The sequence below is a fragment of the Phaenicophaeus curvirostris genome, chromosome 7, assembly GCF_032191515.1.
Source record: "Phaenicophaeus curvirostris isolate KB17595 chromosome 7, BPBGC_Pcur_1.0, whole genome shotgun sequence".
NCBI classification, from domain to species: domain Eukaryota; kingdom Metazoa; phylum Chordata; class Aves; order Cuculiformes; family Cuculidae; genus Phaenicophaeus; species Phaenicophaeus curvirostris.
Window position 1 is genome coordinate 19,107,649 of NC_091398.1, and position 54,908 is coordinate 19,162,556.

Below are 54,908 nucleotides of genomic sequence, written 5' to 3' on the forward strand. Positions count from 1 at the left end.
TCTTATGATGGTGGACCTCTTGAGTAATCCCTTATTTTTTTATCAGGTCGAGGTGAACCTCTTAAACATACTGTATTAAAAAGCTACAAACTAAGAAATTGGGTTTTATATGAAACAAAGTATAGCAAGCAATGATCAGCACCATTATTTTTAATAAAACTTGCTTTTTGGTTACTGAGAACATATTAAGGTTATTAGGAATACCTATAACAAGACTTCTCATTTTAAGATATAAGAAATATATCTTATGATATATATCATAAAACATGTGCAGTGCAGAACTCTTCTTCTGTTAATGTCTATATTATTGGAGCAGAGAGGACAAGCAACTTTGAGAGCAAGGGTTTGTAGGCGTTTCTAAGCATATTACATTTTCTTAGTAATGGCTTTGAATTACATGGTTGTCCTCTGAAACAGTAACCTGTGGCTTAAAACCAAGGGTGATAGCTGAAAATGAAATGTTGGATGCACACATAGCTGTGTAAAGGGTTTTGTCCCAGAGTTCATTAGTTTTGCAGGGTTTGTTTTTTTTACTGGTGTCAGAGAGAACTGGAGCAGTGTAAAAACTCTTCAGCTTCCAGACACGTGTGACTACAGAAGAGGAATATCCTGGATGAAGGACAAGATAGATTGTCTGTTTTATCTGGTAGGATTCTCCCACCCTCAAAGAATATGTTAATATTTCATTGTTCTGAAGAGACGTAGTGGGCAACATTAAATATTTACATCTCTCTACAAAGTCACGTGGATGCCACCAGGATACCTAGCTCTACATCACACATGCTCTATTTCACCCCAAACACCCACTGGTTACTAATCTTCAACCCCCGTCTGTGCTGATAATGAGCAAGAGGAAATGGAAACAGCAGGGATTATATGCTACTGAGAAGTCCCAGTTTCCATGCCTGGTTGTAATTCTTTCAACAAACTCCTGCCAACTGTGCTCCTGCTTTGAAGTTGGAACACCTCTGTATTAGTGCTCAGCTCTGGTGATTTGGCAAACAGATTTGGGTTGGTGGTTTTGTTTTTTATTTTGTAGTTGCATATTAGCAGCTCCACACAATGGCTTACTCTTGCACTCACGTGTGTTGTGCCTGCTTGAGGTCAGGAGCAGTACAGATTGTTTTGCCCAATCTCCAAGATGTTAATTGCTCATATTTGCTGGTGAAGGGTACCAGATAGAAAACAGCCCACCATATCCTCTATTCTGTGCGAGTGTCTTAGCCATGTTAGTTAAGGGGGTGAATTTCTGCATAATGAATAAATAGGGCCGCATTTATAATGCAAGTGGTATGTGTGTGTTTTGAATGCTGGGATGCAGTGTGCTCCATTAGCCTGGATCATCATTTCCAGTACATGCAAATGTGTGGATGTAAGGTAGAGCACATTGCTAATCTAACCCCAAAATCTCAGAGCCTGGGATTGCTTTTTTGGATCCCCATAGCACAAGAAAGCAAATTATTTGTGTAAATGGCTTTACAGCTGTCTCTTAACATCCCTGTGTAGCTTCTCTGTCAGGCCACTGTGCACCTTGTTATTGCTGCCAGGGTGGTCCTTGATCCATAAATCAAATGCTGTTTGATCTTGTGGCAAGGGAGGTGAAGTCAATTTATGGTTGTAAAAATAACGTGTGCCATCTGCAGAGTTACTAGCACATTGTCTCCATTAGGTACCCAGGTGTACATAAGGAGGAACTTCAGGTAAACTTTCTATTCAGAAAATAGAGATGTTTTTGTCTTGGGTAGATAGGTATAAGCAGTTGTCTTATGTAAGATCTGAAAATGCTGTTGAGGCTGTGGTCCTCTGGAAGGTGCCAGTCAACAGATTGCATCTGTGACAAGGATGGAAAAATAAGCAGTTTGTTTATAGAGGACAGAATTTATCAGGCTTCAGATGTTTCCCTTCATGTATTTAATGGTCTGCAGTCAAAGCTGACAGACCCTTTGGTGTCCATGGTGGCTCAGCAAACCTTGCTGCACGAGGGCTCTGCAGACACGCTGAGTCTCCTCAAGCTCACACAGCTGCCTTTGCTGTCCCTGCAGTGCTTTCTCTGTGGCCCCGCTGAGGTGCCATTGCACTCTGAACCTGGCTAAATCAACACCCTGGGAGGCAGTTTTCCTTGGGTGTAGCTTAAAAGCAGCTGGGAGACTGCTGTGAGTTACCTGCTGGGAGAAAAAATTCCTCCTGTCTTGAACAACCCAGAGTATCTGGAGGGACATAAAACTACATTTGCCCCACCGGTGACTCCAAGCAGAGTTCTCACACAGTGCTATGTATGTGACTAGATCCTCACCCTGTGGATGACACATTAAAAGTGATTTTGTAAATGTAGCCCCCCCTCTTAAAAATGTAGAGAAATAACCCATCTCTTGTGAGGGATTCGGGCTGTCTGAAAGCTGCTGGGTGAGCAGCTGGGGGAGGACAAAGAGGCAGTGTGCTGAGAGCAAACATGGCCACTTCCTGAACTCTTCAACTTCCCCTCGGTGTCTCTGAAGCTCAGGGTCCAGCGTATCGTGTCTCTGCACGCTTACCGAGGGGAAAATGCTTAAGCTGCATGTGTCTCACAGCTCTCTCAAGTGTCTTCCAGAGTAAATAATACCTTGGCCATTTGGCCTAAAACTTTAAATGGAGGCAGGGCAGGTGCATCTGTGGACATGTGTTTGCACATGCAGTCCTGCTACAACAGCAGGAGCTCAGGTCTGCAGGCACAAGTAGGCGTGTGTGCATCCAAAGAAAGTCTGATGCAAAAGTATCCATTTTGTGGACTAATCTTTTTCAGTTGTGCATAGATTCCCTTTTTGAGGGGTGCTGTCTGTACTTACACTTAGAATACTTACATCTCTTATTAGATGGGTGTGATTTGTTCAACACCTCAATACTGAAATTCCTTGAATTGGAAAGGTTTGTGGTGGTCTCATTTTGTCAGCCTGAACATGTCCTCTCCTCTCCCAAGCTTGTCCCTTTATCCATCAATTTTTATACTGTGTTTGCCAATTTCTAAGGGAGGTATGATTGTCCTTGCACAGTTACTCTTGCATAAGCACAGAACTTGGCAGCTGATGATGCCAGCAGCAGGCACGTGCTGCTGTGTGAAATCATGTTGTTTGTTGCTGCCTCTTTGCCAGAGGTCACCACTCCTGCATCTCTGTGGGTAAGAGGGATCCTTGAAACCATTTCCACTCCATTTCTAGGAGGATCAGTCAGATAACCTTAACCCACTGATATAAATTATTGGAACTAATTTGGTTTGCTTGATAGTAGTAAACTAGTGACTGGTGGTAGGAAGCCCCAAGGCAGCAGATGGGGAGGTAATCCCTGACTGGTGGTCACCAGGAGGCTGCTCACAACATTGATGTCTTCATCTGGCATAGTTTAATTTAAAAGATGGCATTTTTAGTGGCAATGTCTTAATTCATGTAGAAATTACATAGAACCCATCAGTCAATGGGCAAAGAAGATCCCACTGGTTTGCTCTGGGCCTCTCACTGTAAGTTGTGGGTTTGTGTTACAGCCTGGGTAGCAGCACAGCCAGCTTCATGCCAGCAGTTGTTCCCTGCTGCGTGAGAGTGAGAAAATGAAAAAACAAACTAATCAGCTTTTGAACACTAGATCAGTTCCTCAGTGTAGTTCACAGCACAGGCCATGGAGCCACTGTGCCAACCCACGTGAGAAAGCCGGGGGCATGGTTGGAGAAATGAATGGCAGTGAGGGAACAGCCAAAAATGAGTGTTGCTGCAGAAAGCTTTGAGTCTCAAATATGCAGCATCACTGTTCATTTGCTTTCTTTCTGCCTTCAGGTTCTTCACACCCACACTTAGGTGCAGCTAAATCCATTCAAAGGCGCAGCACTCGTGTTTTTGCTATCAGTCTTCAAGAGAACCCCTCTCGCTGTGTAGCCCATTCATCTTCACTCAGCCATTGCCGGGCTGATCAGCGCTCCAGGCATTGGCTGCTGTTATTTCAGCTCTCGATAAACAAAAGGATAAACAAAATTGCTTCCCCTCCTTCCCTTAGCCAAGTTGAAGGGTGTTTAACCTGCTTCACAAGGAGCATCTTCCAGCAGAGCAGTATCTCCTTGCTGACCTTGGTAATGCTAGTCTGCCTCTTCTCTGACATAGTAGTCTTCAAACTTTATCTCCAGGCTTTGTCAGCATTTCTGATGTTGGTACCACTTAGGATTAGATTGCCTTTTCAACATCCACGTGTCTTTAAAGAAAACTTCTGCTAAAGCACCCCTATTGACTCAATCCTGTAAACATACCCTTCTAATCCAGGACTTTACTGTCCTTACCTTTGTAACATATGTTCAGGCCCGTTTGTCCCAACACTAGATTACAACATATGGATGCACAACTACGACAGTAGAAGAGAAATTCTACTCTTTGGAAGTCATGAAGTCATAGGGGTCCAATTCCTGTGAAAGCTGTTCCACAGATTCAGACTAAAAATATTTCTGAAAATTGCTGATAACTGCATCTATTCTAATACATCCATTCATTACCGCTGTGAAAATTTGATAAACAAATACCTTTGAACTGAAATTTCTTATGCCTGCAGCATAATTACATTTTCCACTATTGCACTTGTTTCCTCTTCAAAAGAAGGTTGGGGGTGGGGGGAGGACACTGAGCATACTGTAACAGAATGATATTCAGTGTTTGGTTTTAATACAAAGAAATTGTACAAAAGTATCCATTGAATCATGGAGTGACTCAGAAGGTGATAGAGGAGGGCTCTTTGGCTATGTAGAAATGTCAGTGGTTCAACAAGAGAGCAGAAAGGTCTTCAGCATGCTGTGAGGGACAGTAAGTCGCTTCATCTGGTTTTTAAAAGTACGAAGCAAGGCTAGCAAGGTGCAGTGAGGAAGTGTGGCGTCACATGCAGCTCTGCAGGAAATGAGATTGAAGCTGGTGGGGAAGTTCAGAACTGGGTGACCTCCATCAACTTCAAAGAGCACAGGTTAGTCCTCTTAGAATGTCTCTTTAACCATCCTACACGGTTTCTGCATGCGTATTTCACCTGTTTTTGGCAGAGGGGGAATAAGATGTGGGCTGCATGGTATTTGTATGAGCAGGTAGCAAGCAACATGGGCATTCAGAGCAGGACGCTATGGGGCAAAAATAGGCAGCTCATCTGTGAGTTAGTTCAGTTTGTGAGAGCTTAGAGCCTGCCTTGCTGTACAACAGCAGTGTGGACCTGAGTCACGTTAGAAGTGTGGGTGAAATCTTCAGTCTTGTTAAGAGTTTCATATAATGAGTATAAGGTCTGGATTTTTAATAGAAGTGTTCAGTGTTAATGAATACCAGAAAATGCTTTCCCAAGCACAGGTTAAAGCTGTGGACTATAGTGAGAATGTCACTTTGTTTGTTTTGGCTGTACCAAGTATATAGTCATTCTGTTTGATTTTACTGGTATAGTGTCTTGTTAAGGTTTTCTGTCATTCCTGGCAATTCTTGTTGAGGAATTCCATCCCAGCTTTGCTGTGCTGGAGGATTTTGGCTTGAGAATGCGCTGTACAGGGAATGAAACTGCACAAATTTTGTGCTGGAGAACTTGTGAGCTCTCAGAGATCTCAGGAATGCTGCTAATGAGATGTACGTTTAGTATTCCTGTGCAAAAATATATTTGTTACTTTCAAATATCACTACGTTAATTAAAAATTTTGAATGCAAAGTCAGCGTGAAAGTTAAAGGATGATAAAATGTAGGCTATGATAGTCTTCACTGAATCTGAACTAAAACTAAATCCCGGCACAAGTGGTGCTGGGAGAGTGTGGAGGGGAAGAGGATGTAGTGTCAGCCGATGGCAAAGGCTCTTGCTCCACAGAGACTCCTTGGCTCACTTGGCAAGGTCACAGCTTGCCAGGCAGAGTGGCTTGGGCAGTGGAAGCGATTGTGATCTAGCATGAACTGCAGCTCTTGGGAATGATAGATGCTATACCAAGGGTACACCAGAGATTTGAGTGTCAGGCAAGTATTCCTAAAACTGTCCGTAATTCTTCCCAAATATTTTTTAAAACATTTTCCTGGTTCTGTAAAAAAAAACAGAGTAAGTTCCACTGCTTTTTTACCCTCCTTATACTACCTAAGCGCATTCATCCTGATCTGAGCTTAACAACATCTATGTAAAATGAATGTAAGGGCTTAGGAAGGACCAAACTGCAGAAGCAGGGAAGTTCACACCTCCTTATGCTCAGGGAGGCAGATGCTGAGTCTGGCTCATCTGTAGGATGCTGTGGGTTTCAGGAATTTGGGTATAGCAGGACCCTGTTTCTGGGCAGTTAAGAGCTCTGGGGCTTTTGCTTTCTGCAGCCTTACAGAGCTTGCTCTTGCATTTTCAGCTTTGGAATTTTACATGTAGTAGGCTCTGGCCTTAGCTGGGATCCTCTGCTTCTGTAAAACTGGCAAGTTTTGCAAAGAGAGCCAAAATTCTGCCCCAAATTGTCCTTTCTGCTCTGTTAGGGTGTTTTGGGTCTATTAGCCTTCACCAGAACACTGTGAAACTCAATTCTGTTGAAGAATGTGATTTAAAAGCAATTTAGTAAAATCCCACTGCAGACATTTTCATTTCAGCCTAATCCTGCCTTATAGCAGTTCATCTCAAATAGATTAGGAGTTGGTTTAAGGTAAATATAATGACTTGTAAATAATATATTTGAGTCTCTGTGCAGTGGTTTGTGCCAGGTATTTGAAACTGAGTTTAAAATTAAACTGATACACTTTCTTAAATAAATAAGCCTAACACTTGTGCTCCGCTACCAGGAGTGAGCACTGGCAGCCAGGACTGAAAGAGGAGGCAAAAAATAGAAGAGGTATAGCAGAGGAGGAATTTCTGAATGGGCCCATTCCACCAGCTTGCATTATAAAAACCAGGGAAAGAATGTTTCTTTCCCTAACAAATTAAAAAAGGACTCTGCAAAAAGAGGAAAGGGAATAAAGAGTACAGACTAAACAAAAGGAAATAAATATGGATTGGAATGAGAGAGGAGGAAACCAAAAAAAATAGTAAAAAATGGAACCAGATGGAGACAAATTCTGTGTTTAGGAAGAAAACCCTCCTTTTTTACTAAATTTCAGAAGGAAGGAAGACTGTGTGCATGTATTTTGCATTAATGGAAGAAAAAAATCATTTTTCAGTATGTTTTTTTATAATTATTTATTTTGGTTTCTTTCCCTCTGGCAGTATTAATATAACATTTGTAAGTTTTAGAGAGTTTCAAAGTTAGATGAAAGCAATTTTAAAGTATTCTTAATTTTGCAAGCAAACAGAATAAACCTCTCAGAATGCCACTTTAATTTGGTTCCCAAAAGCAACTTAGCTGCATTGCTCAGTTCACTTTGTGTCCACTGTGCACTTGGATCCATGGCAGAGGGTTGTCCTACTTTCTGCAAGGGAAAAAGCAGGAGTTAAGATGTGCAGCACCAGTTAATGCAAACCTGAACTGAATAGGCCAGCTTCAGAGAGTTTATAGCAGGAACCCCTTGTGGGTTTCATTTCGCCACATCGTGTTTGCAAAAGTTTCATACCAGGGAGGGACTCGAGACTTTGATCTCAAGTAGAAGTTAATCTATAAAATGCTGAATGGTTACTGTTCTTATATTTTATTTGAAATTGACTGGATTGTTAAAGACTTTTTGTGGTTTCAATATTAAATACTTCAAATGGGCAAGGGTATCTTTTGATGGGATGTCATCTGCAGCACGTCACAGTCACATCTCGTTGGCCCTTCCCTCCCTCTTCCTTCCCCCTCCACAACTGAACGCAAGTTCTGCAAATCATTTCTGTAATTAACTGCTAAAAGCATCTACAGGGTGAAGGAGGTCAGTTTTGCTTTTATTTAGTCGATTTGTTTCAGCTTTTGCATGCATTTTTCTCTACCCTAAACTACAGAAACCCACTTATTATGAAACCAATCAGTGGACCGTGGCTCTTTTAAGAGGAAGAACTGTAGCAGTGGGTAACTACATTCAGTCTTGCCGCCACATCCATCCACTCATGGTTTTAGGCTTTTCTGTTTTCATTCCACCATTTATATTTGCTTTTACTATGCCCTGCTGAAGTCAGGGCAATTATGTTAAGTTTGTTTGAGAACAAATTGGGCCCTTTGGCCTCAGGAACTGATAGAGAGAGCACAGCCAGTGTATTTTCCTGTTCTGATTCCTGTTTAGATGGAGGCGGGGCTCCTCCTTACACACTGACAGTTTCTCAAGCAGAGTTTCTATTTACAGAAGGAAATGTGTAACAGATAGGTACCTGGGCTATGTGGTCCTCAATTTTTCGCTTTTGCAATTAATAGTTCCTTTTTTTTTTTTCCTTGCAGGAATGTGCAGCCTGAGAAATGATGTTGTGATCTAATTAACTTCATCAGGTGTATTCTGGACTGAATTTGCCTGGCTTCCTGCTCTGTGCAAGCATCTCTCCTGCTGGTGACGAGGTACAGAGCCTGCAGGGTTTGCAGTGGGAGAGGACGGGAGCGGGGAGGAGTCACTGTGTGAGCAGCAGCATGAGAAAACACATCTCCAACATGTGCCATCTCTGGCCTCTAACAGTCAGAAGGCTTACAGCCATCTCTTGTCTTGATTTGCAGTCATGTAGGTGTCATTCTTCTCTAGGGCAGGATTAGTGGTAATGCCAGTTTACTGACATGCTGTGATGTGACACACCTTTCAGATTTAGGTGCCTTAAGTTACATCAAATCCACAAGCTTTTAACACATTCAGCGGGTTGTTGTTTTTTTTTTCACTCCAGTAGCACAGGACTAACAGTGGAGGGATTTAAGACTTCACAAGTAGGTCAAGAAACCTAAGACATGATTTGAGCAAGTACTGTGAATTTGTAGTTGTCCTGACTTATAGCATGACATCATGCTTGAAAACTGCACAGTGAAGGCTGCAGTGTTCAGAGTTCGGTGCTAATGAACAGAAATAATATGAAAAGGTCCACTGAGATACATAGTGAATCAGAAAGAAAGAAATAACGGTGAGTTTACTTCTTAATTTTTTCTTTTTTTCATTGGAGCAGAGGCTCAAGCAGAAAGCATGTGGTATAGGTAGGCTGCAACATGCTGGCCTAGAGTTGGTGCAGTCCAACAGGTGAAATATTATTTCGTATCTGAAATGGACTGTACTGTAAGCCCTGACTGGCTTCTTTGTGATTAGTGGGCTGGGTAGAAAGATGCTGAGAGGGTCTCAGAAGTGCTTGGGATTTTGGTTCTCTGTAGACATGAGCACGAAACTGTTCTGGGCTGCCTCTTGATAGGTTCTGTTGCTGGTCCCAGTGGGCTGGTGTTTTGGTATAGTTTCCACAGTGCATTTGCTTTGGAAACCACACTCTGCAGAAATCTGTGTGCTGGGCTTAGGAAATGTGAGAGCGAAGAGTTAGCCCTAGGAGCAGACAAATATCTGACATCATTCTTGACTCCACAACTCATACTGAGCACAGTGAACTGCTGCCAGGATGAGGATTGGTGCAAAGCCTGGTATTTGGAGAGTTACTCCGTGTTAGAGGACAAAAAAAGACACTATTAATGTGCGATTAGTAGACAAATACTCCTGTTTGGACACTGTGGTCTAGAAAGGATAGCCTGTTTGTAGGAGGTAGGCATGCATATAGGGGGAAATATGAGCGTTTTTAAAATTGACATTTATATTTGATTTCAAATTAGTAAATTGGATGCTGCAAAAGAACATCCAGTGCAATACTGAGATAAAGATAGTGAATTGGATCACCCTCATCCATTTCAAATGTGAGGCAGGATTATGGAATGTCCTAGGAACAGCAGTAATGGTGAGAGACAGACCAAGTAGAGCGCCTGAGGGAAGACTGGAGGAAATATGATTGCTTAGTCCAAAGACAAGAAGATTGAAGAGCATGTAAACAGTTTTTTAAATAGCCATGAAGGGAAATGAATAAATTATTCTGCACATCAGTTGTAAATAGGATAAGAAATAGCAAATGAAATCACAGCAAAGGAGATTTAGATTAGGTACTGGCAAAAGATTCATTAACTGCAGAACTAACAAAGTACGTGACTGAGGGATATTGCAGAATTTCCATCACTGGTGTGTGTTAGGGAGAGAAGAGATAAATACCTATCAGAAATAATAATACAATCAATAGTGACTCAGGGGAAGGGTAGGTACCCTCTTCCAGCCCTGCTATCTGTTGTTCTATATTTCAGTCTCCCTGTTAACAGTGCCTTTGAATTTTGCTGCTTATTGATCAAAACTGAATAGTTATTTTAAAGGCAATAAACACTTCCATGTGTGTTATACAGTGTATCCCATACTACACCTTCCAGGGAGAGAAGATGACATGCTGTTTCTGAGTTTCCTAAGGAGATTTTGCTCTCCTAATTTGGGAGTCAACAGATAAAATGACTGCACTATACTGCACGCTGTGGGAAAGTATTGAGTTATCAGTAGCAGCTGACAAAGTAAGAACCAAGTCTGCTCCCAGCAGAAGAGAGAGACCTGAAAAGGTAGGCTATGTGAATCACAGAATCACTAGGTTGGAAAAGAACCCCAGGGTCATCAAGTCCAACTGTTCCTATCGACCACGAAAACATGCCCCTCGGCACCTCATCCACCCGTCCCTTAAACACCTCCAGGGAAGGTGACTCAACCACCTCCCTGGGCAGCCTGTTCCAGTGTCCAATGACCCTTTCCGTGAAAATTTTTTTTCTGATGTCCAGCCTGAACCTTCCCTGGCGGAGCTTGAGGCCACTTCCTCTTGTCCTGTCCCCTGTCACTTGGGAGAAGAGGCCAACTCCCTTCTCTCTACAACCTCCTTTCAGGTAGTTGTAGAGAGCAATAACATCAGCCTTCTCTTCTTCAGGCTAAACAACTCCAGTTCCCTCAGCTGCTCCTTGTAAGACTTGTTATCCAGCCCCTTCACCAGCTTTGTCACTCTTCTCTGGACATGCTCCAGAGCCTCAGCATCCTTCTTGTGGTGAGGGGCCCAGAACTGAACACAGGATTCGAGGTGCAGTCTTACCAGTGCCGAGTACAGGGGCAGAAGGTGAAGAGTTGTGGGAAGACAGGAAACTGCTCATTTTTACCATTAATCTCAAAACTTTACTAATAGTGGCAAACTTCAAATTCATGCTGTCTGTGCAAAACCAGTTTGGTCTGCATTGAACAGTATTTCCTAATAGCTAGTTTTGAGGGATTAGGGCTCACTTCAAACAGCATTTGGCTGCAGAGTTCAGGCACTGTCCATACAACAGCCCTGGTGCTGTGGTACCTGTTCTGTGCAGAAGCAGGGCTTTTTTTCTCTACACGGTGATGCCTTGACCAACACCACCTGTAACCCAGCCCTCCATGCACCAGTCTGCTTATAAGGGACTTTACAGGTACAGAATAAAACAGTGATCCTGACAATAGCACTCAGTTGAGGACTGTCAGTCATCCGGACTGCAGTTTAAGGGAGAAAGTTGACTTCATGATAGTAATAACATCTTATGATGCGATAACACAAACGCAAAGCTTCGCTTCAGCTCTGGGTTTGATCCAGATATGATAGCTTTCTGAGTTCAGAAGAAGTTTTCTTTTTATGTGGAAGCTCAGACGCAGATTTGAAGTGTGTTTTAACTTTTGGTTTAATTACTAATTCTGGTTTTGAAAGCTGAGGTGTTAGTTGTCTTTAAGTCTGCTATGTGCTAAACTTAGTCTTCAAACTTACTTAAAATAAACCCAGTTTAGTTTTGCCCATGCAAGCTAGACAAGCCGTTCAGCCAGTTTCATCAAAGTTCCAGCCGTATTTACAGGATTCAGCAGATGTGATGCTAACTTCAGCTAGGTTATAACAACTGTGACAACCATTACAAAGAAATTAAAGAGGAAATTGGCTGCCACCCTTCAATACCTGCTGTTTTAGGGCACCTGCACTGAGCACTCCAGCCTGCAGTGACCGGTTTGTTTTCTCCTCTGAACTTCTGGTAGGTTGTTATTAGTGAGGATGAATGTGAGCAGCCCTGTGGAGTACAAAGACTTGCACATGAATGTTCTAAAGAGGAAATGCAAGTGTTGAATGATGGTGTGTGGCTGCTTTTGGTTTTGTGGGTATGGTTTTTCGTGGCATTGGTATGCCATACTTACTTTTTTTAGATTAAACGTACCAAACTACTACATTTATGCAAAAAGCTGCATTCAGAATACCAACAGGAGCTCAGCTAGACCTGCTTGGAGGCAAATAACCTACCAAACCAGCTGTTCCTTGAGCTCCCAGTGAGCTCCTGCACCGACTGTGGAGCTTGCTGTCTCAAGAGGCACCAGCTTAAATGGAAGTGTGATGCTGGCTGGGCACCACTTCCAAAAACCTGGGAAGAACCAGGATGAAGCCGTTGGCCGCCCTAGAGCAGCTGGCCAGGGTACCTTGTCTCTCTTTGAACAATGTCTTGCAGCTCTCACTGAATTCTAGCAAGATGTGGATTTGTCTCTCTAGTACATTCACTTGCCTAGCATTTCCACCCATTTCTGAATGATCTGTGCAGTTGGCTAGATCTGACCTCATAAGTGATGTCGCTACAGTCCCCCGAGTCCCCTGGTAAACCAGAGCAGGCAACACATTGCCTTTGATTTACACTTGCTGCATGGAAACACTTGGTTGCCAAAGGCCATAGAAAATGGTTAAAATAAAATGCAGATAGCTGAATGCAATATTTTTCATTTAATTAATGACTTGAGCAAATGCTCTCTTTTAATGTGTGTGGACTCAACCACCTTCACAAGTAGAAAGTTGGGGGGTGCTGCAAATTTCCGCAGGATCTAGGCTGAGTTGCAGCAGAAAGCAATGCAGTAGTTCAGGAAGACAACACAGGACGTGCTGCCTCCTTGCACAGGGGAAGATCAACTAGTTCTTGTGCTAAGCCATGAAAGACTTTGCCCTGCCTATTTTTTTGGCAGAAGTTATTAATATTCATTCTTTCCAGCTTCCCTTCTTCACTTACTAGCAAAGCACTTGCCATGTGCAGCTGTAAAATGCTGTTTCCAAAGAAATAAATTGGAGCAAAGACTTCTGTAATTGGAGACATGGAGAAAAACAGAAGGGCGTTTTCAATTTGTTGTCCTTGGTTGCTTCTGGTTTGATTTAAACTAATCCCTTTTTCAGGACTTTGGGACCTCTTGCTTGTCCACACTTTTGTCCTCCCAGTGTTGGCTCTAGTGACAGCAACTTGCCCAGTGTCCCTTCTGGTACCAGGTGATGATCAAGGCAGTCAGAAGTCAGTAGAAGAGCCCTATATTGGATCAGTAGAGCCATGTAAATCCAGTAGTGAAGCTAAGCCTCTATCAATAGGATTTTGATGCCTAAGTTGGAAAATTCTTGTTTAGCTATCAGAGTTAAAGATAACAGTTATAGTTTTTCAGGACGTTTTTATTGAAAAGCTTTTCTAATTAAAGCCATCAGTTTATAAAAAAACTTTTTTTTTTCCTGAGATTGAAGGTGAATTTAGTACAAAATTTAAATTTCAGACGTTTGAAAGTTCTAAAATTATCTCTTAAAAGAAATCTAAAATACTTAAAGCAAACATTGGCTCTGCTGAAATTTTAACTCTAAAAACAGGAGAGTAAAATTTCAGTTTTCTTAAATTTAAATTATTTTCCAAAATCTTGATTGAAATAGAAATCTCTTCATGTCTCAAAGTTTGACTAGACATAAAATTGGTTTCCCACCTGTCTATTTTTTTTAATTCCAAATTCACATTATTAAATTCTGTTGTATACCAATATACATAAATTTTAGTGCCTCTGCAGGTAACACAGGGAATCTGCATTCCTAGAAGTTAGTCCTTAATATCACATTAGAGTAGCCTTGAGTCTAAAAGAACCAGACTGATGCAAAACAGAACTTTTACCTTGCCATTTATTAGATAATTGCCAATATCATTTGAGAAGGATATTTCATAAATGACATCCTCAGAAAATATCTCTGAGTACAGAGCTTTCAGCTGGACAATAAAAACATTAGTTTATGTATGGACAGCTTAACCGTGTGCCCTTACTATGGATGTTTAAATTGGCATTCTCTGCTGCAGATGTGTATTCAGATGCCTCTGTTCAAGCTTAAAATAGTATAATACAAAATAATATAATAATCCCAATATCAAGGCTGAGTCTTCAGTTCAAGTGCCAGATGTAAAATCTGAAACTTGTGCTTCAATGTTATTTCACCTGTATTTCATAGATGTCTATATTTCATAAATATCAATTTCTGCTGTGAAAATAGATAAAATTATACGTAAAAATGACTTTAGAAAGTTATATTGTGTTTAATTTTTGTCGTAGCTCTATTCTTGTAAATGAAATAAAATATATAGTGTCATTGGTCAATACTCTCATCTCTGCTTAGCTTATAATGGTATAAATATGAAGAATATTAGTATTTTTCAGATTTTACTCTTTGCATTTTGGCAGCTTTTTTATGAAATAATTTCAGCATTTATTAGTTGTACCTTTCTTTTCTAAGTGACATTTGATATTTTTTTTCTTGCCAAAAGGCAGCATTGGAAATACTTAGAAAAATTCATCCTTGTATTACTCAGTATTTTTTCCAGATTGGACCAAATGGAAATTGTTGGCAATAGGAACAATGCATGAGCACTGTGGGTGACTTGCACACATGCAAACTCAGATACCGAAGGCTATGTTCTCTCCTGTCATGCATGGAGTGGTGTTCAAGCATGATTTCAGGTCTGTCCTTCCACTGCTCCAGCCCTCAGACAGCTGCCACTAGGATGGCAGGCTACTTGCCTGAGGATCTCTCTAAACACCAGTCTACCAGTTCCACCTCCCTCAAATGGTCTCAGTTCACAGGACTGATCTAGAGCTCCTCTCTATACTGGCCAAAGAGTAAGGATGTTTTCAAGTACCCTCCTGCCCTTGCTCCTCCAGTTGGCCTCTGGCTTAAAGGTAACCTTCTGCTGGGCAGTCACCAAACCACCTATTTGCTCTGGAGCCACTCTTTCCAAGAAGCGATTCTAGACCAGGAGATCTTCTGTAGGGTTTCTATATGTATTTCCATCTGGTAGCAGTTTGCTTCATCCAGTAACTGGTCTTGGAGGTGGGGATGTGCTTGGCCAGCTCAGAATAAGGTGTGTGATGGATTCAGTGCTTCAGTATTGCAGGGAGAAAAGACAATTCCTTGTGTTCCCTGATGGTAGTCTGCTTTAGCCCTAGCTCTTCAACTGGTAGCCCTCATCATTCATCTTGCAGATCTGCATTAGTACTCTGGGACCATATGGTATATGGTACTTAGCACCATATCTTCCTCTGGGCCTTGTATACCTGGGGTAAAACTGTAGCAGTCACTATCAGCTAGGAACAGCTTATAATTCCTTAATTGTGTTAAAAAATTAGGCTTTAAAAATTAATCTTTTCTTGCTGTAGTAATAAAGGCAGTGAATTAACATAGTTGATATGCATTTGTTATAAAATCTATGTTCTTTAAAACAGAAAAACATGGTCTAACTTAGTGGATTTTATATATAGTACAAAGAACCAAACAATATAGAGGTAACCACAACTTTCAATCTACTTTGCATAATGGTTATCAGATCTGTTAGGTTTGTACAAGCCGCCTAAATAATTTACGGGTTTTGAGTTGTTTTACTGGACAATTTTTTAATAGTAATAGTATATTGCTTCCTCTATCTATTCCTCTCTAGTAAGTTGCAGAAGAAGCTTCTTGCTGGTTTCCAGCCAGGTAAATATTCTAGTGGTGCAAGAACATAACAATTTGCAATTGTTTTTCACATGGATTAGAACAAGGCATCATTTGCCAGGATATTAGATGAATGTGTAAATTTGCACATGAAATAATGTGTTTTCATTAACACCGTTGCTTTTCTTTGTTGTTTTATAATTAATCAATTTCAAATCAAAATATAAATGCTGGGATATTTAAGGTTTTGGGTTTGTTGGGGTTTTTTTTTTGTATTGCTTTGGACACGGGTTCTCAAGTTTAGTAGAGCCTTTTCAAAAGATGATCACCTTTTGGCCAGAGTCTCCAAGTAGTCTGGGGTCAGCTAAGGTTGGCTCCAACATGAAGAAGAGATGATTGAAGCCCTGGTGTTTGGGGAGAAGAGAGCTTGTTTGCTGAAGCAGACCTTCTGTTTGTTTCAGCTTACTTTTTGCCTCCTGTTTATTATTTCCATCCTGATTCTAAATTTTTTTCCACAGATTTGTTTTTATATTGCTGAAACCTTTAAAAATAATTACCGAAACCATAGCAGCCCATCTGAAAGCTTTCTGAGATGCAGTATGAACGACACAGCAGGCCAAACCTCAGAGGGCAGAGGCCCTCTTCCAAGCAACCAAAACGGATGCTGCGAGTTGCTTTGATTGCTTGTGCAAATGGATGCTTTGTCATCTAACTCCCTGCATGTGCAGATACCCAGTGTACGTTGCCCAGCTTAACATAGTTCATGGGTTTCAGGCTTCGAAAGTGATTTTCATTTTTATTTACTGTAAGCCAGTTATTACATAAATTAATTGAAAGTTTTGTAGCTATTCTCAGAGGAAGTTCTATGATGAAAGACCAGTCATAATAAAGACTAAAAACTCTTAAGTATGTAAAGTAATGGTATATTTTGTATGTATTCATTTATACCTCAGAAAGCTCAAAATTTTACATTGATTTATTCGCAAACTTGTATTAAGTCATTTGAGCACATGAATTATAAAGAAGCAATCGTTTTGTGGCAATCCAGCGGAGCCTACAAAGAACTCAACTTGCCCTGGCCATGTTATTGAAATAAGCATTTAATGGCAGAATAAATGCTATTTCATAGCTTTTTGCATCAGAAGTCAGAGAACGTTTGCAAACACAGAGGATACAAGTTGCATGCAGAAGGAGTCTTCATTTAGTATCTAGTTAGTTTGTAAGGTCTGATGTGAGTTTCTATTCTGTTTGTGGTCTGTGAGCAGGGCACAGGGGAAAGTTTTGGGGGAGTTTTCCGCTAAGTTATTGTCCATTGAGACAGATGATAGTATACCTAGCTGGTTGTTCTTCATAAGGCAAGATGCCAGCAGTGCTGAACACGTGTGATGGCATCTCTGTGCAGACTGTGGCTACTGTCCTTGCTCCACCAGCCTTCTGCATCCAGAAGATGGTGGTGTGGAAGTCAACACCAGCCTTGATTGCTGACTGTGTGACATTCCTCAAATTCATCGTTTATGTGTAAATATGATTCAGTGCCTCACAAATTCTCTGGTTTAATGACTAACCCTGAGCTACAGCGCAAATCCCTGCAGAGCAGAGAACATAAAGAGACTTAGTGGGATGTACTTTTCTTAGTCTTTAAGTCTGATCATCCCAAATAATTCAAACACTTTCAGCGAAGTCACAAGGAACCATGGGTCTCATCCAGCCCCCTTGGAAAACTGGCCAGGGCGTTTCTATGAACACTAATGAGAGTAAAATCAGACTCTGTCTCCACCTGTTTTAGTGGAAGTTTGGAGTCTCAGCACTTTGCAGCCTCAAATCATCCAAAATTAACTTTGGAATGAAAAGAACTTTTTTTTTTTATAATTAAAATATCTACTAGACCTGGTTGCCTGCTTCTTGCCGAACTGATTTATTGTGCTTGCCATGCTGAATTGAGTCTTTTATTGACAGTAACCTGGCTCTGAGGTTTTTCTGAACTGTCTTTGGTGAGCAGGCTGCCTTACATTATGCAGATCTGGGATTGGGTTTTGTTTTGCTTTTCCCACATTCTAGGCCAATCACTCTTTGATTGATTGCTCCTCTAATGACAAGTATTCGAGTTACTCTCTAGTTCATGTTGACATCTTGGCTGTAAAAACACTAATGTGCTCTTGCTTGTGTAGTTGTTCTTTCCCTTGCTGACTGCCCAGGCCGCTTTTTGTTAGGGTTTTTGGTGTGAAATCCGAACTAATCTCTGTACACTGTAGTTTTTTTTAACATTCTTATAGGAATATTGCAATATTTACAAGAGACAGGGGTTGGAAAAGAGTGTTAAATTAATTCCACCTGTCTGGCCCTTACATGCTTCAGATTCCCCCTTTAGAGGTCACTCTTTTAAGATTATTTTATAGATGCTGGGTTTAGTAGGCCACAGTTCACTGCAGGTTAATAAAACCTAGTTATCAAGAAAACACTTTATGTTAAAGGAATCTATTCAAATGCTGAAGCTGACTGAATTCTAAACCAATACCTACTGAGAAGTAAAATAATCTGACAGTGTGTGAGATCTTTGATCCTTTTCTATGTGTATTCATTACACTAAAATCCCTTTGACTGCTGCTTCATGTCATCCTGTTGGTCAGAAGAGAAAAATGAAGGAAGTCAGGTTCAGCATAATGGTGTCATATAGGTCACAATGTTTATTAATTCAATGCCTTGGGCATGGAGGGGATGTGGTGCGGCATGCCTTTGAGCTCCCAAGATGTAACCTGTAGCTCCAAAGAGGCTCTTTTCATCCTAGCTTCAGGATTTGCAGAGAGAAGCCCCTGTTCTTATAATTACCACTGTGAAGGGGACCCACAGTGCACTGGTGGCCAACCACGGTCAGCAGAAATCCAGCAAAGTACCAGGGCTTGCTCACCAAATTTGGTTCCTATGACTTCTTTCCACACTGGCTGAAAGTTGCAACTACTCAAGTGTCCAAAGAAACCATTCAGACTAAGTCCTGATACTTTTTGGCTTGTTATACTATAAAACAGTTGAGAGGTGAAAAAATAAAAAAAAATCTTCCAGACTTCTGTCAAACTGATTTAAATGGCGGAATGCCTTTCATGCTACAGAAGAGAAACAAGTGGTCAGACCTGTAGCAGAAAAAAAGCCACAGAGCAATAGCTGGAAAGGCAAAAGGTGCAGATGCTGATGTGGACAAAAGTTATTTTCCGATGATGACAAGCTGGGGGCACAAAGGATCAGCCCATGTTTTTCCATCCTTTTTCCCATCCCTGTGTCCTGCCCTCAGCCTGCCTCTCTGTGCCTGCTGCCTGCCACCATCAGGCCATCAGTGACCTGGTCTGGGCAGAGAGCTGAGCAGCACTACCTTGTGAGGATAAGCTGCTGGAAAGATTCCTGCTCTTCAGTACTTTTTACAACTTTGTGCAATGCTTTTTTTTTTTCTGATTTAGGACTGAGTAAGCTGGAGGCAATACTCAGAAACTCTTAATTTCTGAACTAGCCTGTGCACCCTGCCAAGAGCTCCTAGAGTTTAAGATGGCTAAAGTTTGGGGGAGAAAGCTGTGCAGCAAGGCAGATGCTGCTGAATAGCCATGTGACACTGAGTGATCACCTCTGCAGTACTGAGACACTGGAAAAAGGGGTCGCAACAAAGAGAAGCTCTTGGGCTGCATATTAGGAGCAGTATTTTGTGAACAGGGAATGTTCACAAGTAGAAACAGATGGGGAATAAGATGGAAAGTGACATCAGGTCCTTGTTCCCCTGGGTGTGTTGTGCCTGTGTGGAGAGATTGTTCCTAAAGCCTCTCCAGAGGACTGCAACAAGTGTCTATTTCTTTAGGGCCGCACGCTGAGGTCACCTCCAGCCTGTGTGAATTCCTCCTTGGCTGCATTGGGCCATGTGCCTAGGGTAACACAGCCTTGTGCATTGTTTCAGACATTCGTGTTGACTAAAGGCTCTCTTGGATGCTAGGTAATTGAATATTGGAGGCAGCTGTGCTCTGGACAGATGAAGTAAGAGCTCGGGCACAAACAGCTTGGTTCTTATCCATCACCTCTGCCTGGGAGAGAGGGTGAAGCTGTTTGCTGAAAGGCTTTTCTTTGTGAAGGGATTGGGGAAAGGGCTTTTCATTTTTTGGCAGAGAGGCGGGGTGGGGAGGGAGCTGTAGGAGGTTTCAGTGTCTCAAGTTGTGTCCTCCTGTCCCCAGGGCTGGGATACAGACTAACAAGTGTAGATTTCTCTGATGCGTTTGACCCCAACCTCCTGCTGAGGAATGACACACACATGCTTGTTCTAAAACACCGGCAAGATTCTCTCCCGCAGTGACTGGTGCAGGGGCTTTGCTCCAGGAACCATGTGCAGAGCTGAGGTCCTGCCCCGAGAGCAGGGTCACTGTGGTGGAGGGTGTGAGCCAACTCTGAGTCTGAGCAGACAGGAATGTTTCTGCATATCACCTCTGAAAGCATTGGCTGGAAGAAATTGTAGGGATTCGATGGAAGCAATTTCAGTTTTCAGTGAGTCAGAGAGATACTTTCTGCCATAGCGTGTTTGCTCTTATGTTATCAGCTTTTCTCAAGACAACATCCAAACACTTAAGCTGACCAAAAGCTTTTCTGTTTCTTCGATATAGTGACTCTGTTGGTGACTGAGGGCAGCTTTCCAAAGCTAGCCATTGCCTATGATCATCTGCATATCTTGAAAAATATGTCACTGAAAAGGAAAATCTTTAAGAAATACTTGGATTAAAACAACATTCTGACACCATCGTGGCCTATTTCTTAGCTGTGATTTTCCATGGATGCAGCACCACTGGATTTTTGCCATGTAACTTCTGATTCCCTTTGACAGATGAGGTTTACTGGATGCAACTCGCCGCGGACCATGAGTGTATCTGGCTGTTACAGATCTTAGCACGCCGTGGTCATGTGCTGGCTCAATAGTTTGATAGCTCACTTATCACTGATGCCTCACAGTAACCTGCTTCATGACTGTTTTCCTGTAATGGTAAGAAGCAGATCAAAAGTGTTTAGGGGGTTTTAAGATTGTGGGGAATTGCCAAGCATGAGATGCGGTCAGTGCTGCCTGCAAGGGTCACTGTGCTTGGCTGGGTGCTCGAGGACAAGGGAGGTGTGAGGGGTGGAGGAAGGTGGAGATGCTGTAGGTTGGCATGGCATAGATGTTTGGGATAACATGCATAGAGGTGAAAGCACCTTATGGCATTCTCTCACATTTTTTCTAAATTTTCTAGTGCTTTGTTTGTTATCATGATTGTTTATATTGCTGCTCATCAGTAGACCATTTGCACCTTTCACATAGCTCAGTTACAGCATTGTAAGAGGTAAAAGATTAAAACTCTGCAATTATTGAAAAGCGTATGACTAAAACAAAAGAAAACAACAAAAAAATCATATCTTTGCAGCTTATGCAGGAATGAGAAGATGTTCACTCGATACTGGCTCAGCTTTTGTTTTTTCCACAAAAACTGCCCTGTGCACTCCTGCTGGAGATCACCAGGCTCTTGCTTTCCACTTCTCTCCTTTTTGGCCCCTGACTACAACAATATAGTGTTGCATCCCCCAAGTCAGTCACTGCCAGGTTTGTACAAATGCAGTTTCCCATGGCAGGTCTTCCTGTTATTGTCAGCTCCTATTCAGGTTGGGGCTAAGTCTTATTTTGAGGCCTCAAAGACCTCATCTGCTTTGCGCACGTGCCCATGAATGAAGCCTGTCATCTATCACCCCTCCAGCGATTGTTTGTGGAAAGAGAAAGGAAGCTCTGACTTGGGATCTGAGCAAGAGCTCTCTGGCATCACTGGTGCCAGCCGCTTTCTCTGCCCTGGCATTTTGCGTAGAGGGTGGCATTTTTTACTTTAGATGGAAAGTCATACTCATACCAGTCATTTCAGGTACTATGGAGAGTTTCTTCGAAATGTAAAAAGTCCCAAATACTTGGCTTCCTCTCTCTGGCAGTAACAGCTCCCCAGAATTTCCCTGAGTCTCATGCATCCAAAGTAACTTCTCTGTTGGCGTCTCTGTTTGTTGTTCAGTTCTCTGTAAGTGGTTTTAAGGGTGAAATGTTAGTGCCTCCTTTCACTACTACAGCTTCCTCCAGACAGGTTAGGACAAATTTGCATTCTCACACCCTTTCTCAGGCCACACGGTCTTGCAATCCCATCATTTCAGCCAGAAGTCATCTTTAAAGGACCAGTCACTGTTGTTAAAGGACCCAAAAATACTGAGGGTGACTTTTAAATGTCCCTTTCCTCCTTCTGGGCACCTGGATTTTGGAAGGTTTATCCCAGTTAGGTGTGCTAAATATAGGGCAGTTTTACAGCAGTCCTGTGGTTTCTCCAGTAGATCTTGTATTGGGTTGCTTTAGCACCTATCGGAGGTTTTGCCCTATCCTGTGTGAGTGACTGAGGCCAGAGAGTCTCCTGAATATTCTTTCTTCATCCTGAAGGGGAACTCCTTTTTAGAGTATTCTGGTAGCCTCATGCTGCACTGGGTTTGATTTGGTGTCCTCGTTGAATTCTTTAGAGGTAAAACCATCCATATTTATTTATAGGATTCTATATGTTTAGAAACTTTAATAAAAGAGAAAAGAAGAAAAATATCCGATATTTCTCAGATGGGATTTACTGGCATGGTGTTGCATGGGAGAGATGTCCTCAGCATCCTCTAAAGCTCTCATTTTCACCTTGCCCCGTGCCTGCACCAAAGTGTCGTAATGCAGACAGCCCCTCTGGAGGACATCGTGGTGTAATACGTGACACGTAGACTTACTAATGACTCGGCCCCAGCAAGAGGAGTGGGAGCAGGGGGCCTCAGAAAATTTTCAAGAGACAAGACAGTAACATTTTTTTGGCCAAAACAGTTTAATAGTTCTGTACTCCATTAAAAAAATGGTTCATGAATAAATACCGTAGTCTGTATGAAACTGATTTTCAATTACTTTCCAGCTGCCTTGTAATGTATTTATAATTAGTTGTCCTTTGTGTTTTGAGAGCTTCCTTACTAAAGTACTTGGTAACCTAGCCCCATTTCCTCAAATTCAGATTTTTCAATTTTTCCTTTCTTTTATTAAGAGGAAGTAAGACATTTGGGAAAAAAAAACCCCAAAAAATAAAAAAACCCATATCAGTATTGGTTTGGAAGTTTGGTCCCTTTGCACCATTTGAGGGCCAGTTGGCATTTTCATGGGCAACTTTGGGGTTTTTTTCCCCTTGAGTTTTCTCACTTCTATTTAATTTCTACAGTTGTTTGTTCCTTCCCCTTTTTCTGCTTGGAAATTAATCATGCAGGAAATGATTAACCACAGTGAGCTGTCTGTCTGCCTCTAAGCAGCTCAAATGGCTGACGAGATGCAAACAGTGCACTTGCAGTCCAGTTGTTCACGCTGTCCATCCCACATTAAATGTCACATTTCTTTTCAGCATTTGTAATGCTCCTGAAATGATCTCTGAATCACCAAATTAAATCTGAAATGCCCAGAATTTGTGCTGACTTTAGTGCCACTTTTGCTTATTGGTCTTTATGGATTGTTTCGCGGAGCAAAGCAGAATGCATCATGTGCCATCACCTGTACTTTTGTTTTTGAATGAAATTAGTTTTTAGCACAATGTGTTGCATATCATAATATTTTAGTACCGTTTCTGATAGTGACTGCAAGATGTGCCTGGTAGCTTGCAAAAATCAGAGCTTCCTTATGAGATCATATGATTTACCTGGGATTAGGCAGGCCTGTTGTTTGCTAACAGCTGTGGGGGCTTCCATTAAAGGCAGCAGATACAGACTGCATGCACACACCTCTTGAAAAGGTTCCCTGTGGTCTACAGGGAAACTACGCTGGCACCAGGGTTGTAACTGAGCAAGTGTGAGGACGGTGCTGGGGTGCCTACTTGTGGTGTTGGCAGCCCTGAGCAGGGCTGGACCTCCGGATGAAACCGTGGTGTGCATGGCACTGCTGGCGCCTGCTTTGCAGCAGGAGAGCAGCTGCTGCTGCTGCCTCTGCCAGCTGTGGAAATCCTTCTCTCTTGCTAACAATACAGACCTTTGCGTTTGGGGTTCAGGAGCCAATGCTGTGGTGTACGTGTGCAGTTCAGTTATTGTAATCCTTTCTGCTGCGCCAGTGATGTTCACGAGATATAACATTTCCACATCGCTTCTTAAAATAATTTTCTGTGATAATTTACACTACTGCCTAGAAAATGTGTAAGCATGTGTGTCCTGGGTTTCAATGTACTGATATGACTTCAGCCTTGGTCTCCTGGGATTGGTTCCTTTCAACACCCTAAATGACCACCGAGTGTTACAGACAGCTTGGTTGTTAACAGATTTTGTAGACGGAATATGTTACTGGGTGGATCAGTTATGATTCAGGTATTTTATAGTGTCAGCTGTTAGCAATTGAGCATAATGTTCATTTCTTAAATCCAGCTTTTCCCCACTACCCAAGAGCAAATAATGAACAGCGTCCATTTCTGAAGTGTAGGACAGTAACCAAAGCTTTCCTCTAACTGTAGGGTTGCACTTAACATCTTAGGACATCTCTATGCTCTGTGTGAAACAGTCATGAACAAAGCAGCTATAGAATTCAAGTTCAGCATTGTGCTGACTCAGCTGCTTTGCTTCTGCACCCCAAGAGGTGCTGCTCATCCCAAGCCATCAGCCCCAGCACTGTGCTGTGTGAGCAAGACCCTGTATCTCCTCAGTATTATTGTTATTATTCCTACAGGCTTATAGTGATCTAATTTAAAAATCCAGAGAGCAGCATATTTTTTTGCTTACAGAAGGTCAGACAAAGGAATAGATTGTATAAAATCTAACAACCAAACAGCAACGGTGAGTTAGAGCTTCGAAGGGTGCCATTTCTTGCTGCAAAGTTTCAGCTTGATTTTCTGAAAGTCTCTCTCAGTAGCAGGAGCAGTCTCGGACAATGAGAAAAGTAAGAGTGAAGTAGTGTTGTAACTTATGTTTTAAGCTAAAATTTGACAAACTGGAGTGGTTTACTGTCTGTCTAAGTGTATGTGTTATACTTTTGTGTGTGGGCACACAAGTTTCTGAGTCATGCCATATGATCTCTTTTCAGATGTCTCCTAAGGGAAGTGTGTGCTTTAGAACGTCATGAGTAAACAATTCTGCGGGATGCTTGCATTAAACTTGAAGCCAGTTCTGCCTGAGCTTGGCCTATTACAGATACTTGTCCCGTGCTTCCAAAATGCCATTTTCCAGACCTCCCTGGTAACTACTTTGGGCTTGTTCAGCACTAGCTAAATGCTAAACTCAGCAATGTGCAGCTGTGTACCTAACTCCGTTCCTGTCCTGTTGAGAAAGCCCTTCATTACCAGAAGAGGTACTAGCTAGTGTGCAGCAGGTGACTACAGGTTCATCAGAGGATGTCATCCCTCCAGAAGATGGGGTAGGGAAAGAGGAGACACACAGTGCCTTTCTCCTCCTTACCTCCTTGCAAATAATGTATGCAGGGGAGGGCTTTGGAGAGGCTGGATGCATCTGTGGGCAGTGCCTTCCCCTTAGAGAATTCAGGCCTGGAGGGCTACCTTGCTTCTCCTCTGTTCCCACCCGTTCCTTAAGAAGCTAATCTAAAGCAACTCAGTTAAAAGGAAAAGAAGTAGAACAGACCAGCACAAGCATGCAGAAAGCAATCACTTTGCTGACATGGAGGTAGATAATTTGCAAAAATACTGCTTTTTAGAGAAAGCACTTTATAAACCAGCTGGCTCACTTGCTGCATTCAGGTCTGAGCTGCCTTAAGGAATTAATTTAAAAGACTGATGTCAAACCAAACTTTATTCTGCCTGCTCCAGAAACTTTTCCTGTGGCACATGGAGTGCCAAGGAGACTCAGTGTACATTATTCAGACTGCCTTGGCCTCATATCAAAGCAGTGCAGAGAGCAGAATTTGTCTTTTTAATCAGCTGAAGGAGTTAAAAGCTTGGTGAAATAGTCTAGTGGCACAGTTACACTAGAGACAACTTCAGCTGTGAAAAGACTGTGTTAAGAAACAGGATGGTTGTGGTCTGCTCTAAGAAGTAATTTTCCTGTTGACTGTTTTTTTAAACAGGAAGCTGAAGAACAAAGCAGCATTAGTCTTGGTGCTTTTAATAGGCTTCAGATTTCAAATATTGCATTTAGGATAAGCAGATCAGGAAAGGGTAGCACTTTGTGTAGAGTTTTATGTAATGACTGAGAGCTAGAAATACAGAAGGCAGGAATATAACCGAAGTAAAGCAGATGCTCTGAATGTGGAACTTGTGCTTCTGTGGAGACACCACAAGTTGTGCAGTAACACCATAGGACTGATGAGAGCACATCAGGTTGTTCGCAGGACTTCGTGAACGCACGTGTTTGCACAGTGCTGGGTAGGCTTGGCTTCGCACAGTTTTCTCTTTGTCAGTCAGTCCATCCATCCACCAGCTTCCCCTCTACTCTGCTTGCTCTTTCGCAGCAACCAGAAAGAGAAACAGTTTTTGCAATACAGGGGAAAATTTGCAAACACTACAGACAGTGGTAGTGCCTCACACTGCTTTGAACTCCATGCTTTTTTTTTCTATATAGTCAGCCAGAGCTAAGGGTGATGTGTCTGATTCCTCTCCAACTCCTTTTCTCCTTAACGATTTTAGACATAATCCATTAAAGTCTTAATTCAGACAAGCTTTCTTCTGAGGAAGGCAGATCAGCAATTTGGGCTTTTATGGGTTTATAGCTGTATTCTAATTATTTTGAAGTATGAGCATCAGACAAGATAAATCTGTACTAGCCAATTTTTTTTTCCCACATATCATGGATCATTTCCAATCCATTACAGACTTTGTAGGTAGTGACTCACTTCAAACCCTCACTGCAAATGCCATTTTGTTACATTCAGAACATTTTATTAATGGTTATTTAAATTGTAAAGTGTACTGTACCTACAGTTCTCCGTGGTTTTATCAAAAACAATTAAGTGACTTTCAGAAAGTAAAAGCTCTGTATTGGGAATAACTGCCCTGGGGACCTCAGCGGTCAGCCTGGAGTTGTCTGGAGAATAGCCCTTATTCCTGTTCCCACTGTGTTCACCTGTCTGTGCAAACATGATGTAAATTGTGGCAAACTGCTATTACTACAGCTATCTCAGGTAAATGGGCAAGAGCAAAGAACATGCTGAAATGCCATAGCACCATTAGAAAAAACCTGGAGCCTCCAATAGGCATTGTTCCAGTGAGTAGTGTGATGAAATGCCACAAAAAGCCCTTGCGGCTTTAAAAAAAAATCCTCGATGCTTTTCCTTTTTTGTTGTTTAATATTTTTCTTGCAGTGAAGTTCTGCATCTCAGGTGTGACCCTTCTAGGATTGCCCTAGGTCAGAAGTTCTGTGTGGGGTGAAGAAAAGCTGGGGTCTGGTCTCCAGAAGGGAGTCTTGGTGAAGGCTGAGCTTTGGCAGTCAAACTTTTCCCCTCTGCAGCAGCCAGTGGCTGAGAGGCCAGGCTGCTGGCTTGCTCTTCCTTTGCTGGGAATGTGCACGGGGCATGACTCTGTGTGCTGCTCTTGAAAAGGAGGAAGGTACATTCAGAGGTGATGGTGGAGCTTGGTATCCTCAGAGCAACCAAGGGGAAAGAGAGAAGCGTGGGTCTTTCCCAGAGCTCTGGTCTCTGATGTTCCACCCTACCCATATTAGGGGGGGCGGGGGTTATCTTCCAGCAACTTAAGGGCTTTAAAAGATCAGCATCTCTTTTTCAGTATGATCTTAGAGAGATGATGCCTTCCTGAAGTAAGGATTGGTGGTATAGCTATGGGGTTATGCTGAGGTACTTCCACAGGAACAAGATTGTTGGATTAAATTCAGTTCAATTTTGTTATTTGTTGCATGTGACCATATTGCATTTTTGTGCATTACCATAGCAATTCATAGGTTGTATGTTTGAGTTTGCGTGGCAGTAGGGATCGTGTAGGGAGTCCCCATTTAAGGATGCAGCTGGTTTCCATACAATAAAACATGAAATGCCTTTTACAGACTATTTAGACTTAGAAAATGTAGGAGACAAAGCTGTTAGTTGCAGGAATAGCTTTTAGCTGAATAGTAATCCCAAAGGTAACAGATTTATTAATCTCTGGACTTCATGCATTTATGTGTTTTGCTGTTTGCAGGTTTCTTAGGAAGACCAGACAGAGCTCAGCCTTTCACCATGCCTGTGCCTCCCCCTCCTGCTCCCCCTCCGCCACCGACACTGGCCTTGGTAAGTTTTACAGGAGGCAAAAATGTACCATATACACTGTCCTTTGTTGCTATTTGTCATATGAAAAGAGACATCCATAGGCAGTGAGGTGTAGACAAGGGCATGCATGATATTTGGGAAAAGCTCTCTAATTTTTTTATTTATGCTTTATGACTGATCCAACAAGAGTGACCATTATTTCCATTCCCTTTTAATGCTCATATGGATGTCACTAGCAACATTGACTCTATCCTCTTCTTCCTCCCCCACTGGTGGTTTGATATGGAATCCTAGGCAGAGAGGCACAGCTCCTCAACAGCTTGTCTAAGTCAGGGGAATTGAAGTCTTGCTCTCCCCTGGTCTTTCTCCAGCTACATACTCCCATCTTCTCCTTTGTTCTATTCTAGTACTTACATGACGCAAACTGGAAAAAAGTTGATCCTTTTTTTTACGTTTGGTAAGGATAGTTCTTAGCCAGCATAGCTCGCTCAACCACCCTGTGCTGTCAGAGTACAGGATCCACTGCTTGCACAGTGGTGGCTGAGAATATATCTGGCCTGACCTAAGTCAGCCTAAGCTGGAATAGAGCTTGTGCTGTGTTTGCCCTCCAACAATCAGTCACCTCACTGACATGAATGAAAAGGCTTCTTAAATTGCTGTTGTAAAATACTCAGATATTTTCACAATAAAGCCGTCGCTGGTTACATTGATGGGTCAAGCTGTGCTGCTAGAGTCTTTCCCTCACTTTCCACCACAAGCAAGATACGGCCTCCATGCTTGGTCTCTCCATGGCAACTCTTGCCACCTTTCATGAAATTTCCATAACACTGATCTGATAAATTGGAAACTTTTCAGGAACTACCATTTCCTGGAAGAAATAACTATGTATATATGTGTTTGTGTGTGTACATAAGTGTACATATATTTGTTTGGTTCTTCCTTGAAAAATCACATTAACCAAAACGTAACTGAAGAGAAAGAGGATCATTGAGACAAACATCATGCACCTAAAGGCTTTATTGGGTCTGTTTGAACAGGCCTGCATTGTTGAAGCCATGATGGCCATTTTAAAGTATTTCCATCAAAACTAAAATAGTAAATAAAACTCTGCCTTTCTTCTGATTTATACACAGTTTGTATGGTGAGAATTCTCACTACAACTTTCAAGTATGTTCACCTTTTTGTATAATCAAATTATGTGTGTAGTCTGTTCTTACTCAGTCTCCAAAATGGCAATTTGCCAGAGATGTGCCTTGGCTTTAAAAAAATCAGAGACTCTAAATCCCGAGTTCAAAAAATATGAATTCACATTGAAGTGTTCTGTTTCCAGTAAATACAGTGGGTTAGAATATCAGCAGTGTTTGAGGCCTTGAGTCAATAACAAGTGCAGGTACCTATAACATCATTCACAAAGCCAGACATGGCACATTACCTACTCTAGTGCCATTAAAACAGAAATTGAGGTCTGGGGTAATTACTGTATTGGAGCAAAAATTTATGGCAAAGAAGTTAAGATTTATTTTATTTTGCAGGCAAACACTGAAAAGCCAACTCTAAGCAGGTCAGAACAAGCAGGACGAAATGCTCTATTATCTGACATTACCAAAGGAAAAAAGCTAAAGAAGACTGTTACTAATGACCGCAGTGCTCCAATTTTAGACAGTGAGTATGATTCTGCATGTTGGAGTTTCCATATATGTGAATGGTTATACATATCTGAATGAAGGAAATTATTTTATATATCACCAGATGAACTGCCATGAGAGTAGTAGGTAAAATAAAATGCCAAAGTTGGCATATATAAATTCCCTTTAGCATAGATTAAGTCATCTGAGAAATCAAGTACTGCTTATGAAATGCAAGTGATAATTTCTTTGCTTACTCTAATAAGCAGTTCACTTTCTCGTTTGCCTAAGTCAGAAAACTATGCAAACCCTACTAGGAGCATTTCTGAGGAGCTGCCACAGATCAGGCAAACAAAATCCCTGTCAGGACCGAGGAAAGCACAGGGAGTAAAGTGGAATCTCAGACTCCACTTTTGCATAAACAGCATAAAAATAAAGGCACCAGTGGCTTGTTAAGGGCCCCAGTACCACTTAAAGCAAAATCAGAGCCAGGAGCCACAGCCCCACTTGGGTGTCACTCTGCTGCACCCCGTTTAGCCGCTCCTGGAGTGACTCAGAGGTGTTACCTTTTTGGCTGAGCCTTGTTGTTCAGTCTGCCCAGCTGTGTGCTGGCACAAGGCAGCAGCTTCATTTACCTGGCTATGGAGACAATGTCTTCATTCAGCTGCACTGCTGCAGTATCTCACTCAACATCTCGTCACGAAAAGCCCTTGTAGCGGAAGTACTGAGAAGACAGAACAGAAACAGGAGAACAGTGAGGAACAAGGGCCTGCTCTGTGGGATGAACTGCATTTATTGCATTGGGAGAGAAGATACCTTGACAGACTGATGAGCAAATTTGATACAACTCAGTCCAGCCACGTCTGGCCATGCAATTAAAGGCTAGACTGTGGTAGGAAGATGATGAGAAAAGAAGGAAATGCCCAAAGGAGTGTGACCAAATAAGAATAATTAAAAAAATAGATACAGTCCTCCCTGGAGTATTATCTATGAAAGCACATTCTAGTTACACATTCTAGTTACTGTAATGAGCTGGAGAAAAGTATTAAGGTACTTAAAGGAGAGGTTAACGGTAATATTAAAATGATGTGGCCTATTATCTTGTTTACGTGAATTAACAAATGGTGATGAAAGACTGAAACACAGTAGCAGCATTTCTCCAGAGGCTCACACCCTATTCGAGTCAGAGCTGAACTGAGCTAACATGCTTAAGAAAAGAGAAGGATGATGTGAAACACTCTCCCATGAACACATTCTTCCTCCTTTATTCTGGGCGGGATTATTAGAAGCGTTGTTCATCCACAAGTTTTAATTACTTTAAAGTCAGTGAAATTCTTACCCACCCAAAGCTGTGGAAATCAAGATGCCTAGAAATTAAGCAATGGATCCCTAGCCATGTAGCCCATCATCTGAGAGCTGATCTCCACAGATAATCCCGCCCTGCAGGCCTGCTCATTTTGCAGTGATGCTCTGAACAGGGCTCTTCCTTCTATTTGTAGTTGTGGAAAGACTTTTAGTCTCCTTTTAGTATCTCAGTGTTGTCACAGAAGAAATACAGACATTAGAGAGAAATTGGGGGGGGCTGATAAAATAACTCCTGCCTGTTGGAAAAATTAGCAGATCCTGTCACAGCATTTATGGACACACACAGGGGTCTCTGCATTCCTAGAAGTGATCACCAGAAACACCTCCAAGAGGAAAGACGTTTCTCCTTCCTCCCTTCCTAACAGAGCAAAGGCATGAAGATTCTCCCTAGTGACTTGTTTCTCTGCCTTCCAGTCCAGAGCAGACTAAAGGAAAGTAACTTACTAAAAGACAAGACGCTATGTTTATTACACCACCTCCTCCATGGTGCAGTAGTGGTGCTGATGGTAGCTATATAATCCAACCTGAAAAAGGACTTGTGCATTTTGAAAGCTCATCCATTTTTCGCCAGTTACATGTGTTGCTCTAATGAATGAGATGACTTTGCAGGATCAGTCTCTCTTCTCTGCCTAACATGGGGGATGTTTTTTTCCCAACAGAACCCAAAGGACCTGGTGGAGGCGGCAGTGGTAGCTTTGGAGGAGGCGGCGGTGGCAGTGGCGGGGGTTTTGGTGGTGGCAGTGCTGGCAGCTTTGGTGGTGGTGGACCACCTGGCCTTGGAGGCCTTTTTCAAGCAGGAATGCCAAAGCTCAGATCAGCTGCGAGTCGAGATGCTGGTAAGAAAGACCTTGGAGTTTCAGTGTGGAACAGTAAATGACATTGCTTAAAACCTTTGCAGCACAGCAATGTGTTATCTGCTGGGATGGAAAAGATCTTTAAAGACCTTATGCTCTTAGGAAATGTAATTTTCAGCTTGAATTTTGTTTTTATCTTAATACTAGATTTTATAAGGGAGAAGTGAGACTTGTCTTTACACCCATCCTAGATGTTGATGAAAACTAAAGATCTCAGCAATGTTGAGTTGCAAAGGAGAGTCAGGCAGACTAGATCCTGCCTTACCTGTCGGTGTGCAGGACCAGAGGGGACCATAAGAGGACCCCGCATTAATTTTCCCTTGTACACCAGGAAAAGGGATCTACTTTCCAAATGTGAAGTAGATCTGCATCAGCACCACAGTGGCATGATTAGTACCACTTAGGGAGCGCATGAGACATCCCAGCCGACCGGCACAGGCGCTGCAGCTGCAGGCTCGCCTGGGGCACGCGCTGTATTCTTCTGGCTGGCGAAACAGCTGCCCAAAGCTTTCTGCCCTTTGAGACAATGGAGATCTGGGGCCATTGAATTTTGCAAGGTTAGGGGTGTAGGATTTTACATCTGTTGAAGGAGGACCAAGCGACAGGGGCCGCAGGTTGTTACGAACCTCACCTATTATAGACTAATAGAATTACATTATAGACTAATGTAAGTTTTCAACACGCGTGCCCAGAACTGTCTCCTCGAGCTGGCGTTTTCTGTCGTGTCACAGGCCGTTTTGGGAACTTAATGTGTTAATACAAAAGTTCCCGGAGTCGCAGAAGAGCGTTTCTTCAGTTTTTCCTTCCCGCCGAGCAGCTCCTTGGCTACCAGCTCCCGCACAGGCCGAGGAGCCCCTTCCGCGGGCCCGTCGCCGTTGGGACGCTAACGCGCCTTTCTTTGCTTTGCAGCGGATCGTTTCAACCGGTCGCTGTCGGCCTCTCCGCCTCCCGGGCTGCCGCCGGCGTCCCCGCGCCGCCCCGGGCCCGCGGACGGGCTCCCTCCGCCCGCCGACGCCCCGCGGCCCGCCAAGCCCTTCTCGCCGCCGCGCCTGCCGGGCCCGCGCGCCCCCGAGCCGCCGCGGAGCCGCGCGCCGCCGCCGCGCCCCGGCCCGCACGCCAGGGCCCCCCCGCCCTTTCCGGGCGGCCGCGGCGCGGGGACCCCCCCGCGTCAGCCCGGCCCCGCCGCGGGGAGGCCCCCGCCGCCGCCCGCCCCGGGCCGCCCGGCCGAGGAGAAGCCGCCGCCTCCGCCGCCGCCCGCGGGTCTCCGGCCGCCCGCCCGGGAGGCGGCGCTGCCCCCGCCGCCGCCGCAGAGCGCCAAGCCGCCCGTGCCCGCCGCGCCCCGGCCCGGCCCCGCCGCCCCGCCGCCGCCCCCGGGCCGCCCCGGGCCGCCCCCCGCCGACGAGACGCCGCGGCTGCCGCAGAGGAACGCGTCGCTGGGCTCTCGCACCGGCCCGCTGCCGCCCCCGCCCGGAGAGAGGCCCCCGCCGCCCGTCAGGGACCCGCCCGGCCGCGCAGGTACCAGCCGGGCCGGGAGCGGAGGGGAGGGGAGGGCTGCGCCTTGGCCGAGGGAAACCCCCGCTCTTCGCAGCCGCCGTGCGGCCCCGCGGCCGCTGAGCCCCCCGAAGCAGCAAGTTGAGGTCACTTCACTCCCCGAGACCCAGAGCAGCGAGGTGCGATCGCTTCGCCCCCCAAGACCCAGAGGAGCGAAGTGCGATCGCTTTGCTTCCCAAGACCCAGAGGAGTGATGTACAATCACTTCGCCCCCCGAGACCCAGAGGATCGAGGTGCCATCACTTTGCCCCCTAAGACACAGAGGAGCAAGGTGCGATCGCTTTGCTCCCCAAGACCCAGAGGAGCGAGGTGCGATCGCTTTGCTCCCCAAGACCCAGAGGAGCGAGGTGCGATCGCTTTGCTCCCCAAGACCCAGAGGAGCGAGGTGCGATTGCTTTGCTCCCCGAGACCCGGAGGAGCGAGGTGAGGTCGCTTCAGCTGGGACATCCCTTTTTTGCTGAGTGCTGTGCGAGGCGGTGCAGCGAGGGCTGCATCCTCTCCACCGACCTCGCTGCCCTCTTGGCCTGGGATGCAAATCGCGTGCTGTTGGGCACAAAGGGATGGTCGTTGGAAATTGAGGGTTCGTGGGCGTCACAAGGCTTAGGGAAAGTCACGCTGCGTCGCCAGTCTGCTCACACGTACTTATGCAGATCTCAGCAGCTTTTGTTATAATTACTGTAATTAAAAAGGGTTGCAGACAGGGAGGTTGTAACTAGACAATCTTTAAGGTACCTTCCAGACTATTCTGTGATTCTATGATTATGTTCTTGGATGCAATCGATGGAGTGTTTGATCTAGCTTCTGATAGGTGACAGCATTTGACTCCCTGAGTCAACGGGTGAGTTAAAGATGACGTCCTTGGGAATGGAGGTTTGCAGAGCCCAACCTTCTGCGTGTTGGGAGGCATGAACACTTACGGACAAATACAAATTATTTTAATAAAAGACCTATCCGATAGTTGTTAAATATATGGCAGTTGTTACAGCATGACTAACTGTTGTTGCTGACTGCGTGCGGGTTTCAAATGAGACCAAAAATAAAGTTGTCTCCGTTGAATTATTTCATAATATACTTTGTCCTCTGTGACAATTATTGTTCGCAACGTTTAAAAGTTGCACATTGTAACTTAACTCTCTTAATATCTCATTATTTCCCTCATGAGAATTTAGGAATAAATAGGCTGTAGCTGTAATGTCAGGAACGGAGAAACATTTCATGGGAGTCAACTCTGGGAAGCTCCATAAAGTCGCCTTTCATTTCATCCCTTGGAATAATAATTGGGAATCATCTCAAACCTGTCCAGTCTTGGACAATAGGGATGAATGTCACGGGAGCTCCCACAGGTGACCACCATCCATATTGCTTTCCAGTTCCTTGGCCCAGCCTAGATCCCCTCTAACAGAGCATCTGCAGCAGCCACTGCCACACAAGATGCTGGCCATGAAACCGTGTTTTGTGGAGCTGGTTATCAGCCCGTTACACCAAAGGACAGCACGGTGACAGCACAGTCTGCAGTAGATATATCAGAGAAATCCTGTCACGTTTGACTGGGAGCATGGATCAAAGTTGCAGAGAGCATCTGTGGTTACTCAGACACTTCAAGAGCTTCTTCCATGATGGTCTCTGCTTCCACTGATGCTTTCCTGCTTAGCCCTTTTCTGAGGCAGAAAATTTCAGCAGATCTGCACTATCTGGCGTAATAGGTTGAAGGAAGTTGTAGAAATAAATTTTAAATGTAAATACTCCTATTGTGCAGCAGTTCCGTATAGATGATGGGGTTTTGGTAGGTTTAGAGAAAAAGCAGGCAAAACTGTTCTGAAAGTTGCTAAATGCTTCACATTCTTAGAAACTATTCCCTGAAGGCAAGCTGTAGTGATGTGTAAAAAAAAAAAAACCAGAAAACAACCCCACAAAGTACAGCCTGTTTCTTGAAGTGTGTTTCAATGCTGCTTTATTTTTCAAAATGCACATCTGTAGCTACATTTCATCAGAACAAGAAAGCATTTCATAAAAATGAACATAATTGTCAGTTGCCCAACTCTTCCAAACAGAGGTAACGAGACCTTTGAACATGCACAGCCCTCCACACCCTCTGCTTCATCTCCTTGCGTCCTAACCACAGATAACCCTCTCCTTGGTGGCAGCAGCTTTCTTGCCTTTATTTACTGGCTCCTCTCTGAGAAGCAGCCTTCCCCTGCCCTCAGGAAAGCCCTGATCCCATGTTACATGGGCTGTTCTTTTGCATTTGACCTGCTGTGTCACCATGCCAGTTACTCAGACACATGGCCACTGGGAATGCCAGTGTACCTGTGAGCTCTTGTTTCCAATTTAGCAGGAAGTAGATATGCTCCAGCTACAGGAAAACCTGGCCCACAGCATATGTGTTTATAAATGAGTGAGCTGATGCCATGCTGCTTAACACTGCCACTCCTGGGCTGAGTTCTTTGTGTCCCACCACAGATGCTGGCTGTGACAACCAGAGGAGACCACCCCTATGGAAAAAGCTTCAGTGGGTAGCAGAGCTCTTCTGCTACACATTATCTTGCCTTGCAAAGGCACATGGAAAGGAAATGGTCTATGGCTTAGAACATCCACAGTACCCTGAATTCCAGGATGAATTCTGCTAATCATGGCAGACGTAATATAGATTGGTTTAAAAGTGACTTCAAGAACCAGCACCTCTACAGAAGCTTCTATAGCTGAGGGAAATGGGAGTATGGGCACTGAGGTTTATTTATGCTTAGATATACCGTGGTCCCCTGATATCTGTCCTTCGAATCAGCACCAGCTCCCTAGAGAGCCCTGGAGAGCAGGGAGGTGGGTGCTATGCGTGGTTCCCCCTTGGAGCTGAGGGTCCTAAGCCAGCCCGCCCTTGCTGTTTTGTTAGCATTAGGGCCATGGGGTGCAGACAGCGACTTGTCACTGAAAGAACAACCCCTGGTGCTAACGGCATTTGTGTGCTTGCCTCTTGTCTTGCTCCAGGCCCCCTCCCACCACCTCCTCCCATAAGCAGGAATGGAAGCACTTCAAGGGCTCTGCCTGCTACTCCCCAGCTGCCCTCCCGGGCAGGTCTGGACAGCCAGAGAGTTGGACCACGGCCACCACTTCCCCCTGACCGGCCAGGCTTGGCAGCACCACCGCCACCACCACCGCCTTCATCAGCTGTCAGGAATGGCTTCCAGGATCCAGGTGATGGTAAGCCATTCTCTCAGCTCTTTGCCTTTGATAGAGACTGTGTAACTGCTTTTGGCCTTAATACATCAAAAACATTTGTGATAGAGGCTTTGTTTCTAGTGCAGACCCTTTATTTCTGACCAACAGAAGTGTCATTTGGGTCTTGATTAACCCTACCAAGTAAGAGCAGAGCAAATACGCCACACACAGAGCAGAACTGCAGTGTTGTCAATGCAATCTCCAAAATAACACTTTGAAACGTAGCATGAAAAACAGAAATGTGTTCAGCATACTTTGCTACAATGCAGAAATAAGGTCTACGGAGATTGTTCTGACTCTGGTAAAAATTCAAACAGAAGCTACACCAAGACTTTTTGGAAATCAGAGCAAGTTTCAGCTGAAAGGTGAAAAATGAATGAGGGAAGAGAGTGCGAGAGCGCTGCTGAAAATCTCAAGTATCTCTCTTTTTGCTAGTGTTTGTTTAAAAGGTGAGGTCCAAGATTGCTGTGTTTTAGAAACTCATCATGTTTCTCTTTATAATTGTTTCCTATTTGAAAAAAAAAAACAAAAAAAAAAGCCCAAAGATAAATCTTTCAGGTAATTATGGGAGGCCAAAACTAGTATTTCATGATATTTATAAGATTAGAAAAAGCAAGAAAAAAAATAAAACTGTAACTCACACTTCTGAAGCTTCTTCACACATCAGATAAGGCAGTTGGGTCACAGATGCATTTTTTCCTGCACAAGTCATTTGCAGGGTTCAGAACTTGCAGGTCCTTTACACACTGTTTTTTAATTTCAGCCATTGGAAGTAAACATAGAGAAACTGGATCCCAGCAAATAACCACATGTACAACTGCTGGGCAAAACTTACTCAGCTGTTCATTAAATTATGCAATGAAATATAACAAGTTTGCAAGAAAGTTGTGGTTGCAAAGTCCTGAAGCAGCCTGGTGAAGAAATTAAAGAGTTCAAGATAGGCCACACTTTCTTCCTTGGGCCTCTGAAATCCAAGTACAGAACAGAGATCCTAAACATTTCCTGTTGTTTCCTATTCAGCTTGCCTTATTCTTTGGAATCCTGTACACTCAGTAGGTACATCAATAGGGCCCCTGTAGTCTCAAGCGATACAGTTTCAGCTGGCGTATTTTTCTTGTTTTCACACTAGTTACATACAAGTTTCTCTGTCATCATAAATTTTATCATAATGGTCCCCAGTTTTCGTTTTCCTGTATAAAAACTAAGAAAGAGAAAACACCGTTTATAAGTCAGTGTGCTTTTAATGATGCTCTGTCTATCAACAAAGTATGATATCAGAAAATTCTATACCAAGGAACAAAATACTGTTGGGAAGAAGAAGACACTGCATTTCCGGTAACACGTATATATGTGTTTGTATGTGTATAAAACAAAGCAGGTCTGTTATAGAAGGGAATGTAGCACTTATTTCAGTGGAATTATGGCTGTTCTCCTGATCTGTGATTTTGCATTAGATTGCCTAAGTGATCATTAAAGTTAGCAACAATTTTCAGTCTCAGACTAACTTAAAGCATCTTCTTCCCTGACTTCTAATAGGATGCTGGTTCAATATGCAGCCATTTAAGCGTTTTGCAATATAAAATGTATTAAGCATGATTTTAATGCCAGTTGGCTTTCCTGAAGCTGTGTCACAAAACCAATGAATAAGTTGCATGGGATTTTTTTCAGATGAATGGGAAGGCAGATTTTCTTTTCATCCTATATCTGATTTGCCACCTCCTGAGCCATATATACCCATGAACAGAAGTTATCCCAGTAAACTAGCAAGAAATGAAAGTAGAGGTAAGTTCATTCCACTTCTGCTGTTGGAATTTCAGCATATCATCCTGAAAAAAAAGGTTGATGAGGAAGAGACTGGATGCTGAGGTTTCAAAACTACTCAGAGTAGCAGTGTGGTCACGCTTCCCCACCACACAGAAGCTAAGTGCAGGTTTGCAGGCACAAGCCTTCTTACACTTGTATTCGAAAAGGGAAATTTTTGTTTTTTAAGTTGGAATGCGTATTGTAAGAGACCAGCTCTGCCATTGTAGCCAACTATTTCTGCCAATATAGTCAGTACTCTTCTGCTACAGGCAGCCAGAACAGCAAAATCCCTTAGGACTTCCTTCTCATTTCCCATCTAATTTCATGCACAACTCATTTATTCTTGTGCCAGCATCATCCTTAAATTTAGTCATCCTCCTTGGTGTGTTAAACCCCTCATGTTTTTTAAGACAACAGTCACAACAGTCATATCCACCTCTCACCTTTTTTTTTTTTTCCCACTGGGCCAATTAAATCCGAATGTACTACGTTCTACTTCCAGGCTACGTTCTCTGATTATCAGAGTTGCTTCTATATGCATTTCAGTTTGATTTTGTCTTTTCCAATCAGTGTAACATGCTGTTCCAGTTCAGGTCTTAACCATGTCTTCCAGAGCAGCATAAATGTCTTCTATCTTCATTAGTGGTATTTTGCCTGATACACCCAAGGATCAATTTACTTCTTTCACAACCAGAGACATTGGTAGCTCATATTTATGCTGTAATCATCTGTACAGTGAGATGTTTCACTCTTTTTCCTGTTTCCAAATGACGAGTTTTTGATTTGGAGCAGAAATTCCAGTTAGTGTCTGACCTTTCACTTTGCCCTGTTAGCTTTTGTCCCATTCATGTTACTTCACAAAGAAAGGGAAAGTAATGGATACTTTTTCAATGTTTTCTTTCATGAGTTTGCAATTAAAATCTTCATATAGGGAAACAACATGAAGAGCTTTGAAATGTTACTGTATTTAGAGCTTGCCACTTTCATTGAAATTTGCCTGTGTTGCAGTAGCACTAAGAAGATAGATGTTCATGTAAAATAATGAGGCTCACAAGAGCTATCAATCTGCTTTGAGAAGGGGACAAAGGACTAAAATACGTATGCTTTCCAGACATTTGGGCAATAGTGTTAGTTAAAAACCTTCTTTTACATGTTGGAAGTTCTGATGTTGTTTAATGAACTAACTGGAAACTCTACATAGGTTTTTGTAAAATGGCTAGGTGCAAAAATTCATAGATCTTCACCAGTTACTGAATTAATGGCTTGGATACAAACTCCCACTTCAAAAAAACTAGGAGGAGTAACACAAAAACCTTTATTTCTTGTTTAGGTGGCTCTGGCCGAAAAGAAAGAGGTGCCCCTCCGCTTCCGCCTATACCAAGGTGAAATGGGTTCTGGCCCATCTTTGGGCGACGTCTGTTTTCAAGTTTCCTTCAAGTCAGCTCTCCTGTCCACATCATTGGAAAGTTGTCTGTTTTGCTTTATTTCCACTTTTGGCTTGTCAGCTGGAACAAACTTAAGTTTCTATTACAGAAGTAATAGAAGCAGTTGATGAACTGTAGTTGCTCAAAGCTATAAATTTTATGTGCTTATACTGCAGGCTGTCTTGAAAGGCATTTTGTGGACCATACACAATATACATGCATCATGCTTACCACGTCCAGCCCTGTCCCCTTGAGAGCTCCGTGGGAGGTCTGGCTTTGAATTTAATGAGACTGGAACAAAGCTGTTTCATTCACTTTGGGTGCAGTGGCTGGATTATTTGAATGATAAAGTACAATCTATTTTCTGTTTAAAAAACAGTTGCTAGGGAAAAACGTGTAGCCAGAGTCCCGTGGATCCTTCTATGCATGCCTAGCTTGGCCCATCTGCTTCTGCAAGCCATAGACCTACTACATGGTGACCAAGAGTTGATCCTAAACCTTTTAACTTCTGCTTAGCCAAGCAAATGTTATTTTAAACAACAGATAGCACATCCTGCCTGGAGGATGGAGTGTGTCTGGCCTTGTTTTTGCCTGCGGAGAATCTTCCAAAGAAAAGCATAAGTGAAGAAATCATCAGCATAAAAATATCTCTTTTTTGTAATCCTCTCTCCTTTTTTTTTAAGTAGTGTTTTGCTTTCAGTCCCCTAAGTCTTTCCTACTCTGATACGGACCACCCCACAGTTATCCATATCCTGGATTATTTTAATGCCCTCTACCTGAGACATGTGAAGAGTCCTCAGAAAGGGTCTTGGTGCAAATGCAGTAATTATTGTAGTAGCTGTCTCTTTCTGTAAAGCATCACTAACACCAGTGCTCCACGGACTGCTTTCCAGTTGTTTCTTTGGTACAATTAAATGATGGCTTTTGCCTTAAAAAGCTCCCAGGGGCTTAGGTCACAAGAGAGATTGTATTTGACTTGTATTGCAGTAGAGCAGCTGAGGTAAAAAATATGTGTAAGTGAAAGCTCTTTGATGTAATGAAGGAGGCCTAGGGTTTGTGCATTCAAGTGGGAGCATCAGCTCCAAAATTTGCTGTCTGCACTGGTTCAAGAGGAATGGGAAGATTTAGCCTTCCGAGTTTACCATGAGCCTGTTCATTCACCCTTTGCAGAAAGGAGTCTCCACAGAGAGCTACAAAGACTTGTAGATGAGAAAAGACTTCATTGCATGAGTGCATTTTACAAGTGGATGTAAAGGCATATAAAAAGGCTTTGGAAATTAGAGGAAGGTTATAATTCTGGATTTGAAATATTGCCGAAAGATAACGCTTTGTTAATTGGAATTCTGAAGGTTAGCCTTGAAAAAATTCTCCTATGTCTCCTCAACAGTTTCTGGTTTTTCAGCATTCCCCTTGTGATTCCTACCAAGCCTGGATTGGCAGCCATGCTTCACAGGGCACTGCTCAACATTAAAAAAAAAGGACATGAGGACATGTAGGTTAAGAAAATGTTTCTTTGGCATGGGAGACGTGATCCTGAGTATGCTCTGTAGCTAGAATGAGGTCAGTCCTTGAAAATCGAGGGAATCTAGCCAAAGAGAGTCTGGACCCCACTGAAGTGTTTGTGTGCAGGGCTTCTTGCTCCATCGGTTGGTGTAGAGGGGCAGATCCCCTTTCCACCCAACAGCCTGGGCAATCACAGTGAAGGGGATGAGACAGAGTTGAATTGGGCCAGATCAAATTAATTTGGCCTTTTCAGTGTTTGTTTACAAAATCTTGTTAGCTGTGACAGCATTTGATTATGTATCTTTTTTACATTTTTATATCTAATGATCTGTTTTAAGTTACTGTTTATGGTCTTGAACCTGCAATTAAATGCGCAGGCGCAGAGATGTATCTACATCTAATTGCAGGATCGTGGCTGTAAGAGTTTCTTAAACAGATATTAGTGGGACCTCTATGTGACAGGTGCACCTTGGGATCAAACCTAGCACAATACTGAATTTGTATATGTATTTTATGGAGGTCACTTAAACATATGCACTATACAAAGTGCCTGTCTCTTTTGGATATTATTATGTGAATAGAAGTCCAAATAAGATTTTTAGGATAATAACTTAAGGGATAAATTATTGTATTCAGGTTATTAAACTGAAGCACTTATAACTTTCTAAGAAACAACATTTTGAATTTAAGAATACAATATTTTCAGTACCTTGACCTGCCAAACCCTTATTAATATCCAAATAGCTATGCAGACAAAAAAAAAAACCCAAACAAAAAACCTTCGGAACTGTACCATTTTTGTAACTTACCTGCTTCCAGCACAACTGTGAGTATGTCAGTGAAGATGCTGCACTTTCTTCTGCCAACTCTCTGCATCATTCAAAATATCTTATATTTTATTTTTTTAGAGAAGTTTTTCTGACCAGAAGTTCTGGACCACTACCAAAGACTTGGCAAACCAGCTTCAATCTCACTTTAAAATGTGCTGTGTAAAAGAGCTTCAGTCAACAAGCAGAGAAACCTGAGCTGCTTGGGTTTTAGCGCTTGTTTGTACTATAGAAATCTCTTCAGAATGGATGTTTGGCGTATATGTAAAATAGCTTAACAATGCAGGAAGATGTATTTTTTCACCTAGCAACAACTTTGCTATTTATATCTTTTGGTATAAAAGTCCCTAGATATATTCCAGAACAATGCAGCATTTTATCATCCAATATATTGCTTCATATATCCATAGCTAATTACAGTATGATCAGTATTAGAGTATTTATTTCACTATGAAGTGTTAAAAAAGAAGAATGCAAAACGTGTTGAATCAGTGGTGCCTTATGACTTTTTTAGTCAAGTTTTCTGTGTCTCACTAGAAAAATTAATAGGCGTTTCTCTTCCAAGTCCTAAAGTAAACAGTGCTGACAGTAGCATACTGCAGTGTTTGAGCCAAGTCCTGCTGTTGTAATGTGCTCATCTGCCAGCTTCTGATTGAGTTTAGCGTATGGAGAGAGACCACTGGGATCAGTCTTCAGGTAAGATGTAGTGAGCACTGGTTAACCTTACAATCAATTTTTTGTAAGCTCTTCCCAAAACCAGTGTCTCAAGATGCTCTCCATAGAACCCAACTCACTTCAGTGTGGTTGCATAGGTTATTAGAGGACTAAATTTGATTCACTGCATATAAGATTTAGTGGGTTTGTTTTGATGGCATTGTATTATAAACCTTCACACCTCAAACTATCTTTCTTTGTGTCATCACCAAGACTTGCATTGTGTGACAAATGTCCACAGATGTTCATTTTTGTTTGATTCAAGTCAGTAAATAAAATGGGAATTACTTTTGTAGCATGTGACAATAATTTCTGCTCACTATTTTTGGAAGAAAAGCATGTATTATGTCTACTATCACTTTCTGTAACAGTCATTGGGAGAAGAGGTCACAGTGATTAACGTTCAGAATTGTTAAAGGAAGCGCAGCTTGTGTTTCAGGAAGCATGTATTTCTGTAAATGAACTACTTAAATGAGATCACAAAGTTATTAGAAGCCAACATTTCCCAACACTAAAAGAATCATAAGAACAGAGGGTTTTTTTACTGTAAGACAACTATTAAAGAGGTTCCTTAAATTGTCACTTAAAAAACTAGATGGTAGTTTCTCCTTGCAGCAGCAACTGTTTACATGTCTCTTGTAGAAGTAGGTCTCTGTTGGAGCAGAGAGTAAGGGAACTAAACATATGTTGTAACAATATTTCATGCAAAGTATGCAAATGGTAAAGGTACTTTTTACTTTGGAAGCAAAGAATGGAGCTGAATGATCAAACTGGGATTATTTCAAACAAAATGTCAAGAGACCAAGAGAGTGCCCCTTGGGCACAGGACCCTGCAAAGGAGAAGATTGCTCAAGGAAATACAAACCAATTGGCTGTATGTTGCTAACAATACTAGAGTACAAATCATGATATCAAATATGCGTGTGCATAATACTACATTGCAATAGTGTGAACACCATTGTCTCACAGTCGGGTGCAAACGACCTGTTATGGCGGTACATTGACTCTGTATAACATATATTGTATGAACTTAAGTCTTTCAAACTGTATTGACAAGAAAATAAGGAGACTCTCTTACCTAAGATATGTGGTAACATATCAAGTGTAGCTAGTTCATGGAATGGTTCTTCATGTACATTAGAAAAGAACGGGGGTCTTGCAGCCTGTAAGATGGAAGCATGTGGACCGTTCAGTTATAAGGTAAACCTGGAGCACTGGCAAAAACGGAAGTTACTGAGCAGAAGCAGGGCACGTGTATGATCTCAGTGAGTAGGCAGCAGGTAGGTAGGCAGATTAAAAGAAAAAAATGGATACTGTATGTCTTAAAGGAGTAACCCTTCCATATGTTGCTTTATGAAATACAATTTGTCTGTAATAAATGTTCTTTAGTGTAAACTAATGCATACCTCAAAATTTGGACTTCCAAAGCCACATAAGATGTTGAAAGGAAGAAAAACATAAAACATAGGATGAACAGAAAGTAACATGTTTCTATCAGATGCCTAAAGTTTGAGCTTTTTATAAAATATTAATCTAGTTTTGTGAATATTTTTCTGCTTAACGTTTATTTTGTATATGATTTTCTTCTTATTTTTCTGTCCTATGCCAAATAAATTGTACTTTTATTTAACCGGTGGTGCAGACTGTTACATTGAGAACAATCACGGTTGCTTCCCTAACAGAAACACATCAGCTTTAGCAGGAGCGTAGCAGTGAGCCTGGCGGGAGCTGGAGTTCTCCCCTCTTGCTTGCCATTGTGCAGCAGCACTGTGGTAACACTCAGAGGACTTTGGACCTCCATACAGTGGAGATTAGACATCTGCAGATAAGGAGTTTAGTTTAGGATAAAGAATATTTGAAAATCTGTGGTCAGTGACGCTGTACTTATGGAAGGCTGTTGTGTGAACCATGGGCATTGGCTTCTGGCAAGGCAAACTGGGCACTGTCTTCAGGAGATGACAAAGAAAATCACTCTAGGTAAGCACGGATTTTTGTTCCTCTTACCTCCACTCACTAGGCAGAAGGCTGCCAGGGAGTATTAGCGCCAAACAACTGAAACCCTCCTTTTGACTTTGGAGCCCTGTTCTTGATCTTGGATGTTAAGCTTTTCAGGTAATTTGGACCAGGTTCGTCACAGAAAGGCCCTTTGGTAAGTCAAAATGAAGCTCAAATTCAAGCTGCACCTCCAGCTTCTCAAAAATTAGAAAAGACGTTTAGAACCCTGAGCTAAATAGCTCTATGCTGTAACTCACCTATATTGCAAAGACTTAAGCAGCAGGTTTCTTGCACAGGTGGTGGATCCTTTGACACCTATGGGGACTGCTTGTTGATACTTTCATTTTACAGACTGACTGGAACAGAGAACTCAACTTTCTGAAAAGGTCATGGACGCCTATGGCTCAGATGTGGCCTAGAAACCTGCTGATCCTGGTGTCTTGGGTGTATAAACAGGTGAGCCAGGACAGAGGGTGGAGGCTGGGAGCTTGTGAGCTGTAAAGGAGCAGGCTCAGCAGGCCAAGACCTTTGCTTGCAGATCTCAGTAGCAGCAGCCTTGAATGAGGACTCAGAGGTATGAATCTAATGATAGCTAATAGGACTGTCTACCTCATGATTTACCAAAGGAAACATGGATCTTTATGGTTTTCAAGAAATGAAATTACTTGCTTGACTTGAGAAGGAGAAACTGACCTGCGCATGCTGTGACCTAGTCATAACCACAACATAGTCCTTCCTCCATTTATCTCAGAAAATGCTGTTCCTTTGAAAAGAATCCCACAGACAACACTACAACAATTCTGACTGCTCCCTGCGGTTGCGGGAAGGCTCATGTATTGCACGCAGCACACACAAAAATATCCAACTCCTTTGATCACGGTTCAACTATTGCCAATGACCTTCCTGCCTTGTATGCGCAGGCTGCTCCCTTCTGCCCTCTCACCTGGTCTGACTCCATTTCGCACTAAAAAGAGTAGATTGGTCCTATCCAATTGTCAGTTTGGAAGCTAAACATTGGCCGGTGCAGCCTTATACAACAATTAATGTATTAATTAGGTTAACGATCTAATTAGATCAAGAGCCTTCATGAGTTGTTTTTCTCTGGCTAACAAGTATAATGAGCAATTCTTAACAGCTGTTTCTGCTATCATGGTTCTCTGAAAATTCTCTCGCCATGGTGTTACTATCTACAGAGCCTGTATGTGGCAGGGAACCCTGATGGAGTTCCAATCCCCCTTTCAATGACATCACAAAAATATTTTGCAAAGCAGGAGGGCCCCGGTGACCTTTTCTGTAGCTGTTGGTTGTTTTGCCTTTGGGGTATCTGTGCTGGCTGATCTGCGTGTGTTTACACAGTACCAGCTGGTAATCAAAAACCTGGGTGAAGCACAAAAGTAGACAGGCTGGCACTCTGTCTCCACACCACAGATGAATAATTTGTTACTAATGTGAGTTAGTAAAAGCCTCTGAACACACAGGTGACAACCACTGTCTAATATACAGGGTCTTACAAAGACACTTCTGAGCAGAATTATTCTTTCACATTGTAGGATTATGTACTTGACTTAATCAATAATAACTTTTCTATAACTCCTGAAAGCATTCCTCTAAAAATTTGTTAATGCTGCCATAAGTCTCAGAAGGTGCTCATGTGACAGGTCCCTCCCATTGCCTTTCTTGTGCCTTGGAAATAATCTAATACAAGTTTCTTTAGCTCAGATATTAGCATCCTTGCAATATAAGTGCACTCTCCTTGTGCAGCAGAGCTGCAGCAGCTCTGCTGTCACTTCCCAAAATGAGAAAAAACTGCTTGTTTTTTTTATTTTACAGACCTTAAAGGCTTTAAGGTGGCAGCTTAATGGAAAAGAAAATGTTGTGGTTGTGTTAAACTCAGTTTCAATGGTCAAAACTCACTGGGAAAAACTGCACAATGAATTCCTTCTGTAATGGATTTTTCAGTTGTTAAAAATAAAAAAGAGCTAATGATTTATTCCGTTATTTCACAGCTGATGGAAACACATATTTAAGTGTAAAATTTTTGATACCTAAGGGTCTTTATTTCAGCAGAATTAGGACACTGTAATTTGAAACAGTAAGGACCCAGCACACTTTTGTTATTTCCTGCATTGGCAATCAGGGTCTTATCCTATCAAAAAAATTCAGCAGCAGACCAGGTACATGAATAATCCTGTGGAAAGAATGAATGACACAAAAATACTTTGATTAAAACACCAAGAATAAATTGGGTGGCTGCTGCAAAGACTACCTGCATCCAACATTAATCTGTTTATTGAACAAAAACACCAGTTCAGATAATCTCTTCTTCAGTCTTAAAACATGTATTTATGGCTTAAGACACACGGCTTCTGCAGAAGCTACATTCAAATTGTAAAACTGAAGCCTCGCATGAATGCCATCTATATGATATTGCCAAGCTTTCTACTTGACTACAACAGAGCACTTTTAAATTTTCCTGATTTTTCCTCTCTGTTTTTAACAGTCTTGTTTTCTTCCTCAAATAAAAAAATGTTCCTTCAAGAATGCTGGGATTTAGCCTACATTAATACCTCACTCATTTTGAATATGGGACTGTTCTTATTTATTTTTGGCCAGAATACAGTAGAAACCTCTGCCTAGACACCTCTGAGGAAAAGGCAGGCAGTGGGGCCGAGGGCAAAGGGGATGTTTGTTGCTGTTCCTCCTTCCTCTCACCTAAACAGAAACCGCTGATCCCTCCCTGCAGCCAGGAGGGAGCTTTATTGCTGTGCAACATTCCCAAAGGGACGGCTTTGGCTACCTTTTGCATTTACCTGTATGCATAACTGTCAGCTCCAAGCTTGTGCAGACATCGTACCCAATAAAGCCCATAACCAACTCCCTTCTGAAAATCTTTTTGGGGTCACACAAAGGTGGGTGTTTGGCTATTTCCTTGTCTCACATCCTGTACGACTTGAAGTAAGCATGTAAAAATGAGTCTTTCCTGTCCTTCATTCTAGCAGAAATTTCAGTAAGTTCAGAGTTACTGGTGAGCCTCCACGTGCTCTGTTGAGCAGCAGAGGCACAGGGGTCCCACGTGGCTGAAGGCTAAACACTACCAAGCCGTGAGAGCAAAAGGCTGCAGAATCACTCACAACACTTGTGGAGAGAGCAAGGTAAAGGGTGTGGGTGAAAATCAAGGCTTAAACCCCATCCTCTGTTGTACGTATGTTGATACCAGAACTAGTGTACCTCATAAAAAATGTCCTTCACACTGTGTCAGAGAGTGCAGAGCTTGTTAGTGTTTTCTATGCCGCCTAAACATAGCCCTTGCTGCAGACTGCTGAAATCCTTCTGTTGGGGGGTGTTTAGGTTTTTTCCTTATTATTTAAAATAGAAACTTTCACTTCTGCTATGTGGCCAGTAGCTTAGGCTGCTTACAAAACCGGGGAACCTTTGTTTGAAAACATACAGCTATCCTGTTTGTTTCCTCTAAATATGTAGCTTATTCTCATCAGCTGCGCTGCTGCACCTTCATCCAAATGCCTAACAACTATGTGTTGGTGTGCCCGCTCCAGATAATTGCTGGTTTAAACCCAGAATTCCTGCTGTGTTCTTTAAAAAAATCACCACATACCCTCTACGGCAGCACCTTCATTCCTTGCTCTCACATACATACAGGCCACATGGAGGCGGGGGGGTTGTAAATACATTTTTTAGCTACAACATTTCTACTGTAAGTCCAAGTCCAAGCATTGTAAGATGATAAACCTTGTATGTTTGTGTTTAACTAAGCAGGTAGGAATAGTAGGGTGCACCTCCAGCCTAGGAATTTATCTTTGTGCTGAGAAATATTCTGCCTTTGATGCAAGAGAAGCTTTGTGCCCTGTAAGTTATCTAAACCATGTGTTCTAAGTAATCAGTGGCTCAATACATTATGGTAGAGCATCTTAGTCAATTAACAGCAAGACCATTCCCTGCAATCATCAACAGGAAATTTTAGTTTAAATACTTATTTATAGAGCTCTCTTGTTATTTTTTTTTTATAAACCAGCTTTTATTTCCCCTGCTGAACAAATGAGTGTAGCACGGGCTGGCTGAGGCAGGGGCACCGCTCGCTGCCTGTGGCTAGTGGATGCAGGGGAAGAGCAAAGCCACCTTTGCTCACGCACCTTGAAGGCAAGCTTAGCAAGCGAACCGCTTGCCAACTCATCCATCCCCTTTTTCCTCCTCTTACCACTCACTTCAGGCTCAGAACACTTGCTTCATTGCTTGCATAATGAGCAGCTCATAAGCTGTGGTCCTAGTACTTAACTATCAGTAATTTTAATTGTGTGGGCTTGGTTCTGAGCACAGGGCAAGGTATAGTTCAAGTTTTAGGACAACTATGCACTGTGTGGGTGTCAGTACAGCAGCGCGTTCCTCATGGCAAAACAAGTAGGCAAGGAAAATTCCAGTATTGGCATAAAAATGATGCAACAGAATAACACATCTGACTCTGCTCTGTCTCAGTTCAACCAAAAGCAGCTTGCTATCAGACCCAAGCAAATACAGTCTTCAACAACAAAGTTTAACTGCAGCTGGAGAGGAAGGTGAGAATGAAAAGAAAACATGTTTTTTATTGAAAACGGCAAGTGGAAGTAACAGTAAGAAAGCCACTCTGACAACAATGCAGTCTAAAAACCAATATTTGCTCAATTATTTAACAGAAGAAAGACGTTTCTTTTGGGGGGAGTCAAATAAATAGTAAATACAATCAGTTTGGCAATTCACATGAGATTAAAAAATGGGCCATGAAATTAAATGAAATGCCAAATTGCTGAACGTAGTAAGGAAAAGATGTAAGGAAGAAACAGTGTCAGGGAAAAAATTGTAGTTTACACAGGAAGAAGTATGCAAAACCTGTAGGTACAGTAGCTTCCTGTGAAAGAATTCAGAAAGAAGAGGACATATATTAATACTGTCCTGTGACGAAGTAACAGGAAGGTTTGAATGCTATAGCAGTGGTGAAATGAAGAAGAAATAGATGATAAAAAAATACTGAATTTCTGCCAAAGGAGACAATACATTTGTTGGATTATGTTTAAACTGTGCTTGTGTATGTAATAAACAGAGGTTTGAACAATGGTGGGATGTAGTGTGATCACAAACAGAAGCTTAGTAAGAGGGGAGAATTCACAGAGGCTTGGGTCATAGTATGAAAATATTTCCAAAGCTTTTAATTTGTGACTACAGAATCGGTTTTGTGGCTTGGTTTTTGGGGGGTTGTTTATTTGCTTGTGCTCTTTACTGATCCCTTGCTTGCTGCATAAGCAACAGGTGCAGCAGATCACACATCACAAACAGCCCATTTAATCACTGCCACTTGAGAAGTGAATTTGAGTGGTTAAGAGTACTGGGAAGATGTAAGTAACACACTGCCTATGAGTGAGTTGGGTTTCTTGGGTCAAGAAAGAGCTGTAACTCTTACGTCCTGTTCTTAATAATTTCACCATGTGCTGTTAGTCATGTGGCTATGTGAAAATGTTAAAAAAATATTTGAAGTGTCTGCATAGAGCAGAGATAGCTCTAACCATAATATGAGGTACAAGACTTAATAATCAATTTCCAGATAAAGCATTTAAACCACTATGTTACAATAGTGATTTCTTTGTGTGACTTTGGCATACTACTCCCCCATCCCCACTCCCCCCAACTCAGACTGGTTAATGTGTTAACTTACGGTGGAGTACTTGTGTTTGGATTCAGCAAACTTACCTTACTGAGCCAAGTAACAGGGTGATACCCTAGCACCAGCAATGATCTTTATACCATTAGGAGGTCTCTGCAACATTGGTTTCATAGAATCATAGAATAACCAGGTTGGAAGAGACCCACCGGATCATTGAGTCCAACCATTCCTATCAAACACTAAACCATACCCCTTAGCACCTCGTCCACAGGTGCCTTAAACACCTTGTCTCACTTGAAAGCAATTTCAGAAAAAATCTCATAGTGTTGAAACCATATTAGGCCATACTGAACTTCACTGAATTTGGTGCAATCCAGCTTGAACTTTTTTCCTTTACTTTTTTTTTTGCTTTAGAGAGGTGAATTTAATTAAGCATGACAGTTAACTGCTCTTACTTACAAGAACAGTCCATTTCATCAGACCTGAATGTAAATAATTCTTGCTGAAGTCTTAGTTTGACTTTCTGCAAGCTGACTGTATTAGTTTTCTGTATTTTCTTTTGGCAGATACGATATTTTGAAGACTGTAACTGCACCTACAGCTCTGTGACGTGCCAGTAACAGATGCCCTTTTCTTAGCCCCAGAACCAGGTGGGAGTGAGTACAGCTCAGTAAACACGGGCTTTGCAAAACCAGCTTGAACATACACATTGTCTTACAAAAGATACTATGCCAAAAGTACCAATTAAGTTCTCATAACCAATGTAGATAATGAGGGGTACTACTGTGAAATTGAGGATAAGGAAATAAATAGCTTTCTCAAGAAGGAAGATGTTATAGAAAAGCATTCCAAGGTAATTGAAGTGAACGTAAATATCCAGTGCATCCCTCATAATTTCTGTTAACGAGCTCCAAGATTATGGGTAACAGCATCTGGGTAGGCATTCTCACAGCCCCTGGGTTAGACTGCTGTCGGGGAGAGAGACGCTGGATTTTTCGTGGTGTTTAAGCCTTATAAGTCTGGGAAATTCTTTCATGGGACTGTTAAAGTACTTTTCCCATGACACTCCCTTCCAAAGAAGAAATCCAGGGGCCTATTGCCTGTCTACAGATTAATTTTCCTCAGGTTTCCTTTGTTGTTTAACTGCCTATCAAACATAGGTGTATCGTAAGCTACAGTTTATTTTCCGGTAGCCATGTGAGTCAGTGTAAGTGATCAGACACATCTAGATATAGATAAGCATTTCATGTTCTTCCTGAATGTCCTACGCACAACTGCAAGAGAAAAGACATCAGAAAAAAAACAAACTTTCTGAATCCTGAATCACATCTTCAGATAACCAAAGTTAGACGTGCATTTTCAGATGGAGTCAGCTAAGAAAATTTAACAGAAGTTGAGCACTGGTCCCTACCTTCTGCATTATATCATCCATTTACCTGGGAAGCAATGAACACTCTCATAGTGCTTCTGCCACTATGAGAGTTACAAGGCCATGTTGACTGCAGGCATAATTCCAGATTCCATATAAAATTTGGCTCACTGTCAATAAGCAAGGAGCATTGAGTAAGTATTTTTCCTGTAACTGAATACAAGGAGATTACCTAATAACTGCTAGTCTCTCCACCCACCGTTGTAACTATTGCGTTAGTAAGATATTTAGATTTTTCCATGCTGTTGCAAACTAGATGCACAGCTCTCTAGAAATTACAGAATCACAGAATCACAGGAAAACATATGATTCGAGTGAAAACAGAGCAAAACCCAAGGGGGAAAGCAATTCATGATTATGTGATGGGTAGTATGGGGATGCTCAAGAGAATCAAAATTAGAAATTTGGGGTGACTTTCACTTTTATGTTAATTTAGTGGCTATTGGAAAGCTTGGATTTTCAACACCAGTAATGGTGTTAACTGTAGATCACACATAAACTTCCAAAGTCGAGTTGCTGGTGGTGGAGGATAGCTGTGATCAAGAGCTGATGAACTGTGTAAATCTATCCTAATAAACTGTGTTCCTAACAGTTCCTAAACAAGTAGAGGACTGGTCCTATAATCCCATGCTTTAGTTACTCATAGTGCTGTTCTGGTGGTACAGTATACTTAATAAAGATTTCATGTTTCTTAACAGGATATAGGATTGAGCCCTGGTGCTCTTCTCTTCATCTTAGAAATGGCTGCATGTCAATGACAGATAGTTGCTAGGCTGCTTGTAATACGTTTAAAAAATTTGAAGACTTCAAGAAGAAAAGTGCTATATTAAGTCCTAATTATTCATTTCCTTGCATATATTTTTCCCTTTTTTTTTCTTAGATGGAAGCTATAATTCAGACAATTTTCTTTAAATAATTGCTCTAAATACTAAATAGAATTTTATTGCATTTTTTTAAATTTTTATCTAATCATATGCCTTTGGTGCCACACTTTTGACTATTTCCATTCCTCATTGTTCCCCAAAAGGAAACACAAAACCCTGGTCAAGTGCCCTTTCCTGATCTAGGGGTGTGTACATGCTAGAACTGAAATGGAAATACAGCCCTCTCATAATTGCTCATCCCCTGCAAAATCATGCTGTTAGCTGATGGATATCAACAGCAATCAATGAGCAGTCTATCCAGTAAATGTATGTTCTCTTAAAATAATGCACTGAAGATCATGTTTCAAAATACTTTATTAAATGCTGAATCACTAGTGATCTTTTTAAGAGGAAAAAATGTATTCAAGAGAAGGGAAAGCATAAATTCTTAGCAAGATTTCTTAGTACAGTCTGGATGACCTTTCTTGCTACGCCCCAGAGCATGTCTCTTTAAGGAATGCCATTTCCATAGGGAAGAGTGCAAGGCAGAAAGCCAAAAAATCTTAAATATCCCATTATACCTTACTTCTGAAAACTAATCCAAATCAGTTCCAAAGTGGCCTTTGCCAGATGCCAAACAGAGAGACTTTAACATTGAATAAATTAACAGAAGAGTCTTTAGTAGTGTTTGCATCAAAAAAAAAAGTCTCACTCTAACGTTAGAGCGGGCGAGTGTTACCTGCCAGGATGTACTGCTGTTCAGCGATACATGTGCATTGATTGACATGTCAGTTGGGGGCTATATTAAGAGTACACGTTTTTAATGCAGCAACACAAAACTTAATTCATTAAGCATCAGTACATTTAAATAAAAATGAAAGCAGACATAAAATATCAACAATATAGTACCTTTTAAAGTTTCCAACAGTCATTTTTTCCCCCACAGGTTTCTATCCCTGACTGCTTTCTTTATGGGATTTTTCTTGACTCTTTTCTGGCCTCTCATTTAATCCCCTTAAGTATTGCTTTTGTTGTTACTACCGAAATTGATGTTCTTAATACATAGTATCTGATTTGTTTCTGGTAAGGTTCCTATAAGTATTTCGAGGGTGGACCTTGTAAATTGAACTAACTATGGGCAAATCAATAAGAATAGTTCTGAGATGGCATTTCCTAAACTGTCAATCACATGAATCTTCTTTGGCCGACACAGTTCTCCTCGCCCTTCTGTTTCAGTCTCCTCAGGATGTTAAGCGAAAGGAGAAGAGGAACAATTCTTTTTTTGCCTTAAATTCCCCCTTTGGAGGGAGTAACTACTGAGCACGCAGACTTGGGCTGGCATCACACCTGCCAGAGTCCACTCTCTCCATTTATGACACCTATTGCTATGTATCTGCTGGTTTGTGTCATATAAACTACAGAAGAAAGCGCACAAAAGAGAGAATTTTACACTTGCTCTCTTTTCAGCAGCAATATTTTGCTTAGTTCCTAGAAAATGGGCAGCTCGGACCACTGCCTCCTCAATTGCACCAAAAACAGGAAGGCATGAGAAAGCCGGATCCTCTTTTTTCAGCAAGAAACTCTTTGGCTGTTACCGGTTTTTAGTTTTTACTAGGAAAAAAACATTGACTGACCAGCCTTGGGGAACTGATACCATGTGGAAAACATGGTGCTTCAGTTTAGGTTTTGTTTCTAAGCACTCTAACTGTTAATGATACCAAAAATGTCAGCAAATAAACCCTCTAAGACTCATTTTGGAGTTTTGGAAAGCGAGCATCCTTTATCAGGCCTGGGCAACACAAGGGAGCAATCCCCATCAATTGTGTGCAATGAGAGGAAATCTAGAAACAGAATAGATTTCCCACTTGCATGTGTATACGTTTTCCCAGAAATCTTATACGTATTCTATTACTTTCCGAGGTCTAATTTTAATGTTATAAACTTGGAAATAGGCAAATCTCTCACTTTCAAAGTGGTGTCCCCAGGGCTCAGTGCTGGGTCCAGCCCTGTTCTATGTCTTTATCAGTGATCTGGATGAAGGTGTTGAGTGCACCCTTAGCAAGTTTGCAGACACTAAGCTGGGAGGAAGTGTCGATCTGCTGGAGGGCAGGGAGGCTCCAAGGGAATCTGAACAGGTTAAATGAATGGGCTGAGACCAATGGCATGAGATTTAACAAGGTCAAATGCCAGGTCCTGCACCTGGGGCACAACAACCCTATGCAGGGCTACA

The 54,908-nt window shown here is 42.2% G+C and overlaps 1 protein-coding gene across 1 annotated transcript; it reads left to right on the plus strand.

Annotated features, from left to right (window-relative positions):
• The first annotated feature begins 4,824 nt into the window (after positions 1-4,824).
• On the plus strand, positions 4,825-44,374 carry WIPF1 (WAS/WASL interacting protein family member 1). The gene is made up of 9 exons (XM_069860483.1): positions 4,825-4,959; positions 8,321-8,434; positions 27,798-27,886; positions 29,398-29,527; positions 31,515-31,691; positions 32,619-33,224; positions 36,243-36,455; positions 38,142-38,255; positions 39,607-44,374. Exons 3-9 carry the CDS (start codon positions 27,836-27,838, stop codon positions 39,660-39,662), a joined length of 1,347 nt encoding a protein of 448 aa, XP_069716584.1. The 5' UTR covers positions 4,825-4,959; positions 8,321-8,434; positions 27,798-27,835; the 3' UTR covers positions 39,663-44,374.
• The last annotated feature ends 10,534 nt before the right edge of the window (positions 44,375-54,908 follow it).

Coding starts and splice junctions, on each gene's coding strand:
- WIPF1 (XM_069860483.1), top strand. CDS start 27,836: ATGCCTGTGCCTCCCCCTCCTGCTCCCCCTCCGCCACCGACACTGGCC. Junction 27,887..29,397: donor CGCCACCGACACTGGCCTTG/GTAAGTTTTACA, acceptor TTTATTTTGCAG/GCAAACACTGAAAAGCCAAC. Junction 36,456..38,141: donor CTTCCAGGATCCAGGTGATG/GTAAGCCATTCT, acceptor GATTTTTTTCAG/ATGAATGGGAAGGCAGATTT.